Raw genomic sequence first — 72,089 nt, 5'->3', positions numbered from 1 at the left:
TCAAAAGGTCCGGACCACTCCAAATCAAGTGTACAAGGTCACTGGAGTAACCGAACATCAAACTGCTGAACTCACAGCTATTGTAAACGAAGACAATGCTGATGGCTGTGATGAGTTCTTCTGGTCAGCTCCAATCGATAATGCAGATGAAACGGTGGGCTTGTCAGAAAGGACTTCATGGATCAGTAAAGGTAGATACATACCAGAACCTCTGAACAAGCCAGATAATTTCGATGTGCCAAGTACTAGTGGTACGAAAGACATTCCTCAAGAGAATGGAAGTTCGGCAAAAGAAGACATTCCCTCTAGTTCCTCAGTTCAAAGTGAAACTCCCACAGTTCAAAGTGAACAAGCCAAGGAGAAACCGAAAATGAAAGCCAATATTCATCATCAACCGAAGCAGATGAGGAATAAGAAACGTGAAAGGAACCAGAGATACAGGAAGAATCTCTCTGAAAGGAAACAATTCTGGCAATCCCAGAATGCATATTTCTCACATCAAGACAAGAATCTGAAGTTTGAGAACAATCCTGTCAAAAAGCATGAGAGTCACAACAACCGAAAGCCAAGGTTCGGTTCTAAGGATGACTTCAACCGAAAGCAAAGGTTCGGTTCACAGAACGACTCCAACCGAAAGCACAGGTTCGTTTCTGAAATCAAAGGAAATCACAACTCTAAGGTCAGTCCCACCAATGATCAAAAGCAAAAGGGTCACCTAGAGTCTCCAGCTAAGAAGTCATCTCAATCTAAACCCACTCCTTCTCATTCATCTAATTCTTCTACTTCTTCCAATTCATCTCCATCTCACTCAAAAGCTCATTCCGTTCGCTCTCAAAAATCTCATCCGACAGCTGAACAAAAAGGCAAACAGAAGGTTCCTGCATCCGAACCAGAGTCTAAACCGAACGCACCTAATCCTAATAAAATCAAAGTTTTTACCATCAAAAAGAAAGATGAAACAACTCTAATAAAACGAACATATCTTGTTGACATCTCTCTTACTATTCCTGTTCCTATGAAAAGCTCACGTGGACCCAAGAAACTTTGGGTTCCTAAATCTGCTTAATTTTTGCAGGTTATAAGTGACGAGCAGTTCGACGAAGAATGGTACATCGATAGTGGCTGCTCGCGTCACATGACAGGAAGGAAAGAAGAGCTCAGGGAATACAGGTCTCTTTCAAACGGTGGCAACGTCAAGTTTGGAAACAACTCTTTCGGCACCATAAAGGGATACGGAATGATAACTAATGGTGATTTTACTATAAGGAAGGTGGCTTATGTGGAAGGACTACAACACAACCTCATCAGTGTATCTCAGCTTGTTGGAGGTACAGGTCTCAAAGTCTCATTCGACGATGAAGGTTCTGAAATTATTGAGAAGAAGACGAAGAAAGTAATTCTCAAATCGGAGCGTAAGGGTGAAATGTTTCCTCTAAACCTCAAACCCATCAAAGGAAACCCAGCTATCTGCTTGTTATCAAAAGCACAATCTGACGAAAGCTGGTTGTGGCACCGAAGACTCTCTCATCTCAACTTTAAAGACATCAACAAACTTGTCACTGGAGGTCATGTTCGAGGCCTTCCATTGCTCAAGTTCGACAGAGATCATTTGTGTGCTGCATGCGAAATGGGGAAGCAGATTCGTCAAAGTCATCCATCTATAATTAACACAAAAGTTGTTGAACCACTCGAATTACTTCATATTGATTTGTGTGGTCCATCATCTATCGAAAGCATCGGTGGTAGCAAGTATATTCTTGTTATTGTTGATGACTTTTCGCGGTTTACATGGGTGTTCTTTTTAAAGCTCAAATCTGAAGCGACTCATAAGCTGAAAGTGTTCATCAAGCAGATTGAAGTACAGCTCAAGAAGGTCGTTCGCAACATCAGAAGCGACAATGGTCTGGAATTCAAGAACAGGGAATTTGAAGAATTTCTAGCACAAAAGGGAATAAGTCACAACTTCTCAGCTCCCTACACGCCTCAACAGAATGGAATTGTCGAAAGACGAAACCGATCTTTGTGTGAAGCTGCCCGAACTATGCTAAGTTTCGCTTCCTTACCTCTTTATTTTTGGGCTGATGCAATTTCTGCTGCTTGTTTTACACAGAACAGGTCTTATCTCAACAAACGATTCACGCTCACACCATACAAGATTCTCAACAACAGAAAGCCCAATGTGAAATTCTTCCATGTGTTCGGCTCACGGTGTTTCATCTTTAACTCTAAAGAACACCGTAACAAGTTCGACGTCAAAGCCGACGAGGGAATCTTTCTGGGTTACTCTCTCACTTCCAAAGCATACAGAGTCCTAAACAAGCGTTCCAGAAAAATCGAAGAGACCTATTACGTGACTTTTGACGATAGCTATGTCAAAAAGCTACAGGCCAAAGAAGACACAGCTGGGGAAATCTTTCCTCAAACTGGCCAAGTCACAGTCTCGATCGCTAATCTATACGAGAAATTTATGGAGCTCTTTGACAAACCAGAGAAAGCTACTCTCTCAGAAGCAGGCGCAGCAGACATCAAGGTAGACCACATAAAGCAAATTGTCGAAGAAGCTGCCAGGAGAATGAATGAAGGAGGATCGAATTCTGATGAATCTCCATCCAACAATGCATCAGTCGAGGGGGAGCCAAGCTCACATGTTGAGGGGGAGCCAAGCTCTACAACTGCTACCGAAAGCCCAACTGCAACCGAAAGTGCTTCTCCAACCGAAGGTGCATCAACACCTGAAAGTCCAGCACCACAAGAAACCTCTGAACCTCAAGTTTCTCATAGCTCATCAATCGAGGGGGAGCATGCTGATATGTCACTTGACTACGAAAGCCAATCCGAATCAGAAGAAATGATCAATGCTGAACTAGACCCAACCTTTGATCTAAACTATCCTCCTCTTACCAAATGGACCAGAGATCATCCTATCTCTCAAGTGGTTGGTGATGTCTCCGAAAAGGTTCTGACCTGATCACAACTGAAGGCAAAACAGACATCCTTATTTTCAAAGGTTGAGTTTTGTATGTTTAACTCATTCGTATCAAAAGTTGAACCGAAGACAGTTAACGCTGCTCTCGATCACTCCGATTGGGTTCAAGCGATGCAAGACGAGCTGAACGAATTTGAAAGGAACAAAGTCTGGCGCCTCATTACAACTCCTCCAGATGCCTCGGTTGTTGGTCTCAAATGGGTCTTTAGGAATAAAATGGATAAGGAAGGGAATGTTATAAGGAACAACGCTCGTCTGGTAGTAAAGGGATATTGTCAGGAGGAAGGGATTGATTATGAAGAGACTTTTGCTCCCGTAGCTAGGCTGGAATCTGTTAGAATATTTCTTGCTTACGCTGCCCACAAAAACTTTGAAGTTTTCCAAATGGACGTCAAGTGTGCATTTCTTAATGGAGAACTCGAAGAAACCGTGTATGTGGAGCAACCTCCTGGGTTCGTGAACGAAAAATATCCAAATCATTGCTACATTTTGGATAAAGCTGTGTATGGCCTCAAACAAGCTCCGAGAGCCTGGTATGAAACGCTAACTAAATTCTTAAAGATGTCTAAATTCAAACAAGGTTCGGTTGACCCAACCTTCTTTCGCAAAAAGGAAGGTAACCACCTTATGATAGTTCAAATTTATGTCGATGACATCATCTTTGGCTCTACGAATCCCAGCCTAACAGCTGAATTCAGAAAGCTGATGGAGACTAAATTTGAAATGAGCTCAATGGGTCCTATTAACTTTTTCCTTGGTTTAAATATTAGACAGGGACCCGAAGGCATCTTTATCAATCAGGAAGCTTACACGAAGACTCTCCTAGCAAAGTTTGGTATGAAGGGAGACTCCAAAGTCAAAGTCCCAATGGCATTCGGCACCAAGCTAACTCCATCTCTAGACAAACCGGTTGTTGATATCACGCTCTATCATCAAATGATAGGCTCACTAATGTATCTTACTGCTAGCAGGCCTGACATCATGTTTTCTGTGTGTTATTGTGCTCGATTTCAGGCAAACCCACGCGAACCTCACATGCTTGCAATGAGGAACATTTTACGCTATCTCAAGCGAACCACCTCCTTAGGTCTATGGTATCCTTCCAACTCAGGCTTCTTCGTTCAAGCCTATTCAGATGCTGACCTTGGAGGATGTGGACTCGACAGAAAAAGCACCACTGGTGGCTGTCAATTCCTTGACGGGAAGTTGGTTAGCTGGCAATCAAAGAAACAAACGTGCGTGTCGTTGTCTACTGCCGAAGCTGAATACATAGCTGCTGCATCATGCACCTCTCAAGTGATTTGGATCCAGAGTCAACTTCGAGACTATGGACTCAATATGAAGAAGATCCCACTATACTGTGACTCTGTAAGTGCAATTAGGATCTGTCATAACCCAGTGCAACACTCTAAAACCAAACACATAGCATTGAGGTATCACTTCATCAAAGATCATGTGGAAGATGGAAACGTAGAAGTACACTTTGTTCGAACCACTGATCAACTGGCTGACGTCTTTACCAAAGCTCTTCCTGAAGCATCATTCAACAGAATACTGCAAGGGCTAGGTATGATGGAATCCGAGTCAGTACCTCACACTACCTCTCAACCTCAAACGTAAGAAGCGAAATTGACCGAACGTTCAGGTTCGGTTAAATCATCTGACTCGCTCATCACCACAAAGGTAGATTTCTTGGTTGTAAATTTCTTGTACAAAGTTGTTTATCTTATTGTCAAAAGTATTTTCTTATTGCAAACCTAAATTCTTCGGTTTCTCAAAATTTTCCAAAACCGAAACCTACCGAAGGTTCGGGTTCGGTTTTTCAAAATTTTCTTGAACCGAAACCAACCGAAGGTTCGGGTTCGGTTTTTCAAAATTTTCTTGAACCGAAACCAACCGAACGCTCGGGTTCGGTTTTTCAAAATTTTCTTGAACCGAAACCAACCGAAGGTTCGGGTTCGGTTTTTCAAAATTTTCTTGAACCGAAACCAACCGAACGCTCGGGTTCGGTTTTTCAAATTTTTCCCAACCGAACGTTCGGGTTCGGTTTTTCAAAGTTTTCCAAAGTTTTTTTCTTACTCTTTCCAAGTCTTATTTTTTTGCTTATTTTTTATCTTTTAATTTTTTTTTATCTTTTTATTTTTTTTATTATCTATTTCAAAAACTCCAAAAATATTTTTCTCTTTTAATTTTGTTTGTGTTCGTTCGTTTATGGGGATATAATTGTTGGATTACTTAAGTGTCCCTAGAAGCATGCTGATGTATGTGTCCCAAGCCTCATAAGATTTTGAATAATAGCCTTCATGACCTGGTATAAACAAACCTTGTCTTCCCAATAAGGCTACCACATTTATTCTAATCGTGAGCTACCTCACTCTCTTCTCACATGAGATAAGAGTTTTCTGCTTGGTCCTTCTTTTTGCAGCTGAGGTACTTTATTTTCTTACACCATCTCCATTACATTTCTCCATTACATTCGTTTCATCAACGTAACCCTTGAGACTCTCAGAAATTACCACTGAGGTTTATGGTTACACAACAGCTGTGTTTATGATCTTAGTTTCGTGCCACTACGAGCTGAGTGAAATCCAAAATTCAACACCAAATCTGAATTGACGGTGAACAATACATTTGCTCAAGTTTTCACCAAAGAATTAACGGATGTATCCTACTGAAATCTCAACTTTTTATTTTTTGAGTGATTCCTATGAAATCGTTAAACACCATAACGTTTCTTCCCTTGGGATCCAGTTTTTAATTTTTTTTGAGATTTTATATTTTCCAAGCCAATTTAAAATTAATTCCTACCTACTTGTTCAACAGACTACACCGGTCTCACAAGTACTTTGATCACTTTCTTTCTTATTTCAAGATTAGAATTGTTGCATCAAAGCGAAAGCCACCCTGAAGTAGCCTAATTAAAAGAAGCCTTTCAACATTTATTAATAAGTGTTTGATCGTAATTCAACGGGAATCCACATTAACACTTTAAGGTCTCTCTTGACCTTGAAGGAAGAGATTCGTGCCCAGGATCATCTGTTTCGTGTCATTATTGACATCACATTTATTCCTACAAAGAGTTGCTTTATTTCTTTTCTTTTTACACTCTTAGCACGAAAATCCTTGATTTTCCAAAAATCTGGTTCTAATAATTTCAGGCTGATTTATTCAATTGGTGGTTAATTATTAAGATGTGATCAACAATCATCCACGTGGGCAATTTATTCAAAAGATGCGATTCAAAAGATAAGACGAAGGGTTGCTGACTCAGGCGGGAAATAAAAGGATTAAATTTCAACCGGTGGTAAAAAGGGGCGCGTGTGAATTTGAAACGCCCACTCTTTTACTGACATAATGGACGCGTGTGCGAATTTCAAGCGATTCCTCTCTGGCACTTAAAGGCGCGTGAGGATTTGAAACGGTTTGTTCTGAAACGGCGCTTGTTGGGCGGCGTGTTCCTAGGAATCTGACAATCTCTCTCCTACGTGATCATCGCATGCCTTAACTGTCACGCATCTGTCATTCCGGGAAACCTTTTCGTATTTCCATAGAAGATTTGAACAGATTTTTCTCTCTCCTTACAATCACTATAAAAGGCAGTCTCCACTCTCATTTACCTTTTTACTGCATCCGAAATTTCCAAGAGAGCAAAAATTTCCCTAAAGCTTTCCTGTTCATCTTCTTCTTCCTACCTTCAACAATGGCAGAATCATCATCCGTCCATGCCACCTCACACATCCTTCCCATTCGTCCTCAACAGTGCTTGGTGATTGACCTAACACCTCAGGCGTATGATTCTTACATGTTTCCGATCATCGAGTGCCTGAAGTACTCGCAAATCGCTCCTGCACTATCTCGGGTTGAGTCTGTGCCCATGGTGCTCCTATCGCAGGTGTATGCGACTGCTCATTACGATAAAGCAGTCGACAGGGTGTTCTTCGAGGTGTCTGATCACAAGACCTCGATTTCAAGGCAACGATTTGGTACACTGCTAGGGTTTGCTGTTGACCCTTCAAGAATCAATCCGGAGACGATTCCGGTGGGCCATCTTTACAGCATGTTTTACAATATGGGGTACTCGGAGGTGCTCACCTCCGTCGCAAAGTTCAAGAAATCCAGCTTGCCGTCGCAGTGGAACGGCATGTTCACAGTCCTCTTCAAGGGCTTATCTGAACGGAGCTCAGGATCCGATGGTTCTAGTCGACTGTTCTTGTCGATTAAGTATGGCATCTACAACGGAGTCAATCTTGACTATGGGTTTGTTCTCTGGCAACAACTCATCCAGAGCCTCTCTTCTTCTTCACAACATTCTGAGGTGTCGTATGCCCGGTTCTGGACTCTCATCACAAAGTGGGCAATGGATAAGTTCGACGTCCCCACTGCTGCTGGTGCATCAATGTCTTCGGTTGGTACTTTTCATACCAAGAAGATCATCGTCTCCGATGCATCCAAGTTTTCTTTCATTGGCTCTATTCCGGAGACAATGTACGGCGATGTTCCTTCTGACAGCAGGATCATCAGGACGATTAAGGAGTTCAAACAGTCAGGACCGAGGGAACTCACACAGGAAATGCTCAAGTCCATCCATGATGCTGACAAACCTGTTCATAGGGGTAAAAAGGCGGATAAAGGGAAGCAAGTGACCAAAGCTGCTAAAGGTCCTTCTCCCAGGAAGAGGAAACCAACCAAACCTGCAACATCCCCGCAGCCGAACCGAAGCGAAAGCTTGTCATCCCTTCCTCTTCGAGTGACTCAGACGGCGAGAGTTCGGATTCGGACGGCTCTCAACGAGGCGAAACCCCTCCAAGAGGCAACACCCCACCCCGATCTCCTACCCCAGACATGGAAATCCATAATTCACCCATTCCTTCACCCACTCAAACAAACCCTACTTCCATTCCCACCATAACCCCCACTACCACTATTCCTCCAACCTCTTTCCCTATACCACCACCCATTTTCACTGATACAACTACAACAACAACCGCAAAGGTTCCAACCAATGTATCTGATACGGGGGTTCATACCGATGCAACCGAAACACCACCTGTAACCGAAACCCCACCCGTAACCGAACCAACTAAAACCGAAACCCAGCATACAACCGAACCTACCCATACTCAACCACCACCCGAAACTACCCCACCCAACACTCAACCTGAACCTACAAAAACCACCACACCCCCAGCTTCACCATCCCCCACCATCTCCAGATCATGCCTCTGATGGAGATGACCCATTCCTTGGCGGTGAAAACATGACTTTCGATTCGGTCTACTTTAGTCCGTTTCAGGTTCAAACCGACGATGAGGACAATGCTCCAGTAACAAAGAAGCATCTAAAGGAGCTAAACGAGAAGGTTGACTTACTTCTTGCGTCATCCACCAACTCTCAGTCCTCTCTCTCTGAAGCCGTACTTCAGAAGATTGTTGATGCCTTCTCCAGGGCTCAGCATGATTCTGTAGCTTCCGCCACAGCCGCCATAGACGCCTCCACAAAAGCCTGTGAGGCTGCGACCGCAAAAGTCGATAAACTATTCTCAGACGCCTCTACCCTGTTGAAGTCCTTACAGGAGAGTGCTGTTGCAACCAAGACAACGTTGGAACCAATCGTTCAACAATTGGCCACGTTCGTCTCAACGGAGTTGACATCGTTCGCTACCCTTCGCCAATCCATAAGCAACGACAACTCGGCCCTTCGTGCCTCCATTGATGAGCGCCTCGCTAAGCTTCAAGAGGATCTCGCAGCTGAAAACTCATTAATGGACGTTCTGGCAAGCAAAACCACCGCCCTCAAGGTCAAGAGCGCTCAGCTTTCAAACTCACAGCAACAGCTTGAAGCTCTTCGATCCGAACGGGAGGTCATAAAAACATGTGTTTCGGATGTACACGCTGCTCTATCTAACATCCTAGAAGCACACAATCCGATTCTCAATCATTCGGTGAGGCGAACCCTTGCTGAAAAACTTTCTCCTGCCATGGACCTTCTCAGCAAAATCGAAGGCTTACCTAGTTTCGTGTCCGATCCGAAACAAGGGGGAGAAGGGAAGAAGTCCGGATCGAAACCACCTCCTTCCTCAAAAACTACTCACACAACCAAACCACCTCCGACTGGTCAAACTTCGGGTTCGGGTGTGAAGGATAAAGGGAAGAACATAGCTGAGGAAGAAGATGAAGATGAAGATAAAGAAACCATTGCGGACATGTTGAAACGTAAAAATTGTCGCAATGTTGATGATGAAATCAATCGTGTGGCGCGAGAGGCTGAAGAAGTCGAACGCAAGAAGAAAGAAGCCCACGATCTCCTTGAGAGCAGGAAGACTCTCTTCCCTGCCTGGACTCGGGAGCGAATGATTAAGGAGGCCATAGATACTCCTAGCATCCTATGGCTCGAGCCGGTGATCTCCTTCGACTGCTATAATTCTGTCGATTCGCAGTTCGACATGCCGTTGACTCGAAAGGCGTTTATCTTCCACGCCTTTTCCAATATTTTTGAAGTCCCTCATCCGAACCCTGAGGTTGATAGGGAGCTGATCGAATTCTATCTGAAGGCTGCTCGTCCTCAGTATCAAACATGGAGCGCCCAGAAGATAGTGAATGTTCGGGTTTAGAAGCCTTATACCGAAGGAAGATTCATCAATGTTCGGTTCAGGGTGATTCGAGGGTCTGCTAGAACTGAACATCTTATATCCCTGGCAGATCTACCGAACCTAAATCCTCATGATTGGATCGTTTTGCATAACATCCTCTTGACGAATGCAGCTGAATATGGTCCGATTATAGACCATCTCAAAAGGATGTTAGTCTATTACATCATGGAGGTAGCCCTAATGGATCAGGAGGTAGCCACTCTCTTCAAGAAGAAACCGAAGATAGCTCCTGTGGGATCGGCCAGTGATCTCAATCAAATGCAGATGGGCAAGATCGACCCGAGACGCAATTCGGTCATGTTCACTAGAGCAGAAGGACAGAAATGTCTCTTTGCTTTAGCTGACAAACATCTTTACACCACTGCTTGTCTAGAGCACGTGTTGTCGATTATCCAAAGGTGTAAAGAGAATGCAGCGGATGATGTTAAATACTTCAACGACATGATCCAATGGTACATCAGGTTTAGACAGACGATACTGGCTCTTATCTCGCGTCTGTTTAATACCGTGAAGAAGAAAGTACCTGCCACCGCTGCTGGCCCAAGTAACAAGTGAAGATCTCTCTCCAATTGACGCAAAGGGGGAGATTGTTAGGTTAAAGTTTCGTTTGAAGATTGCGTCATTGGGCTTGGCTATTAGTCCAATTATTTTGTACTCGGGTTTTGGGCCTGTCCAACCGAGAGCCTGTTAGGTTTATTATATAAGTATATGCTTGCATGCATATTAGGTTAACGATCTAGATTACAAGATAGAGAATTACGATAGCTTTGATTTTCTTTATCGTTCTTGTAAACCTTCTAACCCTCCACAGTTGTTGTTCTTGATCGAGCTCTTCTGAGGGTTGTTTTATAATCATTCGACACGTTTGATTCATTCTTGACTTGTTCTTTATTTTCCTGTTCTTGTTGTTTAATATTTATTTACCTGTTTAAGATCTAATCGATCTTCAAGATTAAGTTTTAATCTCATCACCTAGCTCTCGCTGCTGAACATACTGTGGGTCCATGTTGTGGCCTCTCGCCGTGGATCACCAACTCTCCCCCACTTGGGGTCCTGATCCGCACTAACTGTTGTGCGCAATCTATCATTATCCCATTAGGGCTCAACCAATCCATGCCTATAATCACCTTGTTCCCCCGCAAAGGGATGGGAACCAAATCCACCAAATAGCGCTCCTCAAATAACCTTAGGACACAATCCCTGAATACTGCTGACGCTCGCACCGATCGATCATCGGCGATCTCTACCTCTAAAGGGCAATCCAACATGCCCGAAGACTCAGTAAACCTCTTGCTAAGCGCAAGGGAAACAAATGATCGGGTGGCACCTGAGTCAAACAACACCTGAACAGGAATGTCGTTAACATGGAACGATCCTAACGCATATACACATAGCATAGATCAATATCATAACATCATAAAAATAAGATAGAGGAAATAATCATACCCGTCACCACATCGGGTGCGGCCCGAGCCTCCTTTGTAGTTAGCTGAAATACCCAGCTCCTCACCACTAGAGCCTCTGCCTTGACTTGCCGGCCATCTGTAATCCGAAGGGTAGCTGGAGTTGGCGCCTTAGCCGACGTTGATGCTGTCAACTGGGGGCAATTGGCCTTCTTGTGGCCCCTCTGGTTGCAGTGGAAGCACAGCAACTCCGATGTCTGAATCACAGGTGCAGGGGCAGTACAATCCCTGCTGAAGTGCCCCATCTTGCCACACTTATAGCAGCCCGACGATCCCAGCCTGCATGCCCCCTCATGAGGCCTGCCGCATTTCTTGTAGCGACTCGGTCCTGACTGGCCTTTCAACCTACCATTTGGTCCCTTGGGCTTCTTCCCCGAAGCCCCTCCTGCCTGACCCTCCTCTGTCTTCCTCTTCCGGATGTGCTCCAGATCTATCTCCCTCTCCCTTTCCCTGGCAATCATAGAGTCTAGGGTAGGGCAAGCTGAAAAACTGACATGCTCCCGAATATCAACTCGTAGCATGTCATGATAGCAGGTCCTCCTCATATCCTCATCACCCGCGTACTGGAGCACCAGCAACGCCCTATCCCGGAACTTGGCGGTGATCTCCGCCACAATCTCCGTCGTCTGTCTCATATCCAAGAACTCCCTGGCCAGCTGCTGAAGCTCGACAGCCGACGCAAACTCTGCCCTGAACTTGGTCGCGAAGTCCGACCAAGTCATAGCCTCGACAGCCGAGGCTCCCAACGAGTCACCCACGGACTCCCACCAATCCCTAGCACGATCTCGTAAACACCCTGCTGCAAACCTCACCTTCGACCCCTCATGGCAGAAGCTAATCATCTGTGCAGACTCAATGTGTGCAACCCATCGCCTGGCAGCTATGGGGTCCTTCGCCTCGTGAAAATCCGGCGCACCACTGCCCCGGAAGTCCTAGAAGGACAGTGCGCGAGATCCCGACTGGCCAGATGCCATGTCGCTCCTGAATGCCCTGAGGCGGTCCTCCATCAACTCCAATATCCCTTCCTTGATCGACCCGAAGATAATGGGGGTCGACTCAAGGATGCCTCTGGTGATCTCTGACACGATGAACTCGCGTAGCCCCTCATCTACTGGCTCGGAACCTGATCCTGAACCCGATCCGTCTCCTGAACTGCCAACTGCTAGCCTCGAGCATAGTACCACCATTCTGAAATACAAAAATAATAATTGTTAGCGATACTGACATCTTTGGAGGGATTACACTTACTACAAGTTCCCTGGTCTTATCTTGGCCTTCCTTAGTTCGGATACGGATCCTCTGCTTTCAGTAGTACGGGCCCATACTACCTTCCACATCTATCCGTACCCTTTCCAAGGACTGCCTTGACTCCACCAGGTCCCTTTGACTACCGTTGATCACTGCTATACTCATCCTAGGCTTGCCCCAGGAAATCTCTAACTCCACCCTACCCGGTCCTCAGCTGTTGAAGGCCTCCTTGTAATGCCAATTAGTCATTACCTTAATACCATCACATGTGGTGAGGCTCAAATAATCCTTCGAGTAACAGACTCGGCTCTACACGGTTAGACTCAGACAAAAGCCACGCAGTAAGGCCAAATCCAGCACTCTAAGATTATCCAACCCTGATCACATGTGACGTGACGTATTCATCTAATGTCTAACTCCCATCACTCAGGGTCCCCACAAAGCACAAAGCAAGCAGCATTCAGACACAAGAAAACAATCTCAGGCAAATCCGTCCTCATAGAGGAAAGTTGTACTAGCATACAATGCTAAACTCATACTATCAGGCATAACCCTAACAGGCTATCCTACTGTTGTCTACTCAATTCTAGCATGCAATTTTCATACACTGAAGCACATAAGGCAGGCACATAAGGCATCACTCCTAGATCCTTAGTCCTATTCTAGCATGCTGTTCTACTGAAACTGATAAACATAACATAAGCTGGTATGGGTACTTTGGGGAATACTTACTTGAGCTCGGCCGGTCACGCACATCACACACTTCGTTCCTTCTTAAAACTCTTTACTTAGCTTTCGGAAAAATATTTTATTTTTTAAAATCTTTTAAATCCCTTGATTTGAGTTCAGACACCCCCGAAGGCGTGTCCGAATCCCTCAAACCAGGGCTCTGATACCAACTTGTAACATCCCAAAAATAGGAGCCAAAAATTTCATTTTTAAAACATACAATTTGCAAAACATTAGAAATAAATCATTCACGGATCATGTCATTTCATAAAAGATGTTGCTTGTCTGGAAACCATTTCATAAAACATAATACCAGCAGAGTACAAAACCCCAGGAGGATCCCATAGTGCGGAATACAAAGCGTGTGTGTGATGTACCGCTACCGGGCCGGCTCCTTCCCCTTCGAAGAAGAGGTACCTGAAACCAAAACTGAAAACTGTAAGCACGAAGCTTAGTGAGTTCCCCCATCTTACCACATACCATACAATCACATATCATACACACTGTGGGGCAATTCTTGGGTGCCCGACCTACCCGGTACGGCCATTCTGGGGTGCCGACCTACCCGTGTCAAACCGTTCTAGAGTGCTGACTACCCATGTCAAGCCATTCTAGGGTGCTGACTACCCATCGGTCCTAACAACCGATCCCTGGGGACTATTTCACCCCCTACTGCTACTATCACATATATCATAACATAACATATTATCAGACATATCTGGGGTGTCCGATCTACCCTTCGGTCCTAACGACCAAACTTGGGGACTATTCCCCTCCTACTACCACTATCACATATAACATAACATGCTAGCATATAACATATCAGGTAGTAGAAAACCTAGATGATATCAAATAGACAATCATCTAACATACAACTCCTACTGGTAGGCCGGCATAGTGGCCGTAGACCCACCGCTACTGGAAGGTAACTCACCTCAAAGTAGCTGCTGATCTGCGTGGGAATTGACTGTCTTCTGCCGCTGCTATCCCGGAAGTCCTCCGGCTAAAATCCCCACGAAACACCCAGTCAAATACTGCTAACCGTCCTCAGGGTAAAATGACCATTTACCCCTGACAGAGCCAAGAGTCAAAGTCAAAGTCAACTTCCAGTTGACCCGACTCGCCGAGTTGGCCTGCCAACTCGCCGAGTCCCTATCCTTTTGTCTGACCATAACCCCATCTCTACTCGTCGAGTTAGGCGTTGACTCGACGAGTTTTCCTTTTAATCCAAGGTCCAATAGTCCTTCATCCTACTCGCCGAGTTGTATGAACAACTCGCCGAGTTCATCTTCATCCGAAGAACATGCTATGCTAAGACTCGCCGAGTTGTATGAACAACTCGCCGAGTCAGGGCATTGACTCACCGAGTTCCTTCATGGGTGTGTCTGGCTTCCGACTCACTAAGAAAACACCCCATGACTCACTACTCCACTCCGCAAACACAAAAAGGGAAACTCGGGGACTCACGACTCGACTCACCGAGTCCGACGAACGACTCGCCGAGTGTATCGCATGCAAACACTAAATATTCGATTTTGCTTGGATCCAGCTCATTCCATACATAGATCTGGGTTTCTAGGTCCTGGTTAACACGTAAAGTTTCCAACTTTACGTGTAAATAAACACCAATGAAGGTTTTAGGGCTCAAAATGCACTAAAAGAGTAGATCTAGGGCTTTCATACAATATGGCTCCATAAAGGCAGTAGATCTGAGCTCCTGGAGCTCAATCATGCCTAGATCTAAGGGTTAATCAACTTATTACAAACCCTAACTCATAATCAAGCTTGGAAATGGCTCAAGAAGGACTTTAATGGAGCTATAAAGGTCTACAAGCATGAAAACAGAGGGAAACTGAGTTATACCTCAAGGGAATCACTTGAAATAACACCAAGATGTCTGGCCTCCTTCTTCTCTTCTTGATCTACTCTTCTCTTCTCTCAAAGTCTTCAAGAAACACACCAAAACACTTCAATCTCTCAAGGAATAAGGGTTTGGACGATGTTGGGAGCTCTGAGGGTGAAGGGGGCGAGGTTGGGGCGCATAAGGTTGGTTTAAATAGGGTGCAAACCTTTGAAATTTAGGGTTTCATCAGACAGCGGGGACTCACCGAGTCCAGAATGTGGATTCGCCGAGTCGCTAACTTAAGCGTGCTCCCAAACCCGTCTCTACTTGGCGATTCGGGCCTACAACTCGTCGAGTCCAAGGCCAAAATGCAAAATACATAGATAAATTTTTACGTACCAGGAACTAGGTGCTACAGTTCCGACATAGTGGCTTATACAGCCGGATTCAACGACCTAGTGACTCTATGTCCCAACACGGTCCCCACCGAAAGCAAGAAAATCGAGAGATACATCTGGGGTTTGGTACCCCCGTATCGAGGAAACGTTCTAGCATGGAACCCTGCAACCTTTGATAGTGCTAAGCAATTGGCCCAAAGGCTTATCGATCACGAGGGTCCTTTTCCTCCAACAACAACTACGACTGCTGTCTCAACACCAACCAAAGCGGCCGACAACAAGAGAAAACATTGGGACAGAAAGAAGGGAAAATCAGCTCAACCCTCTTCCAAGAACCAAGAGGTTGTGGCTGTCCATGCTGCCATAACTCCTGTTTCCCCTGTACCAGCAAAGCCATATGCATGGAGCCTACCCAAGTGCACTAAGTGCAATTTCCATCACAACGGCCCCTGCCGAGAAATGTACTGCACCAACTGTGACTGGAAGGGCCATACTATCTGGTTTTGCAAAGCACCACCTAGACCCGTCACCTAGGTCCCTAGTACAGGAGTAAGCCAGGCCTGCTACGGGTGAGGCGAGACAGGGCACTTCAAAAGAAACCGTCCTAAAGCTGGGAATGTGGGAGGAGTAGGGAGACTACTTGCTATTGGTCACAATGAAGCAGTGGTAGACCCCACAGTAGTCACGGGTACGTTCCTCCTCGATAACTCATATGCATGTATACTATTTGATAGTGGAGTAGAGAAGAGCTTCGTGAACCAAAAATTTAAACACTTACTAAATCAAGCACCGCAAGCACTAAAATAAACCTTCGTCGTAGAAATGGCTAACGAAAAGACAGAGAGTTCTAACGAGATTTACATAGGTTGTACCCTCACGCTAGATAATCATTCATTTCCAATCGACCTCATACCCATGGCAATCAAGAGTTTCAACGTCATTGTGTGCATGGACTGGTTGAGTCTTCATCATACCGATATTCTGTGTTTCGAGAAGGCAGTCCATCTAAACCTACCGAATAACGAAACCTTGTTGATCTACGGAGACAAACCCAGTACGAGCATTCACATCGTCTCAAGTATTCAAGCCCAGAAGTACTTGCATAAGGAATATTGTGCATTCCTTGCACACGTTGTCGATACGAGCCAAGAATCGAAAGATCTAAAGAACATCCCAGTGTTATGTGACTTTCCCGACCTCTTTCCAGAAGAACTACCAGGGTTACCTCCGCAACGCCAAGTCGAGTTCATAATCGACCTAGTGCCAGGAGCTACCCCAGTAGCCAGATCGCCCTATCGTCTAACATCGGCAGAAATGTAGGAGCTATCCGGTCAACTTAACGAACTGCTGAACAAGGGCTTTATCAAACCAAGCTTCTCACCATGGGGAGCACCGATCTTATTCGCGAAGAAGAAAGACAGATCGTTTTGTATGTGCATCGACTATAGAGAACTCAACAAACTTACGGTCAAAAATCGTTACCCTCTTCCTCGCATAGACGATTTATTCGACCAACTGCAAGGGAAGAATTACTTTTTGAAGATTGATCTGAGATCCAGGAATCACCAGTTACGAGTGCTTGAGGAGGATGTCCCGAAGATAGCCTTCTGAACTCGTTATGGACACTACAAGTTTGTAGTGATGCCATTCAGATTAACCAATGCGCCCGCAGTATTCATGGACTTAATGAATAGGGTATGTCGTCCTTACTTGGATCAGTTCGTCATTATCTTCATCGATGGCATACTTATTTACTCTCGAAGTAAGGAGGAACATAGTGATCATCTACGACAAGTCCTAGGAACATTACGATCAGAGAAGCTCTATGCAAAGTTCTCTAAATGCGAATTTTGGATCCGAAGAGTCGAATTCTTAGGTCACGTGGTTAGCGAAGAAGGAATCCACGTTGACCCTTCCAAATTTAAAGCCATCGAGAACTGGTCAGCACCGAAGACGCCTTCAGAAATTCGTCAATTTCTAGGCCTCACTGGCTACTACCGCATATTCATATAGAACTTCTCACGAATTGCGAAACCTCTTACGACATTGACCTAAAAGGGCGTGGCCTTTGACTGGGAAGAAAAACAAGAGAAGGTGTTTCAAACGCTGAAGCGAGCCTTATGCACCGCACCGATACTATCCCTCCTTGAAGGGATAGAAGACTTCATAGTATATTGCGATGCATCCAACTAGGGGCTCGGCTGTGTTCTGATGCAACGAGGTAATGCCATCGCCTATGCCTCAAGACAACTGAAGACACACGAGGTCAACTACACCACACACGATCTTGAGCTAGGAGCAGTTGTGTTTGCTTTGAAAATCTGGAGACACTATCTGTATCATACGAAAAGCACTATCTTTATAGACCACAAAAGCTTACAACACATATTCGACCAGAAGGAGCTCAACATGAGACAACGACGGTGGGTCGAGCTACTCAATGACTACGAATGCGAAATTCGTTATCATCCGGGTAAAGCCAACGTAGTAGCAAACGCCCTAAGTTGGAAAGAATATTCTGGTCGAAGAGTTAAATCATTGACCATGACTATCCATTCGCACCTGTCCACACAAATCAAAGAGGCTCAACTCGAGGCCTTGAAACCTAAAAATGTGGCGGGTGAATCCCTAAGAGGGATGGATAAGAACTTGGAAGTCAAGGGTGGCGGAGCCTTATATCTCATGGACCGGATCTGGAAACCAAAACACGGTGGCTTCAGAGACTTGGTCATGACCAAAGCGCACAACACTCGATATTCCGTCCACCCAGGTTCAGATAAGATGTATTTGGATCTTAAAAAGTTGTACTGGTGGCCTAACATGAAAGCAGAGATTGCTACCTTCGTAAGTAAATGTCTTAATTGCGCCAAGGTCAAGGTCGAATACCAGAAACCCTCAGGTTTACTACAGCAACCAGAGATACCAGAATGGAAGTGGGAGCGGATCACAATGGACTTCATAACCAAGTTGCTCAAGACTACGGGTGGTCTCGATACCATTTGGGTGATCGCAGATAGGATAACCAAGTCCGCACACTTCCTGCCCATCAAAGAGACTGACAAGATAGAGAAGCTCACAAGAACATACATTCAGGAGATCGTACAACTGCATGGTGTCCCTATATCCATTATCTCCGGTATAGATAGTAGATTCACTTCGAGATTCTGGCAGTCGCTACAAAGCTCCTTAGGAACGAGATTGGACATGAGTACAACCTACCATCCACAGACCGACGGAAAAAGTGAGAGAACTATCCAAACCTTGGAAGATATGTTGCAAGCCTGCGTGATCGAGTTTGGGAAGGCATGGGATACTCATTTACCCCTTGTCTAGTTTTCCTACAACAATAGTTATCACACGAGCATAAAAGCTGCTCCATTCGAGGCCCTCTATGGCTGGAAGTGCAGATCCCCTCTGTGTTGGGCTGAGGTGGGTGATACCCAGTGAGCCAAAGGACGAGTTCTTGACAGCACTCTCACAGGTCTGGAGATCATTCGGGAAACGACAGAGAAGATCGTTCAGATTCGTGAACGATTGAAAGCCTCTAGAGACCGACATAAAAGCTACGCAGACATATGAAAGGAACCTTTGGAATTCCAGGTGGGAGACTGAGTTCTTTTGAAAGTCTCACCCCAGAAGGGCTTGATACACTTCGGACAGCGTGGAAAGCTCAATCCAAGGTACATTGGGCCTTTCAAGATTCTCGTTAGAATCGGCCCTATAGCTTACAAACTCAACCTACCTCGTGAACTTAGTAACATACATTCTACTTTCCACGTCTCGAACTTGAAAAAATGTCTATCCGACGAGACTCTTGTAATTCCCCTTGACTAGATCGAGATCAACGAGAGCCTCAACTTCATGGAAGAACCTGTAGAGATCATGGACCGAGAGGTCAAATGAACAAAGCAAAGTCGTATCCTGATAGTGAAGGTTCGCTGGAATGCCAAGCGAGGACCGGAATTCACTTGGGAGCGTGAGGATCAAATGAAGCTGAAATATCCTCATCTTTTTACTTAGTTATTTGTAATAACTTGGTTGCTTAGACTCTAATTTCGGGACGAAATTCCCTCTAGCGGGGGGATGATGTGACGACCTGAAATTTCTAGCTTGTGTAAACTTCAAATCTATCAGTGTTAGACTCGTTTTGCTTCCAGTTATCACTATTTAGAACCTATTTTGAGTATTCAAACCCTAGTGCATCAAAGGAATCAATATTTGGGAGTGTCAGTTTAAGGTCTTATTCACCTAGCAACCGTAAACCTCCTCAAAAAAGAGTTTATGGTCGTGACCTTGAGTTTACGGTCAGGGTGGCCATAAACTCCTCCATATATATATCATGGATGTTCATTTCGGTCATTCTTTTCCCTTTTCAAGTCTAGAAGTTGATTTCTCTCTCAAAAAGCATAAAATTTTTGCTTCCAAATCTTCAAACAAGTAAGTGATTCCTTCCTTTGGGTGTTAATCCTTCCTATATCCACGACCCACTCTTGATTCATCCATGGATTTCATCTTTTTATCTAGATCTTCAAGAATCCTCAAGAACACCTTAGTGTTTTGGACTGAAAACACCTTTCTTTGCCTTCAAATCGTAAGTATCATCCTCTTATACTTATATCTAGTTAGGATTCTTGTTTTTGGCCTTGAAATCGTCACTTTTCCATGAACAAAAGGTTTTTACGGTCTAGTGTATCTCCTTAGACCGTAAACCCTATGACCGTAAGGTCATTAGACTGTAAACACATGGGACCGTGAACCCATGGGACCGTAAACACATAGGACCGTGAACCACTTTGACTGTAAACTCTTATGGTCATGCCACATGGACCGTAAACTCAATAGGGTGGCCATACACCCTAGTTATGCAATCATATGTGATTGTATCCCTTAAATCTTAGAGTTTCCTAGTCTATAAGGGTGTCACACTTCTTAATTAGTTGTTTAGACACTAATTACATACACATTCATGTCATTATATGTTTATTAGGATCTTTGTGTGCTCAAGGTTACACTTGACACGCTGTAATCATCTTTCAACCATACTCCAGTATCACTCACTACAGGTGAGTTCATACCCCTTAATCAACCTTTGAAATGATTTTAAATGCTTTTATGGGGGGATACAAGTTGAAACATTCTAATTATTATATCAATCACATGTGATTAATATCTAGAACAAACAGAAAGATTTTCTATTACTTACAAGTTGTTATCAAACTTATGGATTTCAAATACCTCAAAGCATTTTATCAAACTCTTTTATGCTAAAACTCTTTATTAAACTCTTTTAAACTTATATATTGTCAAAACCGTGTCTAGATAGATATAGTTATATAAATAAGGTTGAAAGGACTTAGGACTGATAGCTCGCTTTATTTCCTGTTCCTTGTTTGGTTGTGGACTTAGAGTATTTGGTTGTTTGTCTGAGTGTCGTTTGAACCTTAGTTATATATTATGTATATGTATATAGATATAAAAGCTTTTATTTCAATTCAATACACATGCGGTCATTCAAACAACAACACTAGTAAACTATAATGGGTATAGTTTAAGAGATTACTACTCACTATTTCCAGTACAATGAACCATACAAGAGTCAGTCCATTTATGAGTCTGTTGGGTTGAAGATTTGCTAATTGATTGCGTCATTGGGCTCGTTTATTAAACCTTTTATTTTGTACTCCGGTAATGGGCCTGTCCAACCGAGAGCCTTTTAGGTTTATTATATAAGTATATGCTTGCATGCATATTAGGTAATCGATCTAGAGAATAACGATAGCATTACAGATTTCTTTTATCGTTCTTGTAACCTACTAATCCTCTACAGTTGATGTTCTTAATCGAGCTCTTCTGAGGGTTTTGTTTTAATCATTCGACACGTTTGATTCATCGTTGAGTTGTTCTCTATTTTGCATTCCTTCTTACTGTTTAAATATTTATTCACCTGTTTAAGATCTAATCGATCTACAAGATTAAGTTCTAATTTCATCAATTGGTATCAGAGCAGGAGGCTGTGTAATCGATACACATCTTTTATGTGAAAAGGTTTCAATTAGGGTTTTTCCGCAATTACTGATATTTATTGAGCCGTCATCTCATTATTGACGTTTCTTGATATTTATTGTTTTGCCCTAATCTGAGTTATTACAAGTCTGATTTTTAAACAGGTTTTTCGATCATAATGGACGAGTCGCAATCAAACCCCATCAATATTTCCAACAGCATCGGTTCAACCACGAAGATTCCAATCTTATATACCCATGATTATGAAGTCTGGGCGCATCACTTCGAAGACTACGTTATAGGATCTGAGGATAATGGATACCTCATATGGGAAGCAATCATTAATGGACCTTTTTCTCATTCTGCAACGTCAAGGATTATCAAAACTCAAAAGGAGTACAATGATCTGCTGAAGGATGTTAAAGATATTGCGCAAGATGAAAAGGATAAATTCCAATGCAATATCAAGGCGTTAAGGTTGATCAGATTCGCCCTTCAGTCAGACACCTTCAGGTTGGTCAGCTCATGCACGACGGCAAAGGAAGTTTGGGATAGACTTTGCGAACTGTACTCTACAGACGAGGATCTTGAACATTCTATCCAAACCTTGCTTTTATCTGAGTTTGGAGAATTCAGGCAAGGAGCCGAAGAAACAGTGACCCAGACGTTCGATCGCTTCAATCATCTTCTCAGCAGGATGATCAAACATGACATCGAAAGGAAGCTTATCGAGCAGAAGGTTACGTTCTTGAATGGTCTAAGGTCAGAATGGAGAGCAGTGGTGTCTACAGTTAAAGCCCATGAGCAGTTTAAATCATATTCTTTGGCGAAACTTGTGGGTATTCTCAAGTCCCAGGAAAAGATTGTGCTGCAGGAAAAGAACGTTGTTTCAAGCCTAGGTTCACTGGCCCTCCTGTCAAAAAGCAAAGCTGTGATGGAGGATGAAGACCTCAACTTGGAGGAGTATGACCTCACGTCTGAGGATTATGCTATGATGGTGTCTAACCCCAAGAGGTTCATTAAGAAGAGATTCCCCAGCAACAAAAACCGAAATTGGCAGGGGAGTTATAGTTCAGAAAAGGTTAACAATGAACCGAAGGTTGAAGAGCCCAAGAAGGAACCGAAGGCAGATGGTGATTCTGGAGTAAGCTGTTACTACTGTGGTGGGAAAAACCAGTATGCTAAAGATTGTGTCCTCAAAAAGATGGCTGAAAAAGATGAGGAAAAGGATGAGGAAGCTGTGCTGCAGAAAAGGCTTGATGAGATGAGAAAGAAGAAATCTACCGCTAACCCTTTTATGAATGCTCTAATTGTGCAGGGTTCGGTTGCTGATGACGAGTTCGGTAGCGTGGAAGTTTGGTCTACCGACTCAGAAGATGATGAAGTGAGGAAGCCTACTCATGGAAAGGCTTATGTGGCAAAGGAGGAGAGAAGTGGAGGAAGATGCTTCATGGTGTCCGATGTATCTCAGATGAGGGGATACAACACTGATTGTGGAAGCAATGAACCAAAGGAGCAGCAGGATATGTGCTTTACGGCCAAACCGCTCAGCGTGCAATTCAACGAGCTCGATGAACTGATCAAGAAGGTACAATCGGTTTTTGTTTCATTTAAAGTACCACAATCCTCATATGAGAAAGAACTAAAAAATGTTAATACAAGAATTTCTCATCTAGATAGTAGCTTAACTCAAACTCGAGTCACCAATTCTAATCTAACTGATCAATTAAGCAGGGTGTCTTCGAAGAGTGAGGAGCGGCGCATGTGGATCGAGTTGAAGGAGTCTGAATTAGTTAAAATAAAAGACGAAAACATTTATTTACAAAGAGACAATTTAAAGTTGTTAAAACAACGTAATGTTTTTTGTTTAATTGCAAAACGTCTTTATTCTAATATTACTCAGCTTCACTTGGACTGTGAAATAGGCCAAAAGATCCATCGCATGATTTTGCCCTTCCTTGAGTTTAAGGAGGATGAAATCGATGCCGAAGCTTATAACTGTGAGAGTGTGATATCCTCTGATGACGTCAATCCGACCTACATGTATAGACTGGACAAAATAGAATCTTTCATTAAATCCAAGGACCACAAGGACATGCTTAAAAACCTTTTGGATGAAAATGATAGACTCAAACTGAGAACCGAAACCATACAAAAATTTGACTCTTTAAATGCCAACTTGAGCTCAGAAAACAAAATAGATGTTGAAAATGCATCTGAACTTAATGAGGACGACAACATGAGTGAAATTTCTGTAGAGAACACGGTTGACTGCTCAGAATTTGTAAAAAGCGAATCTGAAAACCACAAAAATCTAATTTCTGAAAATTCTGTGGAGTTCGCTCGATTGTCCCAACAAAAGTCCCCGATCTTAGCAAAGAAAGCGGTTGTATATCAAAAGGTCAGGACCACTCCAAATCAAGTCTACAAGGTCACTGGAGTAACCGAACATCAGACCGTTGAACTCACAGCTATTGTGAACGAAGACAATGCAGATGGTTGCGATGAGTACTTCTGGTCAGCTCCAATAGATAATGCAAACGAAACGGTAGGCCTATCAGAAAGAACCTCATGGATGAGTAAAGGTAGATACATACCAGAACCTCTGAACAAGCCAGATAATTTCGATGAGCCAAGCACCAGTGGTACGAAAGACATTCCTCAAGAGAATGGAAGTTCGGCAAAAGAAGACACGCCCTCTAGTTCCTCAGTTCAAAGTGAAACTCCCACAGTTCAAAATGAACCAGCCAAGGAGAAACCAAAAATGAAAGCCAATATTCATCATCAACCGAAGCAGATGAGGAATAAGAAACGAGAAAGGAACCAAAGATACAGGAAGAATCTCTCTGAAAGAAAACAATTCTGGCAATCCCAGAATGCATATTTCTCACATCAAGACAAGAATCTGAAGTATGAGAATAATCCTGTCAAAAAGCATGGAAGCCACAACAACCGAAAGCCTAGGTTCGGTTCAGAAGAGAATACCAACCGAAAGCAAAGGTTCGGTTCTGAGAATGACTCCAACCAAAAGCAAAGGTTCGGTTCTGAGAATGACTCCAACCAAAAGCAAAGGTTCGGTTCACAGAACGACTCCAACCGAAAGCATAGGTTTGTTTCTGAAGTCAAAGGAAATCAAAACTCTAAGGTCAGTCCCACCGATGATCAAAAGCAAAAGGGTCACCTAGAGTCTCCAGCCAAGAAGTCATCTCAATCTAAGCCCACTCCATCTCATTCATCTAATTCTTCTAATTCTTCCAATTCATCTCCATCTAACTCAAATGCTCATTCTGTTCGTTCTCAAAAATCTCATTCGTCAGCTGAACAAAAAGGCAAACAGAAGGTCAATGAATCCAAACCAGAGTCTACACCGAACACTCCCAATGCTAATAAAATAAAAGTCTTTACCATTAAAAAGAAAGATGAAACAACACTCATAAAACGAACATATCTTGTTGACATCTCTCTTACTATTCCTGTTCCTATGAAAAGCTCACGTGGACCCAAGAAACTTTGGGTTCCTAAATCTGCTTAATTTTTGCAGGTTATAAGTGACGAGCAGTTCGACGAAGAATGGTACATCGACAGTGGCTGCTCGCGTCACATGACAGGGAGGAAGGAGGAGCTCAGGGAATATAGGTCTCTTGCAAATGGTGGCAATTTCAAGTTTGGAAACAATTCTTTCGGCACCATAAAGGGATACGGGATGATAACTAATGGTGACTTTACTATAAGGAAGGTGGCTTATGTGGAAGGACTACAACACAACCTCATCATTGTATCTCAGCTTGTTGGAGGCACAGGTCTCAAAGTCTCATTCGACGATGAAGGTTCTGAAATCATTGAGAAGAAGACAAAGAAAGTAATTCTCAAGTCAGAGCGTAAGGGTGAAATGTTTCCTCTAAACCTTAAACCCATCAAAGGAAACCCAGCTGTATGTTTATTATCAAAAGCTCAATCTGACGAAAGCTGGTTGTGGCACCGAAGACTCTATCATATCAACTTTAAAGATATTAACAGACTTGTCACTAGAGGTCATGTTCGGGGCCTTCCATTGCTCAAGTTCGACATAGATCATTTGTGTGCTGCATGCGAAATGGGGAAGCAGAGTCGTCAAAGTCATCCATCTGTAATCAACACAAAAGTTGTTGAACCACTCGAATTACTTCATATTGATTTGTGTGGTCCATCATCTATCGAAAGCATCGGTGGTAGCAAGTATATTCTTGTCATTGTTGATGACTTTTCACGATTTACATGGGTGTTCTTTCTAAAGCTCAAATCTGAAGCGACTCATAAGCTGAAAGTGTTCATCAAGCAGATTGAAGTACAGCTCAAGAAGGTCGTTCGCAACATCAGGAGCGACAATGGTCTGGAATTCAAGAACAGGGAGTTTGAAGAATTTCTAGCAGAAAAGGGAATTAGTCACAACTTCTCAGCTCCCTACACACCACAACAGAACGGAATTGTCGAAAGACGAAACCGATCTTTGTGTGAAGCTGCCCGAACTATGCTAAGTTTCGCTTTCTTACCTCTTTATTTTTGGGCTGATGCTATTTCTTCTGCTTGTTTTACACAGAACAGGTCTTATCTCAACAAACGATTCACGCTCACACCATACGAGATTCTCAACAACAAAAAGCCTAATGTGAAATTTTTCCACGTGTTCGGCTCACGGTGTTTCATCTTTAACTCTAAAGAACACCGCAACAAGTTCGATGTCAAAGCCGATGAGGGAATCTTTCTGGGCTACTCTCTCACATCCAAAGCATACAGGGTCCTAAACAAGCGTTCGAGAAAAATCGAAGAGACCTATTACGTGACTTTTGACGATAGCTATGTCAAAAAGCTACAGGCCAAAGAAGACACAGCTGAGGAAATCTTTCCTCAAACTGGCCAAGTTACAGTCTCGATCGCTAATTTATACGAGAAATTTCTGGAGCTATTTGACGAACCAGAGAGAGCTACTCTCTCAGAAGCTGGTGCAGCAGACAACAAGGTAGACCACATGAAGCAAATTGTCGAAGAAGCTGCCAGGAGAATGAATGAAGTAGAATCGAATTCTGATGAACCTCCATCCAACGATGCTTCAGTCGAGGGGGAGCCAAGCTCACTAGTCGAGGAGGAGCCAAGCTCACATGTTGAGGAGAAGCCAAACTCTACAACTGCAACCGAAAGTGCTTCTCCAACCGAAGGTGCATCAACGCCTGAAAGTCTAGCACCACAAGAAACCTCTGAACCTCAAGTTTCTCATAGCTCATCAATCGAGGGGGAGCATGCTGATATGACGCCTGACTACGAAAGCCAATCCGAGCCAGAAGAAATGATCAATGCTGAACTAGACCCCACCTTTGATCCAAACTACCCTCCTCTTACTAAATGAACCAGAGATCATCCTATCTCTCAAGTAGTTGGTGATGTCTCCGAAAAGGTTCTGACCCGATCACAGCTAAAGGCAAAACAGACATCCTTATTTTCAAAGGTTGAGTTTTGTATGTTTAACTCATTCGTATCAAAAGTTGAACCGAAGACAGTTAACACTGCTCTCGATCACTCTGATTGGGTTCAAGCAATGCAAGACGAACTGAACGAATTCGAAAGGAACAAAGTCTGGCGCCTCATTCCAACTCCTCCAGGTGCCTCGGTTGTTGGTCTCAAATGGGTCTTTAGGAATAAAATGGACAAGGAAGGGAATGTTATAAGGAACAAAGCTCGTCTGGTAGTAAAGGGATATTGTCAGGAGGAAGGAATTGATTATGAAGAGACTTTCGCTCCCGTAGCTAGGTTAGAATTAGTCAGAATATTTCTTGCTTACGCTGCCCACAAAAACTTTGAAGTTTTCCAAATGGACGTCAAATGTGCATTTCTTAATGGAGAACTCGAAGAAACCGTGTATGTCGAGCAACCTCCTGGGTTCGTGAACGAAAAGTATCCAAATCATTGCTATATTCTGGATAAAGCTGTGTATGGCCTTAAACAAGCTCCGAGAGCCTAGTATGAAACGCTAACTAAATTCTTAAAGATGTCTAAATTCAAACAAGGTTCGGTTGACCCAACCTTCTTTCGCAAAAAGGAAGGTAACCACCTTATGATAGTTCAAATTTATGTCGATGACATCATCTTTGGCTCCACGAATCCCAGCCTAACCGCTGAATTCAGAAAGCTGATGGAGACTAAATTTGAAATGAGCTCAATGGGTCCTATTAACTTTTTCCTTGGTTTAAATATTAGACAGGGACCCGAAGGCATCTTTATCAATCAGGAAGCTTACACGAAGACTCTCCTAGCAAAGTTTGGTATGATGGGAGACTCCAAAGTCAAAGTCCCAATGGCATTCGACACCAAGCTAACTCCATCTCTAGACAAACCGGCTGTTGATATCACGCTCTATCGTCAAAAGATAGGTTCACTAATGTATCTTACTGCTAGCAGGCCTGACATCATGTTTTCTGTGTGTTATTGCGCTTGATTTCAGGCAAACCCACGCGAACCTCACATACTTGCAGTGAAGAACATTTTTCGCTATCTCAAGCGAACCACCTCCTTAGGTCTATGGTATCCTTCCAACTCAGGCTTCTTCGTTCAAGCCTATTCAGATGCTGACCTTGGAGGATGTGGACTCGACAGAAAAAGCACAACTGGTGGCTGTCAATTCCTTGACGGGAAGTTGGTTAGCTGGCAATCCAAGAAACAAACGTGCGTGTCATTGTCTACTGCCGAAGCGGAATATATAGCCGCTGCATCCTGCACCTCACAAGTGATTTGGATCCAGAGTCAACTTAGAGACTATGGACTCAATATGAAGAAGATCCCACTATATTGTGACTCTGAAAGTGCAATTAGGATCTGTCATAACCCAGTGCAACACTCTAAAACCAAACACATAGCACTGAGGTATCACTTCATCAAAGATCACGTGGAAGATGGAAACGTCGAAGTTCATTTCGTAAGAACCACTGATCAACTGGCTGACGTCTTTACCAAAGCTCTTCCTGAAGCATCATTCAACAGAATATTGCAAGGGCTAGGTATGATGGAATCAGAGTCAGTACCTCACACTACCTCTCAACCTCAAACGTAAGAAGCGAAACCAACCGAACGTTCGGGTTCGGTTAAACCATCTGACTCGCTCATCACTTCTAAGGTAGTTTTCTTGGTTGTATATTTCTTGTACAAAGTTGTTTTTCTTAGTGTTGAAAGTATTTTCTGATTGCATGTCTAAATTCCTTCGTTTCTCAAAATTTTCCAAAACCGAAACCTACCGAAGGTTCGGGTTCGGTTTCTCAAAATTTTCCAAAACCGAAACCTTTCGAAGGTTCGGGTTCGGTTTTTCAAAATTTTCTTGAACCGAAACCAACCGAACGCTCGGGTTTGGTTTTTCAAAATTTTCTTGAACCGAAACCAACCGAACGCTCGGGTTCGGTTTTTCAAAATTTTCTTGAACCGAAACCAACCGAACGCTCGGGTTCGGTTTTTCAAAATTTTCTTCAACCGACACTAACCGAACGTTCGGGTTCGGTTTCTCAAATTTTTCCAAAATTTTTCCAAAAATATCTTAAAAATTCCAAAAATATTTTTCTCTTTTAATTTTGTTTGTGTGTTCGTTCGTTTGTGAGGATATAATTGATGGATTACTTAAGTGTCCCTAGAAGCATGCTGCTGTATGTGTCCCAAGCCTCATAAGATTTTGAATAATAGCCTTCATGACCTGGTATAAACAAACCTTGTCTTCCCAATAAGGCTACCACATTTATTCTAATTGTGAGCTACCTCACTCTCTTCTCACATGAGTTAAGAGTTTTCTGCTTGGTCCTTATTTTCGCAGCAGAGGTACTTTATCTTCTTACACCATCTCCATTATATTTCTCCATTACATTCGTTTCATCAAAGTAACCCTTGAGACTCTCAGAAATTACCACTGAGGTTTATGGTTACACAACATCTGTGTTTATGATCTTAGTTTCGTGTCACTACGAGCTGAGTGAAACCCAAAATTCAACACCAAATTTGAAATGACGGTGAACAATTAATTTGCTCAAGTTTTCACCAAAGAATTGACGAATGTACCTTCAAGAAATCTCATATTTTATTTTGAGCGATTCCTATGAAATTGTTAAACACCATAACATTTCTTCCCTCGGGATCCAGTTTTTATTTTTTTTGAGATTTTATATTTTCCCAGCCAACTTAAACTTCACTCCTACCTACTTGTTCAACAGACTACACTGGTCTCACAAGTACTTTGATCACTTTCTTTCTTATTTCAAGATTAGAATTGTTGCATCAAAGCGAAAGCCACCCTAAAGTAGCCTAATTAAAAGAAACCTTTCAACATTTCTTAAAAAGTGTTTGATCGTAATTCAACGGGAATCCACATTAACACTTTAAGGTCTCTCTTGACTTTGAAGGAAGAGATTCGTGCCCGGGATCATTAGTTTCGTGTCATTATTGACATCACATTTATTCCCACACAGAGTTGCTTTATTTCTTTTATTTTTTACACTCTTAGCACGAAAATCTTTGATTTTCCAAAATTCCGTTACTAATTATTACAGGCTGTATTATTGCTTTGGTGGTTAATTATCAAGATGTGGTCAAAAATCATCCACGTGGGCAGTTTATTCAAAAGATGCGATTTACAAGATAACACGAAAGGTTGCTGACTCAGGCGGGAAATAAAAGGATTGAATTTCAACCGGTGGTAAAAGTTAAAAAGGGGCGCGTGTGAATTTGAAACGCCCATTCTTTTGCTGACATAATGGACGCGTGTGAGAATTTCAAGCAATTTCCCTCTGGCACTTACAGGCGCGTGAGGATTTGAAACGGCTTATTCTGAAACGGCGCTTGTTGGGCGGCGTGATCCTAGGAATCTGACACTCTCTCTCCTACGTGATCATCGCATGCCTTAACTGTCACGCATCTGTCATTCCGGAAACCTTTACGTATTTCCATAGAAGATTTGCAACGATTTTTCTCTCTCCTTTTACCCACTATAAAAGGCAGTCAATACTTCCATTTACCTCTTTACTGCTTCAGAATTTAAAAGAGAGCAAAAACTCGAAAAAGCTTGACTGTTCATCTTCTTCTACCTTCAACAATGGCAGAATCTTCATCCGTCCATGCCACCTCACAAATCCTTCCCATTCGTCCTCAACAATGCTTGGTGATTGATCTAACACCGCAGGCGTATGATTCTTACATGTTTCCGATCATCGAGTGCTTGAAGTACTCGCAAATCGCTCCTGCACTATCACGGGTTGAGTCTGTGCCCATGACGATGCTCTCGCAGGTGTATGCGACTGCTTATTACGACAAAGCAGTCGAGCGGGTGTTCTTTGAGGTTGCTGATCACAAGACCTCGATTTCAAGGCAGCGATTCTGCACTCTGCTAGGGTTTGCTGCTGACTCTTCAAGAATCAATCCGGAGACGATTCCGGTGGGTCTTCTTTACAGTATGTTTTACAATATGGGGTACACGGAGGTGCTCATCTCCGTCGCCAAGTTCAAGAAATCCTGCTTGCCGCCGCAGTGGAACGGCATGTTCACAGTCCTCTTCAAGGGCTTGTCGGAACAGAGCTCAGGATCCGACGGTCCTAGTCGACTTTTCTTGTCGATCATGTATGCAGTTTGCAACGGAGTCAACTTAGACTTTGGGTTGGTCCTCTGGCAACAGCTCATCCAGAGCCTTTCTTCTTCATCACGACATTCTGAGGTGTCGTATGCCCGGTTCTGGACTCTCATTACAAAGTGGGCAATGGATAAGTTCGACGTCCCCACTCCTGCAGGTGCATCGATGTCTTCGATTGGTACGTTTCATACCAAGAAGATCATCGTCTCTGATGCATCCAGGTTCTCTTTCATTGGCTCTATTCCGGAGACAATGTACGGCGATGTTCCTTCTGATAGCAGGATCATCAGGACGATCAAGGAGTTCAAACAGTCAGGGCCAAGGGAACTCACACCGGAAATGATCAAGTCCATCCACGATGCTGACAAACCGGTGCACAGGGGCAAAAAGGCGGAAAAAGGGAAGCAAGTGACCAAAGCTCCTGAAGTTCCTTCTCCCAGGAAGAGGAAACAAACAAAACCTACCCAGTCACCACAACCGAAGAGGAGGAAGACTCAACCGAAGCGAAAGCTTGTTATCCCTTCTTCTTCGAGTGACTCAGAAGGCGAGAGTTCGGATTCGGACGGCTCTCAAGGAGGCGAAACCCCTCAAAGAGGCAACACCCCACCCCGATCTCCTACTCCAGACATGGAAATCCATCATTCACCCATCCCTTCACCCACTCAAACTATCCCTACTTTCATTCCGACCATAACCCCCACTACCACTATTCCTCCAACCTCTTTCCCTATACCACCACCCATTTTCACTGATACAACTACAACAACAACCGCAAAGGTTCCAACCAACGTATCTGATACGGGGGTTCATACCGATGCAACCGCACCACCACCTGTAACTGAAACCCCACCCGTAACCGAACCTCCTCAAACCAAAACCCAGCATACAACTGAACCTACCCACACTCAACCACCACCCAAAACTACCCCACCCACACTCAACCTGAACCTACACAAACCACCACACCCCCAGCTTCACCACCCCCACCATCTCCAGATCATGCCTCTGATGGAGATAACCCATTTCTTGGCGGTGACAACATGACCTTCGATTCGGTCTACTTTAGTCCGTTTCAGGTTCAAAGTGATGAAGAGGATGATGCTCCAGTGACAAAGAAACATCTGAAGGAGCTAAACGAAAAGGTTAATTTACTTCTTGCCTCATCTTCCAACCAACAGTCCTCTCTCTCTGAAGCCGCTCTTCAGAAGATTGTTGATGCCTTCTCCAGGGCTCAGCATGATTCTGTAGCTTCAGCCACTGCCGCCATAGACGCCTCCACAAAAGCATGTGAGGCTGCGACCGCAAAAGTCGATAAACTATTCTCAGACGCTTCTACCATGTTGAAGTCCTTACAGGAAAGCGCTGACGCCACAAAGACAACTTTGGAACCGATTGTTCAGCAATTGGCAAAGTTCGTCTCAACGGAGTTGACCTTGTTCGCTACCCTTCGCCAAACAATAAGCGACGACAACTCGGCCCTTCGTGCCTCCATTGATGAGCGCCTCGCTAAGCTTCAGGAGGATCTCGCAGCTGAAAACTCTTTAATGGACGTTCTGGCAAGCAAAACCACCGGCCTCAAGGTCAAGAGCACGCAGCTTTCAAACTCACAGCAACAGCTTGAAGCTCTTCGATCCGAAAGGGAGGTCATCAAGTCATGTGTTTCGGATGTACACACTGCCTTATCCAACATCCTAGAAGCACACGATCCGATTCTAAACCATTCGGTGAGGCGTACCCTTGCTGAAAAACTTTCTTCTGCCATGGACCTTCCCAGCAAAATCGAAGGCTTACCCAGTTTCGTGTCCAATCCGAAACAAGGGGGAGAAGAGTTGAAGTCCGGATCGAAACCATCCCCTTCCTCCAAAGCTACTCACACAACCGAACCACCTCCGATTGGTCAAGCTTCGGGTTCGGGTATGAAAGATAAAGGGAAAAACATAGTTGAGGAAGAAGATGAAGATGAAGATGATGAAACCATTGCTGACATGTTGAAACGAAAGAACAGTCGCAATGTCGATGATGATGTTAATCGTGTGGCGCGAGAGGCTGAAGAAGCCGAACGCAAGCAGAAGGAAGCCCACGATCTCCTCGAGAGAAGGAAGACTCTCTTCCCTGCCTGGACTCGGGAGCGAATGATTAAGGAGGCCATAGATACTCCCAGCATCCTATGGCTCGAGCCGGTTATCTCATTCGACTGCTATAATTCTGTCGATTCGCAGTTCGACATGCCGCTGACTCGAAAGGCGTTTATCTTCCACGCCTTCTCAAATATTTTTGAAGTCCCTCATCCGAACCCTGAGGTGGATAGGGAGTTGATCGAATTCTATCTGAAGGCTGCTCGTCCTCAGTATCTAACATGGAGCGCCCAGAAGATAGTGAACGTTCGGGTACTGAAGCCTTGCACCGAAGGAAGATTCATCAATGTTCGGTTCAAGGTGATTCGAGGATCTGCAAGAACTACACATCATATATCCTTGGCAGATCTACCGAACTTAAATCCTCATGATTGGATCGTTTTGCATAACATCCTCTTGACGAATGAAGCTGAATATGGTCCGATTATAGACCATCTCAAGAGGATGATTGTCTGTTACATCATGGAGGTAGCCCTTATGGATCAGGAGGTAGCCACTGTCTTCAAGAAGAAACCGAAGATATCTCCTGTGGGATCAGCCAGTGCTCTCAATCAGATGAAGATGGGCAAGATCGACCCGAGACGCAATTCGGTCATGTTCACTAGAGCAGAAGGACAGAAATGTCTCTTTTCTTTAGCTGACAAACATCTTTACACCACTGCTTGTCTGGAGCATGTGTTATCGATCATCCGAAGGTGTAAAGAGAATTCAGCGGATGATGTTAAGTACTTCAACGACATGATCCAGTGGTACATCAAGTTTAGGCAGATGATACTGGCTCTTATCTCTCGTCTGTTTAACACCGTGAAGAAGAAAGTACCTGCCTCCGCTGCTGGCCCAAGTAACAAGTGAAGATCTCGCTCCAATTGACGCAAAGGGGGAGATTGTTGGGTTGAAGATTTGCTAATTGATTGCGTCATTGGGCTCGTTTATTAAACCTTTTATTTTGTACTCCGGTAATGGGCCTGTCCAACCGAGAGCCTTTTAGGTTTATTATATAAGTATATGCTTGCATGCATATTAGGTAATCGATCTAGAGAATAACGATAGCATTACAGATTTCTTTTATCGTTCTTGTAACCTACTAATCCTCTAAAGTTGATGTTCTTAATCGAGCTCTTCTGAGGGTTTTGTTTTAATCATTCGACACGTTTGATTCATCGTTGAGTTGTTCTCTATTTTGCATTCGTTCTTACTGTTTAAATATTTATTCACCTGTTTAAGATCTAATCGATCTACAAGATTAAGTTCTAATCTCATCAGAGTCAATACAAACTTACTTTTATGAGAAACAGAAAGAACTTACTATGACGAGAAACTAAGAGAACATACACTATACTATACAAGAGACATACTATACACTAGTACAGTGAGAACATTCAATACACTATAGCATACCGTATAAACACTAGAATACGATAAATAGAATGTGAACTACTACTTCATGATACAACCATACATTGTTGTATCACATTGTAACCAGAGTCTCCTGGAGGGAGAGCGGACATCGTGTGTATAGATCTATACGGGACAGACACTCCCACACCCCGACTGCTAGCTACAGTCCCATCCGGTAAGGCCAAGGGGTGACAAAATGTCACCTTACTATTTTACAACGCCAGAAGGTCGTCAGGTATTCAGCCGTCAATCAGCATGGTTACAAACTAATTCACATCTAAACCTTTAATTAACCAACTAGAAATTAAAGGTAATAAGACTCACCAAGGAGCGTGGTACATTTAATACGACCTTGAGTCTTCATTTTTATCATTTAATAGTCAGTAGTGTCACTGCTGAGATAAAACGTTCTATTTTCCCTAATAGATGATAGTGATAAATGGGAGAAAACCTACTTATTACGCAGTAATAAAGTACTACTATATTTTTCCTACCATTACAAATACATGAACAAACATTACATTTTTATACAAGAACAAACATGTAAAACAGTCGAGTCTCGGGTAGAGGGCTACTTTACTTATAAGCAGGAAATATAGGATTTTTCGGGAAAACTTTACAAACTTTTCAAGGTTTTAATACAAACCTATTGTGGCTTTTAACTACTAAATGACACTAAATACTTATGAACTCACCAACATTTTTATGTTGATACTCTCTTTCAAAATAACTTGTATTCTCAGGGAACCAGTAAGATAGGTACACCTATGCAGCTTTTGAAGGACGGAGTGGATCCAAGACTCGTCTGTATTTTGATTACACATTTTTGGTGTCATTTAAACCTTACAAAAGAATACACATGTATTTAATTATTCTATTAATGCAATGGATTTTGTTGCTTGTTTTACTATTATGCATTGTTATGATACTGTACATGACGTCCTCCGCCCCAGAACGTTTCTGCCGTTCCTGTTTCGGGGTGCGACAAATAATAAATGGATTTAGGGTTTAACAAATAATGTAAGAAAAAAGTTACCATCCCCTGAAACTTTCAGTTTAACTAATCATGGAGCTTCAATCTAAAAATAAAGAACATACCATTATCGTAATCAAATATCAATAAGACAATAAGTAAAAACTTAATTTAATCAAGAGTACACGAGAAAGGACCTGATTATTAGAACAGAGAAAGAAGCATCCTTTTGATCCATACCTGTAATTATCAAATGTGAATATATTAGGAGGAACACATGAATATATTTTCCCTGCTTAAAAACAACTTGATTAACTAAGATATGCACTTAATGAATCAAATGCTGATAACGATAACAAATTCGAAGATTAAGTAAATTCGATTTAATATGTTTTCCAATAGTAATAGTTTAGAAACTTAAATGTTTAATGAGTAATAGTTTACAAATTCAAACACCTGGATGTGTCTATTAAACCCATTTGAACTCTCCAACATGCAACACAAGTATTTCTGGAAAAAATGAGTAGAAATCACATCTCCCTTTCACATTTTTCACAAAATTTTAAATGAATAAGCAATAACAAACAAAATTTTTATGAAATACCCAGTTTAAGAATCAATGATAAGTTACCATTTATGATCTGGGAACAATCCGAACCAGAAAAAGATTCTGTGGAAATTGGTACTATACGACTCCAAAATCAGAAAAGAAAACAAATTTGCGCTTACAAGAAATGGTAATTAAAATTGAAATCTATAGAGTTTCTAACCTTCGAATGTTGATTCCATAAGAAATTACTGAAACCAAAATCGACTAGGTAGGGGATGTCGAAGGTTGAGCGAATCCAAAATTGGTTGAAAACAATTTCTCCAAATCTGGATTTCAATGACAAGTCAGAGGAAAAAAGGGAGCGGTGGAAGGCAAAGAAATTAGAAAGCTGAAATCCCTAAAACCCCATGCCTTTATAGTGACAACAACGTAGACCATAGAACTGTTAGAAGGAGAAAGAATCAGTCACTTTGTGTAACTCCAACTAAAGCAGGGAGGTAGTAAAAGGAGAGAGAAGTCGTGTTGTTGAACGTGAAAGGTTGTTGGAAGATGGAAGCACTAGTGGCAGAGGACAAGTTTTACAAGCGATTGCCACATATTAGTGGAGAACGTGTGTGGTCTATACACATATGATGTGTTTGTGATTTCGGGAGTACCTTTCGTTTTTACCAGATCGAGCGATCCTTAGCGAGAGAGGAAGGTGGTGGGGTGGAAGAAGACATGTCACGCCTGATTCCTGGTATGCATTTAATTATAATTTATTTATTTTTGTAGAGCTAATCGACGAGTTGGGAGCCCTAGACTCGTCGAGTAGAAATGAGATTGGACACGGGGTTTTAAGCAGTCTACTCAAAGAGTTGAAAGCCCTCAACTCGGCGAGTAGGTCTGCCAGAGTGAAACCCTAATTTCAGTGTTTTGCACCCTATTTAAGCATCTTAATCCCCACCTTATGGCCTCATTTCCAGCCTCCAAGTCCTAAACCCTAATCCACGAAACCCTAAAGCATTTTATGAGTGTGTGAGCCATTCTTGAGTAATTTTGTGTGTCCTTAATGCTAGAAGAAGAAGAAGGAGCTAGAAGGTTCAAGGAGAAGATAGTAGATCCAAAGACTTCCTTTCATCCTCATCATTTTCTAGTAATCAAGTCTCTATCTTGGCTATTAGGTCGTTAGATCTCCTTAGTTCCATTTTATGCGGGTTTTGGTTCAAGAACCTTGATCTTTGGGACATGGACGTCCCAAGTGGCTTACCTTTCAGATCTGAGATCTAAAAGGGATTTCATGGCATAAAGGTGCAAACTTTATGACCATGGAAGCCCCATGCAAGCTTAAAGACAATATTATGGCCTTTTAAGCCCCAAAAGGCCACACATGGAAGTAAAGTCAGAGACTTTACGTGTTCATTTGGTTTCTAGGACCGAGATCTCGGTTTTTATGCTTTGGGTTGGAGTAATATGGCTTTTGGACAAAGATCTATGTCCTAAGGAACTAGGGTTTTAGCTAAAACCACTAAGAAGGATTATTAGTGGGTAAATTTGGAAACTTTACCCTTAAAAAGGGCATTTCCAATGTGTAGATGAAGTATGGACTTTAGATCTGGAGAGTAGAGACTTAATCTATTAAGATGGCAAAACAGACAGAGGGACTCGTCGAGTCCATAGAGGAACTCGACGGGTTGAGTCGTGTTGTCCCGTTTTAGCTTAAGGTAGAACTCGACGAATCTGTGAAGGGACTCGACGAGTTGATTCGCCAAATCGCGACTATGAGTAGGCATGGAACTCGACGATTTAGGGGGTGACTCAACTAGTTAGATCCGATTTCAGGGTTCTATGACTCGGCGAGTTGATACAGCAACTCGACGATTTGGGTCAACCCAAAATGTTGACTTTGACCAGAATGTTGACTTTGAGTAGGGGTAAAATGGTCATTATACCCTTAGAAGGATTATCAGTTTTTGACTTAGTGATTATTATGATAATGATAGCCGGGGAGTCGTTGGAGCAGCCATCAGAGATTCCTCACTCGAGATTTCAGCAACCAACTTGAGAGGTGAGTTTTCCTCCAGTAGGAAGGGGTCAAAGGCACCAATGCCGACCCGTTTATGTATGTTAGCGTATGTCGGACTTAGGTCCGATGTCGGGGCTAGCACGATGTAGATTATATGTTTCCAGACTTCGGTCCGATGTCGGGGCAAGCCTAAGGAACGTTTGTATGCTTGATGTCTTTGTGATTCTTGCATGTGTTTGTTTATATGTTCTGGACTTTGGTCCAATGTCGGGGCAAGCCCGAGGAAGGATTTAGCTTATATGTTTATGTTATATGCTTGTTCATATGTAATATGTATTTCGGACTTTGGTCTGATGTCGGGCGGGGCCCGATGCTGGACTTTGGTCCGATGCTGGGCGGGGCCCAATGCAGTGTGGCAAGGCCCAATGTATGATATTATGTGATTATGTGTATGGTATGTGGTAGTTTGGGGAGACTCACTAAGCTTCGTGCTTACAGTTTTCATTTTTGGTTTCAGGTACTTCCGCTAGCAAGGGGAAGAGCTCAGGATGAATGCATGACATACACCACAACTTTTAGCCTGGGATGTTTTAGACTCTGATATTTTGACACATGGTTTTGATACAATATATTGTTATGATGATTTTGTGATACATTACTTATGTTTTTATGAGATGATGAATGATATCTATGGTTTTATGAATAATTAAAAATGAAATTTTTGGACCGTATTTTTGGGATGTTTCAAGACGGAGCCATCTCGGTCCTTTTGCCATCTCCATCTCACATGCTATTAGATTCTCAGAGAAAGGCGAGAAAGTGAAAGCAGGCAGAGCAGGAAAATGGTAGAAGGAAAGAGAATCATGTTGATGAAGAAGACGTGAGAATGGTGGTGACACCCTGATTGGTAGAGAAAAGCGGCGAGGAAGCAAAAGAAGAAGACCAAGCAAGATGAGGGGCAACAACCCTGGAATAGTCGTGTTCGTTACAAGTGGAGTTTTAGGCTGCGAAGTAGATGGAGGCAATGCTAACTTCTGAATGGAAGAGAAACACAGGGAAAGAGAGGCAGTGAAGGAATCTTCGTTTGATCAACAGTCCAAAAAACAAAGTAAATGAAAACAATAGAAGGTAGTAGAAGGAATCGGTGCATCATCAGCATCATCTGATTAGATGATAAGGCGACAAGGGACGAAAAGCGGCAATTGACGGAACTTTAGTGGCACAGTTCCAAAAGAAGGAGAGTGTGACAAAAATCAGAAGTTGAAAAGATCACTGTTCACCGAGTCCATGAGATTTAATATATATATATATATATATATATATATATATATATATATATATATATATATATATATATATATATATAATGATAATAATAATAATTCTCCTTAATAAATGAAGGTTTTTTTTGCCACATGTCAATCTCTCATGAGTTTTGACACTTGTAATTTTGTGGTATTTTTGAAATAAATATTATCCACTTGTTAATTTTTGGTTTGTTTCAATTTTTAAAATTAAAATTATATACTTATATATGTAAAACATTAAATATTAAATATCATATATATGATATTAAATTGCAATAAATACGTTTTTTTTTTCTTATTTTAAAATTATACATTAAAAAATATTTTTTTTTATACTTTAATGTTAATCTTTTTTTAAATCAACCCGTGTAATACACGGGTCTCACAAATACTAATAATAAGAAAATAAAGACCATGTGTAGTTTAAATCTAAGTACAACTTTATTGATTTAGAAACATTTATGATACGTGGGATCGGTCCAGAAATAAATCGCGTTTAGTTGTTTTTTAATATTTAATTTTGTATTCTTACTTGTTAGAAAGAGCATTTAAAAGGAAAAGAATTGCAAGTATAATACCAAGAAGAATGAAGAGCTTCCCTCCACATCCATATCCGAACCAAATTCCCTCCTTCTCCACCCTTTTGTAGTCTTCTCTTTCTCTCTTTCTTCCCGCTTTTTCCAATCATTCTTCACTTCTCCCGTCAACCAGATCTCTCTCACACAATCCCTCCTTCTTCCCGCCCAATTCAATTGCTCTTCGCAGATTCGATCACTCTGTAAAACCCCCAAATAGACCTCCAAAAAAGGGCTTAATCGATCGCTCTTCTCAATTCTACTCCAATTGCATCTAGAATCAGTTGCGGTTGGTTTTGATTTGCTTCGAATTAGTCAACGATCGCGCCAGATCATGCAACACCAGCAAAATCATAATCATTCTTTCTTAAAACGTCAGCTTCCTTTTACATCAATGAAGCCGCCGCCCTTCGGTGACTATCATCGATTCTCTTCAACTACTGCCGCGCATCACGAATCGGAAGGCATAGTTGTCAAAACTCCTGTAAGCATACACTTTAGTTTCCAGCTCTGCCTGTATGTTGTTTTTTCTTTTCTCATAATTTATCAAATTCTTGGAGATCTGATCTGTTTACTTTCTTCTGTCGAGGGCGGGTTATATTATTTCCGTTCATATCTGAATTTTAGTAATTCCTGTTATTCGTTTTGGTTAAAAGATAGATTTGTGATCAAGTTTGTTAGTTAAATTGACTCCAAGGATCTCAACCGTCAAAGCGGAGTTCTTAACTAGGATGAGTCGGTCTGCATGCAAATATGGACAACTTTTTGGCTATTCCCTTTTAAGTGCAGGGCTTTTGTCTGTATTCTCTTTCTATGAGCTGAAGATCTTGATTTCGTTCTAGTCCTAGCACTATGCTTGAATTTAATCAAGCTTTTGGAGGTGTGGTATCTAATATTTTTCTCAGTAGCAACTGGTCTGTATAAATTGGAAAATGCTATCAAGATTAAAATAATATAGAAATATCTTTAAGAACAACCAGTTTAGAATCATATATTTGCTCAAAAAAATGCAAGCTTTTATCATTATATCTCTTGGATTTGAGGTGTGCACATATTTAGGTTTTTAGTTGTTATTGAAGTAACCAAGGTCAATGAAAAAGCTTAAGAGTCCGAGGGTGTTACTTACAAGGAAATGTTTTAAATAGGAAATTGACATCCAGCAAAAAGGTTATTCTTCTAGCAGCCATTTAGCTGGTTACACCAAGAGCATCACGTGCACACAATGGCCTGCTAGGTGGCTGGCATAAGAGCTCAGTAGTCAGTACCCACAATAAAAAGAACCACTGAGCTGGCTCAAACTGCCCTGCCCTGGAACTTCACGTGAGAACTGAGGTGTAAGTAAATTAGTTACATAGCAGCCCGCTAGGTGGCTCTGACATAAGAGCCTCACATTCCCCACTCCCACACCTGTTTCTGCAAAAAGATACCACCCTAAAACTGACTGTGCTTATGCATCCATCAGGGCTTATTTAGTTCTCATATAACTTTTAAGTTGAGAGTTAGAAACATGGGCATTTGTCTGTCCATGCTACACAAAGATGTTGTATGAAAGATTAAAAAAAAAGTGAAGTTCCGGCAGGGAGGAAATAATTTACTTCTTAGCAGAGTTCAACTGTAATTAGGTTGAGAAGCCAAACTACAAACATAGTTTGCTGAGCAGTTTCAAAACCCCTAGACTATCACACAAATCAAAAGACAAGTGATAGTGGTTGAAAATTTATGTTATTGGGAGGGAGCATTAGCTGTATGATATGGGCATATTCTGGTCTTGTATATATAACGTTAGTGGGTATATATGTATCCTATCGACTCTTAAGTAATTCCCTTAAGGTGGATGTAATTTGCATGCAATAATTGTTAAATCCATCTCTGCTATGTTGCTAGGTAATGTTTTTAATATTAGCTGTTACAAACATTTTCACTGTATTTTCCTTGATTATACTATGATCATCAAAAGTTTTACATGTTAGGAAAGTAATCAAGCCTTGGACTAAACCTAAAGAAAAAGGTATGTCTGGGAAAAGTAGTGGCATGACATCATTATGAATAATGTAAAACATTGGTGTTCCACTGTTCCTTTCTTACTTCACTTCTGAATAGGACTTGGTTGCTCTCATAAAACAATATAGTAGATAAAAGATGGAAATTTTTTAGTTTTGTTATCTATTACAAAGATCATATGCTAAGAACTTGCAAAATGTTGTCATGGCTTTTAATAATGCTTACAGTTTAATTTTCAACCGTATGTAACTCTAGCAAAAGTATTCTCGAATGAGATACTTAATGCAAGAGCAGGGCCAATGGATTGTTATTCAGGTTCTAATACTATTATTGGTGATCTGGATGTTGAGGTATCAAATTCTAATGAAGTAACATATTGGCAACTTTCATCTTAGTATGAAAGCCTGTTGCCAATAAAAGTTAATATAGTCTCCTTTCAATCAATCTTTATTTAATTAGTGAAAAGTCTTTTTGAGTTGCATCAAATCTGACATTGCTGATCCAATGCAATGCAAATATTCTTTTCTTTCTGAAGTAACCTCCCTCAAACCATTTGTGCATGCTGATGCTGCTCTTTCTTTCCATTAAGTGCTGTATGGATTAATGGAGGGATTTTACGCCATGTGTCATCTGGATGAAACCTTCATTTTAATTTATTTATTTATTTGACAAAAACGACGACACACTTGGTATAGTGGAGGAAAGAATGTGTAAAGGTTATATAGTTTAGTCCTGTCCCCAACATCTTAGCCATGATCAGATGAATGTTGTGAAAAGTTTTGGGATATATTTCAGATCTAAATTATTGTTGATGGAGTAACCCTGTCCCTTTGAATTGTAATCTATTATTCTTATGCCTTCCCGAGCTATGAGGCATTCTCTTTGTGAACAACAAACAGTGTAATGCTTTTATATTTCAATTATAAATTTATAATTGGGTTGGGTATAGTATCGGTTGATTATTATGTGTATACATAGTCAATAATAAGAATTTTTCTTTGTAACGAATAATGGAAAGTTGATGATTGAATTTGTTGAAATTTGTTTATTAGCCATTAAAGAGGAAGGGGGATGCAACTAATGAGCAGAGCCAGAGCCCCACTCCTGGAAACACTTTAGCTACTACCACTTCTCTACAAACCCCTGTTTCTGGGAAAGCATCAAAACCACAAAAAATTCCTAGAATTGGAAAATGCAATAGGGCAGGATCCAATGCTGGTGAGCTTCACAAAAAAAAAGTCTTTATTTTGACTCAAATTAAACATTGTGATCAGTTTTTGTTGCAAACTGAATTATGCAGATTCTCCATCAGGAAATAATCTTACCCCCGTTGGCCCCTGTCGATATGATAGCTCTTTAGGTAACACATAAATAACTGCACCGACCTTTTCCTCTCTCTCTCTCTCTCTCTCTCTCTCTGTTTGCGCAATGACAGACTGATATTGATAGGGAAAATTTGCAAATTTCATGTTTCGCCAGAAAAGGGTCCCTTGGAACAAGATGAGGCCCTGTTTGTGCAAATTACGTGAATGCCCATAAATATAATAGCCCTAGAAAGTTTGTCCAGTCTTTGTTTATATTTATATGGACATTTAGCATGATTTGTAAAATCAGGTCTTTTAACTAAGAAGTTCATCAACCTTATCAAGCATGCAGAAGATGGTATTCTTGATCTAAATAAAGCAGCAGAAACACTAGAGGTACTCTATTCTGTCGAATCTATTTTTTAAACATCATTTATTCAGACATGACACATGAACTTGCTACAGGTACAAAAGAGGCGCATCTATGATATAACAAATGTGCTAGAAGGAATTGGTCTCATAGAGAAAAAGCTAAAGAACAGGATTCAATGGAAGTATGGAATGTTTCTTGACTTTAATGATTTTTTTGTTATTACAAACACTTGCTACATTCTAACAAGTTGATTGGTAAACTAGGGGACTTGATGCATCGAAAGGGGAGGTTGATGAGAGTATTGCTAGTTTACAGGTAGGTACATTTCCATCCAAACCATAAAGGACAAAATATGTAGTTTCACCATTTTATCAATTTAACCACTGATTAAACCGTTGTATATATTTTGACCGTTTAAAAAGAAGGTTACTTGGTTTTGATATTAGGGCAAAATACAAAAAACCGCAACATACTTTCATTATTTTATTGATTTTGTTTAGCCACTTGGCTCGGCTATTATTTTTAGTAGATTTTGTTTAGCCACTTGTTATAATATAATAATCATAATAACTATATAGTACTGTATTTGAGTTGCTAAATTGACGAAATGGCGAAAGCAGCTTGTGTTTTTCTGTATTATGCTCCTTTTTAAAACCGCGTAACCAGGAAAATGATTTTGTCAGAGTCATGACACAAGTCTAGAAGTAAAATTGTTTAATCACTCTACTCCAGACAACAGTTAAATGGCTTAATCTATAAAATGGCAAAAAGAGCACAATGTATTGAACTATCATTTTTTTTTTTTATCAATCTAGCCACTGAACTATTATCAAAAAAATAATATTTGAGTTGCTAAGTCAACGAAATGGTGAAAGTGCCTTGTTCTTCTCTGTATTTTGCTTCTTTTCAAAGCCGGTTGGTTAACTCGGAAAAAAAATAACTTTTTTGACTGTTAAACAAATGGTGAAAAGAACACAACATACTTTCACCATTTTATTGATATAGCCTTGGAACTATTATCTGTTTTTATCTAGCCACTGAACTGCCAGTATAATAAAAATATCAGTTGCCAAATCACTAAAATGGTGAAAGCAGGTTGTATTTTGCTCTTCTTCAGAAAATGATTTTATAAACGGTCAAGAAAAGTAGAATGGCCTTGACTTGAGTGTTCAGATATCTGCTCTTATCTACTCCATTATCTTCTTATTAGTTATTACTACACCAAATAATTCCTTATTCATGCCCTGCTGCATCAATCACTATGTATTCAATGTAATCCATTTGCATGCAACATATTCTTCCTTCTTAGGCTTGTTTATCTTTTTCTCCATGGCAGGAAGAAGTTGAAAATCTTTCAGTAGAGGAGCTTAGATTAGATGAGGAAACAAGGTTAGGTTGTTTATATATATATACTTGTTATCTTGGCAATTATATTTATAGCAATGCTAATGCCTAATGCTCTATTTTGTCAAATTTGCCACAGAGAAATGCAAGAGAGGTTAAGGGATCTGAGTGAAGATGAAAATAATCAAAAGTAACGTCTCTTATCTTTCTTTCAACCATCTAAAATATATTTGAGTGCATAATTGCACACTTGGGAACATTGAATAAGAAAAACAAATGAGGGAAATTTTTTAAAAAACTTATGACTTAATAGGAAAAGCCTCCTTTCTCTGTTAGTTATGCATTAAATTTTCACTTAGTGGGGATAAGACTTAGATGCTGTTTCTTTTCGACTTAACGAGCTTAATGAATACAAAACTTGGGGTGTGGGTCTATGAATCAAGATGCCATAATCTATGATTTTTTTCTTCTTTAACTTTCGCATTGAAAAATTTATAGGTTTAAAAAAAAAAAAAAACTCCTTCCCCACTTCATTTTTTTTTCCTGATTCTAATGGTTTCATGTATTTATTTCCTCGAATAAAGGTTTGAATTTTGATGTTTCTTTTTTCACCATCTCCGTCTTGGTTCCTCACTGCTAACCCAGTCCACCCATGGTTCAATTACATGTGCTTTTGATTAAAGTTAGTTTTAATTTTTTCTTTGGTACTCCAATTTGGTTTTTTGATAGCTTATGTTCTTGATTTTGTTTGGCACTCCCGATTAGGTTTTTATTTAGTTATTAAATGATTTTTTTGATAGTTTAATAATTTATAGTTGATTATTGCAATTTGTTAATCTCGACTTTTTGTTTTGTTGCAAACAACAAATTATGTTTCTTTCTTCATTGGTAAATATTTAATGGTATGTGTATGATATTTACATTAAATAAACGAAGGATAATATAGACATTTTTTTGAATCAGATAACAAAAAGGGAAACAGACTCGATCTCATTACTAGTTCAGTCAATTTATCCATTCAGAAGTAGAACTTAACAAGGAAAAAAAGGAAACAATCCCTTAAGCTGGTGTTTTCTTTTTGACTTAATGTAAAAAGAAGGGCTTGATACAGGAGGCTTTTCCCATTAAGTTCTTACTTTCTTACAAGTCTTCCCACGTTAATCTTTTTTCTTTCATCAACATCAACAATACCCAAGTCCCTAAAAGAGTGGGGTTTATTTATTTTTTTCTTTCTATTTTCTCAGATACTTCCTCAATTGATGAGAAAAAAAAAGAAACACAACACTCTCATACATTTTCTCAATTGGAAAGAGATTTTTCAACATGTCTATTCCATTTAATAACATATTGACCCATGTATGTATTTTTTTTTTCTTTTCTAGGTGGCTTTTCGTCACTGAAGACGACATTAAGAGCCTGCCATGCTTCCAGGTAAGTTAAATATATATTTTTTCTTTTGTAAGTGCACCTCTCAGTTTCTGGATCTGTTAATATTTTGTAATTACTATATTTTTGTGGATTTAATCTATTAATGGGTTTGTTTAAATGTTGCCAAAATTTGAAAATTTGGAGTTTAGTAGGGTTCCTTTGTTAAAAAGTTTTGTAAATATTTATATAAGTAGTGTAGCTTTGAATGATGGGACTGAGTTTTGGGTTTGATGGGTTCAGGAAGAAACCTTGATTGCAATCAAAGCCCCGCATGGGACTACTCTAGAAGTTCCAGATCCTGATGAGGTAATTTAAAAGGAAATATGATATGCATGCATAGTTAGATAGAGCTTGCAATAAGTTTGGTTTTGTTATGTTTTGTAATTCAGGGTGTTGACCATCTTCAAAGGAGATATAGAATAGTTCTGAGGAGTACAATGGGGCCTATAGATGTTTACCTTGTCAGGTAGGTACATACCTTGTCTATTTTGGTAGGGTTTTTTTATTTTATTTTATTTTATTTTAATTTTAGTTTTAATTTTTAATATATATCTCCCATCTTTAAACATTCCTCCCAACTCCAAGCCCACATGGCACGATTTTAAGCCTTTTTTTTGTCTTGTAGCTTTAGCCATGCTTAGGAATTGGAATTCAGTTTCATTCCATTCTATTAAATTGTGTTGGAATTCCCACCACACTAGTGAGGAAATTCATATCATATGTATAAATGACTGAAACTTCCTCTCTAAGTCTAAACCCCTACCCTATTATTACTTAGGATTGTAGTATGTTGGTTTCTTCTTCTTATTTATAAATTTTGTTAATACTTGTTTAGTAATTTATATGTAGGTATATTTTACTTTTTACACCTAAAAGTTATTTTCATAAACACTTTTACAAGTATTCCAAAAAAAGATTTGTTTTAAAAAAAAGGGTTTTTCTCATTATTTACATTCTAGATAATAGAAATAAAGAAAAGAATGACCATTTGAGTATATTCCGATTTCTTGTAAAACATTGTGCAAACCAAACACCCTTGTACCCTGTTATATATAACATGTGAAGTGGTTTTTTGTGCCAATTTGCCATTTTTAGCCAATTTGAGGAGAAGGTTGAGGAAATGAATGGTGGCATCCCACCTTCAAGTTTGGGGATGGTTGAGAATCCGACTAAAGAAACAACAATGGATGAGAGGCAAGGAACCAATGCTGGTGCTCACACATCAGAGGACTTTGTTAGTGCCGGGATTATGAAGATAGTTCCAGATATTGATGTAAGTCTAGCTGCTTGCCATAGCCTCATCTGATGATGTCTATGGAAAAAGACATGAATGCCCTCCGCATTATTCAAACTGTCTACTAACTGTTACCTTGCTTGGTCTTTGCAGAGCGACGCAGACTACTGGCTTTTATCAGAAGCCGATGTCAGCATCACAGACATATGGACGACTGAATGTATCCTTTCCTTGCCTTGCCTTGCCTTGATTATATATATATATATATATATATATATATATATATATATATATATATATATATATATATCTTTTTGTTCGTTACTCCATCCCTTGTCCGACTCTGTAGCATACAAAAAGACCCTCATTCTCATCATTGAAAGTAGCCTTACAAAGGCTTAAATGCAAGAAATAGCAACCTACTTTCATTGAATTGTTCACTATATCATTCTACTTTCATTTCTTCCTATTACAACGTTGTAATCATTCAGCATTATAATATAATTTTTTTAAAGTCAAATGTCCTGATAAGAAAAAAAGTTGGAAATAGAATGCTACAATAAGGTAGATTTTTCAAAAGTCAACGCCTTGAAAAAATATAAACTAAAAAAAAAGTAGAATGCTGTGATAGTTAGAAATGACAATCTATAATAAAGAAATGGGTTAATGAAAGTAGATTGCTATTTATTGTAACAAACAATTGATTATTTTAACAAAAATATGATGATGATATGGTGTTCCCTAACTCTGGAGTCAATAGCGAGTGTTGAATGGAATGATTTGGACATGCTTCATAATGACTACACCATGCCCATGCCATTGCCAGGTGTCACTGTCACCACCCCACCAACTTCAGATGCAAACCCTCCTACTCCTACTCCTACTCCTACTCCTACAGGGACAGATTGTCTGGGTTGAACAACACAAAAAGGTAACAACACTTGTCAAGCTGCCTTCAATCACCTCCACTGGAGGGAGGGAGGGAGGGAACAGATATCTCCAAAATATGCGACACTTACACAACATGATGTTGAGATTTGAGATCCGAGAAACAAAACAAAATGTATTCATAACAATAGGTGCGGTGCTGTCTGTAAATAGGTACAATGTCACTAAATAGTAACCAACTTTCATATTTGCTCCACGTAAGTAAGTACCTCACTATTTTTCCTTTTTTGAAGATATTTAACCACCTAACTAACTTTCTGTTTTGATCCAGTAATGTGAATCACAATCTTTGTATCTTTTCGTTTAGATCCTGATTGAAACATGTTGGTGATATAACTGAAACTTGATACCTTCAAATGAAACTGTTTCAATAAATCACACCACAGCCGTGTCAGGTCAACAAAACAAAGCAGTATAAACAAAAAACAAAATTTGTCAACAATGGAACGAAATTCAAAGTCGAGTGGTTAAACCTGTTCAAAGAAAAAGTTTGGGGGTGCTTAGGTGGAACATGTATGAAACTTGGTAGCTGTTTAGTGACAAAGCACCTTGTAAATATTCGAGTTTCTCAGCATGTATCAAGTAGGCTTTGTAAGATATCAAACAGAACAAGGAGGCGGATTACAATACATGCGTAATTTAGTAACTTAGTGTGTCCAGATTCTTTTAGCAAAGTATACTTATAAAATTCTTGTTGACTCTGAATCCATTTCATTTGCACCATCAAGCCTAGTTAAATGCAAGAAATAACAATATACTTTTGTTGATTCGTATGTTATAGCACCCTAATACACAGCATTTTTCTTTAAATGTTTACCCATTACAACAATGTCATTCGAATACAAAGCAATCTTCATTACTGGAATTAGGTTTAGGTAAGTAAAATGTTCTGATAAGAATAAAAATTGAATTGACTTAAGATATGCTGATTTTTTAAACTATAATATTCTGATAAGAAAAAAATTGAAATGACAATGTTATAACTCCATAGTTTTTCAAAATACAATGCTTTCATAAGAATATACCATTGTAATATAAGGAAATGGAATTAGGATGTTATTATATACGCACCCCCAATGCTTCAACTATAGTTATTTTCAACAACTTTCTTGTCTATTTTCAAGTACAACGCCTTAACAAGAAACAAATTGATAGTATAATGTTGTAATTATAAGAAATGAAAGTAGGATGGATGCAAATAAATGAAATCACATTGTTATTTCCTGTATTTAGCCCTTAAATATATGCTGCAAAACAGGTATGTTTACATTATACATATGATACATATATATATATCCCTTAACAAGGATTTTTGTATAAGTACATACAATACAAGAATAGAGACAGAGTGATGGTTGAGCTAGTTAGTTATCTTTATCCACTTTCTTGCCTATCCAACTAGCAACAATTGGTGTGAGTGCTACAGTAGGCGGAAATCTTATGGGTGATGCAGCTTTGTGCGCAGCATATGCCAATGCAAAGGTCCCCACTTTTTCTCCTGTTTCATTAGCTGAAATCCCCACCTACAACACCACTTTCCATGTTAATAAAAACAACTTAAGTAGATTTGTCTTGTGCATACAAATCTATTAACTATATTATCAATGTTACCTCATATTTTTACAAGCAAAACATGTAATATAATTAATGGGGTGAGGGTTAGGTTTTCTTTCAAAAACCTAATAATATACCTTTTGTAACAAGGCTTGAACATCAACACCAGCAGTAATGAGGGCATAACATAAGGAAAATGAGATCAATGAGAGAGTGATGGACGTGGCCAAATAGGCTCCACCATATTTAGTCAACAGCTCTTTTGCTTGATCCCCTTTTGATTTCTTCACATCCACATTCTCATCTTCCTCCTCCTCCTTTGAGCTAAATATCTACACAGGGACACTTATCTTTTTTAAAATGTGCACAAAATTATAAAACCAATCCTACTTTTTTAAAGTATATTTCTTAAAATGAAACTTGTGGCTACAAATCGCCATTATCTTCTTCCTCGATTGAACGAATGGAATTGCCAAATTAAAATTCCGAAGACAAACGTTGAAGTTTACCGTGCAACAAGACATGATTACTCCAACGCTAAGTAATTTGAAATAAGAATTAATAAGATTCGGGTGCAGGCTCAATCGACGAAAGAAACGATAGTAACGGTAGTTCTAAATTGGAGGAATAAGATATGAAGAAGAAGAAGAAGGTACCTTCCATAGACCAGCTTCAAGGCCGTACTTCTGAGTTATCACATCTGGTGAAGAAGAAGAATCACTCTGCTTCGGCTTAGTCTCCTCTTTGATTGCCCTAATCACGACGCTTCCACTTCTTCTTCTGCTGCCGCTGCTACATGAAGAGGAAGTAGTCATAAACGACTTAACTCTTCGTTTTGTTCCGTTACCACTGCATAAGATGATGTTGAATTCCTTGTTGGTGATGCAGGCGGAGGCTGAAGGTGCTGCGAAATGTATGGCCCCCATCGCCATGCCTTCGAGCTTCAAACCTTATTTACTCTCAGTCTGCAAATTACTACACTCTCAAAAGCCCTCTTCCCCGGGGGAAGGAAACTAACCACACAAATAACACTCCCAAACCCAAGAATAAAATGATAAGTGTAATAAAATTTTATATTAAATGTTACAGACAATTATAAATGTTTAGAAAGATCATAGGAAAAGGAAAAAAAAAAAAAGAATTTTTCAAAACTAAAATATATAATGAAAGGGTTTTCCAGTTTAAAAAAATTATTTTTAAATTAGAAAATCCAAAAAACCTGTTTATTTTTTTTTATCAAACTAAAAAGGTTGTTGATATTGCTTACGTTAATACTTCTTTTTTACTTTTACAACAGGTCATTTGTTTATTTTGCCTCGCTAAGCTGGAAGGGTTGTTGATGTGGTTTAACGTGTCAACTCGTCACCTTCAAGAAAATATGATTTTCTTTGTGAGAGAAATAAGAGATGAGATTTGATCATCCCTCTTCATAACCATGTTTTTATACTATCTTCGATCTTTAACACTATTTTTTACATAAAACCTATATTTTATAGTGTAAAAGATAGTATAATCATTAAATTCTCTCAGACACATTATATTACACTTAATATTAAAAAGAATATTCTAACTATATTCTATTTTATCCAACTCTTATAGTGTAAAAGATAGTGTCGATGAATAGTATAACACTATATTTTGTGTTATACTATTCACCAACACTATATATATATTGTTAGGTTTAGTGTGGTGTTCGAAGAAGTTTAGTATAGATTTAGTGTAAAAGTGAGTTTAGTGTAGAGTATGATGTAGGTTGCAGATATCCTAACTAGTTAAGCTAGAAGCCTTACTTGTTTTTCTTCTTTTGACTAGAAAAATATACGTATGTTACACAAATTATAATTACTTGTTTAAAAATAAAAATAAAATATATGTTATAGATAATCTGACAACCCGAAAATTTTGAATCAAGCAAGGTCTAAATTTTTAACCCTATACAATGAAAACCTTAAAAACTAAAAAGGCATAGATGCTTGTACATGGAAGGATACACTTTAGAAATCACCTATAAGGTAACCTCTTAAAAGTAAACAAGCCTAGCAAGGCAAAGTTTGGCAAGTAAATTGGAGTTCTAGATGCAATAAGTTTTAAGTAAACAATACAATCAAACATGAATCAAATTAATATTAGCACAAGAACTTGTAATTGTGTTACAACCTTGAACACTTAAACTACAAGGCCAACATATTATAATTTCTTATAAACTAAGACCATGAACACCTTCCTAGGAACCATCCAGACTGTAAACACCCCTAATGGGCCATAGTTTTGCCGTGAATTACTATAAAAACCCAAGGAATGGCCGTGAACATCTTTAATAGGGTATATTTAGGCGTAAACTACCTTAGGAATCAACCCTTGGGCGTAAACACCATGCTAGGAAGTATCTTAGGTGTAAACACCATTCTAGGAAGCATCTTGGGGGTAAACACCTTGGGGGACCACACTTTGGGCGAAAACACATCACATGGATGATATAAGAGGCGTAAACCCTTCCATGGACCTCCCAAAATCCGAAAACAACTTCATATCTTAAGGGTTTTACGGATTAGGGAAGGAATAAGACAAAATCAATTAACTTTAAGATGTGATGTCTTTTGCTATTTTCCCATGCATTCACGGATCTTTACGTATTATCCAAAAAAACCCATGAATTAGCTAACAGTTCTCTAAGTAAACTTCAAATCAGTTTCACTCCTCTTATTTAAATGAGAACCCCTTTGTTAATCCTCACCTTTTCCCTATTTTACTCTCTGATTATTTCACACACTCCCTCTAAAATCCCTCCTTCACTTCACTTAGCCAACAAATCATACTTCCTCAAAAACAAGCTTAGGATCCCTCAAGCTCCACATTTTTCAAGTATCATCCCTAGATCCTTGTAAGTATTTCGAGTTTGGCTAGTGATTTCACATATTATTTTGTTTATTTCATCCTATTTACACATAATATTATGTGTTAATATTCTTAGGATATACTAAGTTTCAAAGAGTTTACCAAACTCTTCAAGTGTTAGGAGTTGAAAACTTCTCAACACCTCTCCAAATCATCCACTAAACCAAACCAAGGTGAGCTTCATACCCCAATATTTTCAAATTTTTCTATGTTTTAGAGGGGGAATACAAGTCAAAATTTGTTATTCCATAAATAACTATAAGTTTTTCACCTTTATGTTATGGATAAATTATTATTTGCACAAGTTATGGTATTCTCTAGTTTTGATATAAATATGGTGATATTTATATATCTATCAGTAAAACTAATATGACCAATGTTATAAAACCATAATAAAAGTTAAAATCTATAAACTACATGCTTTTGGGAACCTTTATGACAAAATAGTTTTACTACTAAGCTTTGATACCGCATAGTCATTTACAAATCTAGTGGGTTTAATACCTAAGTAATATGTTTTGATTTCATATTTTTCATGCTGGAACACACCTTTACATTTATATAAAAGGGTATATAAATAATTTCAATCCAACAAGATAAACTATAATCAGTATAGTTTGGAAGTCACGAACCACGTTTTTTTTTCAAAGACACGATTAATCATTTAAAGGTATAACTATCCTGTTTTTACAAGAAAATGAGTCATAGTTCCCTATCAAAGGGAACCCAGCTATCTGCCTGTTATCCAAAGCACAATCTGACGAAAGCTGGTTGTGGCACCGAAGGCTCTCTCATCTCAACTTTAAGGAAATCAATAAACTTGTCACTGGAGGTCATGTTCGAGGTCTTCCATTGCTCAAGTACGATAGAGAACATTTGTGTGCTGCATGTGAAATGGGGAAGCAGAGTCGTCAAAGTCATCCATCTATAATAAACACTAAAGTTGTTGAACCACTAGAGTTACTTCATATTGATTTGTGTGGTCCATCATCTATCGAAAGTATCGGTGGTAGAAAGTACATTCTTGTTATTGTTGATGACTTTTCACGTTTTACATGGGTGTTCTTTCTAAAGCTCAAATCTGAAGCGACTTACAAGCTAAAGGTGTTCATCAAGCAGGCTGAAGTACAGCTGAAGAAAGTCGTTCGCAACATCAGGAGCGACAATGGACTGGAGTTCAAAAATAAAGAACTCGAAGAATTCTTGGCAGAAAAAGGAATTAGTCACAACTTCTCAGCTCCCTACACACCTCAACAAAACGGAATTGTCGAAAGACGAAACCGATCTTTGTGTGAAGCGACCCGAACCATGCTAAGTTTCGCTTCCTTACCTTTATATTTTTGGGCTAATGCTATTTCTGCTGCTTGTTTTACACAGAACATGTCATATCTCAATAAGCGCTTCACTCTCACTCCTTATGAGATCATCAACAACATGAAGCCAAATGTCAAGTTTTTCCATGTGTTCGGTTCACGGTGTTTCATCTTCAATTCTAAAGAACACCGCAACAAGTTTGATGTCAAAGCCGACGAAGGGATATTTCTGGGCTATTCTCTCACTTCTAAAGCGTATAGAGTATTAAACAAGCGCTCGAGGAAAATAGAAGAAACTTATTACGTGACTTTTGACGATAGCTATGTCAAAAAGCTAAAGGCCAACGAAGACACAGCTGGAGAAATCTTTCCTCAAACTGGCCAAGTCACAGCCTCAATCGCAAACCTATTTGAGAAGTTCGTTGAATTATTTGATGAACCAGAGAAGGCCACTCTCTCAGAAGCAAGTGCCGCAGACAACAGGGTAGATCATCTGAAGCAACTTGTCGATGATGCTGCAAAGAGAATGAACGAAGGAGGATCAAATTCTGACGACCCTCCACAACACAATGCTTCAGTTGAGGGGGAGGATCCATCTTCGTCATCACAGGCGAGCTCACATGTCGAGGGGGAGAACAGTTCTCAAGCTGCTCTAGAACGCACTTCACCAACCGAAAGTGCCACACCAAATGAAAGTCCGGTGGTACCTGAAAGCTCAGCACCACCCGAAACCTCTGTAGCTCCAGAAACTCAAGACACACCAGAAAGCTTATCTGTCGAGGGGGAGGATGCCGATATGCTTCATGACGATGACAGTCAATCCGAACTAGAAGAGATGGTAAACACTGAATTGGATCCATCCTATGATCCAAATTACCCTCCTCTTGTCAAATGGACCAGAGATCATCCCGTCTCCCAGGTTGTTGGTAATGTGTCAGAAAAAGTTCTGACCCGATCACAACTCAAGGCAAAACAGACTTCCTTGTTTTCAAAAGTAGAATTCTGTATGTTTAACTCCTTCGTCTCAAAAGTTGAACCAAAGACAGTTAACACTGCTCTTGATCACTCCGATTGGGTTCAAGCTATGCAAGACGAACTGAATGAATTCGAAAGGAACAAAGTTTGGCGACTCATTCCAACTCCTCCAGATGCCTCAGTTGTTGGTCTCAAATGGGTCTTCAGGAACAAAATGGACAAGGAAGGCAACGTGATTCGAAACAAAGCACGTCTGGTAGTGAAAGGATACTGTCAGGAGGAAGGAATTGACTATGAAGAGACTTTCGCTCCTGTAGCTAGGCTGGAATCTGTTAGAATATTTCTCGCCTATGCTGCACACAAAAACTTTGAAGTCTACCAAATGGACGTCAAATGTGCATTTCTCAATGGAGAACTTGAAGAAACAGTGTACGTGGAGCAACCTCCTGGATTCGTAAATGAAAGGTATCCTAATCATTGTTATATTTTGGACAAAGCCGTGTATGGACTGAAACAAGCTCCGAGAGCCTGGTATGAAACGCTGACAAATTTTTTAAAGATGTCCAAATTCAAACAAGGTTCGGTTGACCCAACCTTCTTTCGTAAGAAGGAAGGTAACCACCTTATGATTGTTCAAATTTACGTCGATGATATCATCTTTGGCTCTACGAATCCCAGCTTAACGGCTGAATTTAGAAAGCTGATGGAGACTAAATTTGAAATGAGCTCAATGGGTCCAATTAACTTTTTCCTTGGTTTAAATATTAGACAGGGACCCGAAGGCATCTTTATTAATCAGGAAGCTTACACGAAGACTCTCCTTGCAAAATTTGGCATGATGGGAGATTCAAAAGTTAAAGTTCCAATGGCGTTTGGCACCAAGCTTACTCCATCATTGGATAAGCCAGCAGTTGATATTACGCTATATCGCCAGATGATCGGTTCACTGATGTATCTTACTGCTAGCAGGCCTGATATAATGTTCTCTGTATGCTACTGTGCTAGATTTCAGGCGAATCCACGTGAACCTCATATGCTTGCAGTCAAGAACATTCTTCGTTATCTCAAGCGAACTACCTCTTTAGGTCTATGGTATCCATCCAACTCGGGCTTCTTCGTTCAGGCCTACTCAGATGCAGACCTTGGAGGTTGTGGACTAGACAGGAAAAGCACCACTGGCGGCTGCCAATTCCTTGACGGGAAGTTGGTTAGCTAGCAATCAAAGAAACAAACGTGTGTGTCTTTGTCTACAGCTGAAGCAGAATACATTGCAGCTGCATCCTGTACTTCTCAAGTGATTTGGATCCAAAGTCAACTCCGGGACTATGGACTCAATATGAAAAATATCCCACTATATTGTGACTCTGAAAGCGCAATTAGAATCTGTCATAACCCAGTGCAACACTCGAAGACTAAGCACATAGCACTGAGGTATCACTTCATCAAAGATCATGTGGAAGATGGGAACGTGGAAATTCATTTTGTTAGAACCATTGATCAACTGGCTGACATCTTCACCAAAGCTCTTCCTGAAGCATCGTTCAACAAAATTCTACAAGGGCTAGGTATGATGGAATCAGAGTCAGTACCATAAATCACCTCTCAAACTCAAAAATAAGAAGCGAAATAGACCGAACGTTCGGGTTCGGTTCTTGTACTCATGTACCGAAATGAACCGAACGCTTGGGTTCGGTTGGATAATCTGCATTTCGCTCATCAATCAAAGGTGGTTTTCTTGGTTGTAAATTTCATGTATAATTGTTCCTATTACATTTCTTTTATTGTTAAAATACTCTCTCTTTGAAAAACCATTTTCTTTGGTAACCGAAATAAACCGAACGTTCGGGTTTGGTTTCTCAATTTTTCTCACCCGAAATAAACCGAACGCTCGGGTTCGGTTTCCCAAAGTTTTTCCCATCCGAAATAGACCGAACGCTCGGGTTCGGTTTCTCAAGTTTTTTTTTCAACCGAAATAGACCGAACGTCTGGGTTCGGTTTTTCAAATTCTCACAACCGAAATAGACCAAACGCTCGGGTTCGGTTCCAAAGTTTTTTTTCTTGTTATTTTCTTTCTCAGTTTTAATTTTTTTTCTTTCTATTTTTTTTCTTTCTTTCACTATTATTTTTTCAAAAAAAAAATTCCAAAAATATTTTTCTTAATATATAATTTCAAAAACTCCAACAATATTTTGTTCTTTCTTTCTTTTTGACGTTAAGTTTATTTGTGTGTTTGTTTATGGGGAAATTGTTGAATTAGTTAAGTGTCCCTAGAAGCATGCTGCTGTATGTGTCCAAAGCCTCATTTGATTCTGAATAATAGCCTTAATGACTCGGTATACACAAACCTTATCTTCCCAATTAGGCTATCAAATTTATTCTAATCGAGAGCTACCTAACTCTCTTCTCACAAGAGATAAGAGTTTTCTGCTTAGTCCTATATTTCAATGCAGAGGTACTTTGCTTTCTTACACCATCAAAATTACACTTCTCCATTCCTCTCAATTCACATACGTAACCCTTGAGACTCTCAGCAATTACCATTGAGGTTTATGGTTACTCAATAACTGTGTTCATGATCTTAGTTTCGTGCCACTACGAGCTAAGTGAAACCCAAAATTCAATACCTAATCTGAATTGACGGTGAACAATTATATTGCTCTAGTTTTCACTAATGAATTGACGGACATATCTTCATGAAGTCTCAAAATTTTCTTTTGTGTGATTCCTATGAAATTGTTAAAAACCATAACATTTCTTCCCTTGGGATCCAGTTTTTAATTTTTGTTGAGATTTTATATTTCCCAGCTAATTTAAAATTATTACCAACCTACTTGTTCAACAGACTACACCGGTCTCACAAATACTTTGTTCACTTTCTATCTTATTTCAAGATTAGGACTGTTGAATCAAAGCAAAAGCCACCCTAAAAAGCTTAATTAAAAGAAGCCTTTCAACACTTCTTAATAAGTGTTTGATCGTTATTCAACGGGAAACCACACTAACACTTTAAGGTCTCTCTTGACCTTGAAGGAAGAGATTCGTGCCCGGGATCATTTGTTTCATGTCTTTATTGACATCACAATTTTTCCTAAAAAGGATTGTTTTATTTCTTTTCTTTTACACCCTTAGCACGAAAATCTTTGATTTTCCAAAACTCTGGTTCTAATAATTACAAGCTTTTTCATTGGATTGGTGGTTAATTATAAGCTGTGGTCAATTTTCATCCACGTGGGAGCATTGTTCAAAAGATACCGTTACACCTTAAAGGGATAAGATGAAGAGTTGCTGACTCAGGCGGGAGTCTAATCGATTTGATTTCAAACGGCGCTAAAAGAGAAAGCGTGCGAATTGGAAATGTCTAATCTCTATATGAAGTCGCAGACGCGTGTGTGAATTTGAAACGGTTCATCTCCAAATGGCGCAGAAGAGGCGCGTGTGAATCTGAAACGCTTCATATCTAAACGGCGCTTGATGGGAGGCGTGTTCTTAGGGATCTGACATTCTCTCTCATGCGTGATCATCGGCAACCCCAACTGTCACGCATCAGTCAACTCCGGAAAAACCCTTCCATTCTCAATCGAAGATTTGGGAAGATCTTTCTCTCTCCTTACCCCACAGTATAAAAGGCAACATCCTCCAACGTTTACCTCTTTACTGCAATTAAAAATCCCAGAGCACAAGAAATCCCTGAACCTTTACTGTTCATCATCTTCTTCACTTTCTTCAAACAATGGCAGATTCATCCTCTGTTCATGCCACATCCCACATACTGCCTATTCGCCCACAACAATGCCTCATCATCGATCTAACCCCTCATGCTTATGATTCCTACATGTTCCCCATTATCGAGTGTTTGAAGTTTTCACCGATTGCTCCTGCACTTTCAAGATCAGAATCCGTACCAATGGAGTTCTTGTCGCAGATCTTTGCAACTGCTCACTATGATAAAGCGGTGGACATAATTTTCTTTGACGTTTTTCAGCACAAAGCGTCGATTTCCAAGCAACGATTTTGCTCCCTGTTAGGGTTTGAAGCTGACTCAACGAGGGTTAATCCAGAAACGGTTCCATTGGGGCATTTATTCAACATGTTCTACAACATGGGTTATACGGAGGCACTTTCTTCCGTCGCAAAGTTCAAGAAGTCATGCTTGCCGCCACAGTGGAACGAAATGTTCACGGTGCTATTCAAAGGGTTATCTGAAAGAAGCTCTGGATCTGACGGGGCCAGTCGCCTTTTCTTGTCAATAATGTATGGTGTCTACAATGGCATCAACATGGATTATGGGTCTGTTCTGTGGCAACAACTCATCCAGAGTCTCTCCTCTACATCCAGGCATTCTGAAATTTCATACGCCAGATTCTGGACTTTGGTTACGAAATGGGTGATGGACAAGTACAACGTCCCCATTGTCGCCGGTGCTCCGATGTCTTTGATTGGTACATTTCATACCACGAAGATCATCGTCTCAGATGCTTCCAAATTTCCCTTCAATGGTTCCATTTCGGAATCTATGTATGCTGACGTTCCAGCTGATAGCCGGATTATCAGAACCTACAAAGAATTCAAGCGTTCTGGTCCGAGGGATCTCACACCGTAGATGTTGAAGTCGATTCATGAAGCCGACAAGCCTGCTCCAAGAGGCAAGAAGGCTGACAAAGGGAAACAGGTGGCGAAAGGGGCTAAAGGCCCTTCTCCAAAGGAGAGGAAACCCACAAAAGCTGCTCAGTCTCCGCAGCAAAAGAGGCGAAAAACTCAACCCAGGAGAAAGCTGGTTATCGCTTCTTCATCCAGTGAGTCAGAGGGTGAGAGTTCGGATTCTGACGACTCTCCATGAGGCAACACACCACCCAGATCTCCTACCCCTGAGATTCAAATCCCTCCTTCTCTAATTCCCTCTCCTCCTAAAACTATTCCTACTTCCATTCCCACCATAAACCCCTTTACCCACATTCCAAACACTTCAATCCCAATGCCACCACCAATATTCACCGATGCGACCACACCATCCACTGCAAATGTTAGAGCCAACGTATCTGATACGGGGGTTCATACTGATGCAACTGACCCTCCACCAGCACCCGAAACCATAAACACAACAGAAACCCAAAAAGCACCCGAACCTACCCCTACACCTACACCCGAAACAACACAACCCGAACCTACCCATACCATTGTACCACCAGCTTCACCACCACCACCATCTCCTGGTCACGCCTCTGACGGAGACGACGCTTTCCTTGGCGGGGAAAACATGACGTTTGATTCGGTCTACTATAGTCCGTTTCAAGTTCAGAGCGATGATGATGATGACGCTCCGGTCACAAAGAAACATCTTAAGGAGCTCCATGACAAGGTCGACTTGCTTATTGCCTCTTCTTCCACGTCTCAATCATCACTCTCTGAAGCTGCTATTCAGAAGATTGTTGATGCTTTCTCAAGGGCTCAGCAAGATTCTATCGCTTCTGCAACCTCCGCCATCGATGCCTCAACGAAAGCCTGTCAGGCTGCGACCAAAAAAGTCGATAAACTATTTTCTGATGCCTCTGCCCTGTTAAAGTCTTTATAGGAGAGTGCTAATGCCACCAAGACTACGTTGGAACCAATTGTTCAACAGTTGGCCACGTTTGTCTCTACTGAGTTGAAGTCCTTTGCTTCACTTCGTCAATCGCTCACCGACGACAACTCAGCCCTCCATGCTACTATTGACGAGCGTCTCTCCAAGCTCCAAGAAGATTTGGCCGCTGAGAACTCGTTGATGGATGTTTTGGCAAAGAAGACCACTGCCCTGAAGGTCAAGAGTGCTCAACTCTCCCATTCTCAACAGCAGATTGACACTCTTCGGTCTGAACGGGAGGTCATTAAGACGTGTGTTTCGGATGTCCACTCAGCCATCTCCAACATCCTCGAAGCACATGATCCTATCCTTAACCATTCTGTGAGGCGTACCCTTGCAGAGAAGCTTGCTCCTGCCCTAGACCTATTAAGCAAAATTGAAGGGCTACTCGATTTCGTGTCCATTCCGAAACAAGGGGGAGAAAAGGAGTCTGCATCCCAACCACCTCATTCCTCAAAGGCAACTCTCACAACCGAACCTCCTCCTGTAGGCCAAGCCTCCGGTTCGGGTGTGAAAGACAAAGGCAAGAAGATTGCTGAGGAAGAAGAGGAAGATGACCAAGAAACCATTGCCGACTTGTTGAAACGCAAAAGTCGACACAATAATGCAGATGATAGTGCTCGTGTGGATAAAGAAGCTGAAGAAGCTGAACAAAAACAGAAAGAAGCCCACGACCTTCTCGAGAGTAGGAAAACTCTTTTTCCTGCTTGGACTCTCGAGAGGATGATAAAGGAAGCAATCGACACTCCGAGCATCTTGTGGCTGGAACCAGTTATTTCTTTTGACTGTTCCAATACTGTCGACTCTCAGTTCGACATGCCACTGACCCGAAAGGCGTTCATCTTTCACGCCTTTTCCAACGTTGCAGAGTTCCCTCATCCTCATCCACAGGTTGATCGGGACTTGATTGATTTTTATCTGAAAGCTGCTCAACCCCAGTATCAAACTTGGAGTGCTCAGAAGATTATCAATGTTCGGGTCTTGAAACCGTACACTGAAGGGAAGTTCATTAACGTTCGGTTCAAGGTGCTTAGGGAATCTGCCAAAACCGAACATGCCATTTCTTTAACAGATCTACCGAACCTCAATCCCCATGATTGGATTATTCTGCACAACATCCTTCTAACCAACGAAGCTGAATATGGTCCGATCATCGACCATCTCAAGAGGATGCTGGTGTGATACATCATGGAAGTTGCACTGATGGATCAGGAGATTGCAAGCGTCTTCAAGAAGAAACCAACAATATCTCCTGTTGGCTCGGCCAGTGATCTGAATCAAATGCAGATGGGCAAAATTGACTCGAGGCGAAACTCAGTCATGTTCACTAGGAATGAAGGACAGAAATGTCTTTTTGCCTTAGCTGATAAACATCTGTACACCACTGCTTGCCTAGAGCATGTGTTGGGGATCATCCACAGCTGCAAACAAAACACAGCGGATGATATCAAGTATTTTGACGACATGATACAATGGTACATTCGGTTCAGACAGACGATCCTTGCGCTTATCTCATGTCTGTTTGATACTGTCAAGAAGAAGGTTCCCGCTGTTGGCCCAAGCAAGAAGAAGAAGTAATCTCGCTCCAATTTGACGCAAAGGGGGAGATTGTTGGGTCGTATTCTGTTTTGTATTGCGTCTATTGGGCTCGCTTATTAGTCCAGTTTTGTAACTCCGGTTTGGGCCTGTCCAACCGAGAGCTTGATAGGGTTTAGTATAAATATATATGCTTGCATGCATATTAAAAAAAATGATAGAAAACAATTATTACGGTAGATCAGAGCATTTTTTTCTTTATCGTTCTTGTAACCCTAAATCCTCTATAGCGAAAGTTCTTTATCGAGCTTTGCTGGGGATTATTGATCTAATCATTCGACATACTTTGATCCATACTTGTGTTATTTGCAGTTTTCGTATTCATTATTTTACCTGTTATAAAGATCCAAACGATCTTCAAGTTAGTTTTATAACTTATCAACCTAGTAGTAGAAATTAATTAGGTCCGAGTCTCGTTGGAACTTAAGTCAAAGTTGAAAGACTAGGACTAGTATACTTGATTCCTCAATTTCGCTTGAATCTAGGAATCACTAAATAGAATGCCAATAAATCAATAAAAATAAATTACAAACATTATTTCTAACTTGAATAAGAGTTAGGAAACACAAAAACAATTTGAAGTCTCAAAGATTCAATTTATTTTGATATCCAAAGATGTATTAAACTCCAAAACCCCAAATGCCATAAAAACATATATTTATAAACTTTAACCTTAAAAATTCTATAAAAATAATTATGAAACTTATAATATTATCTTATAATAATTAAAATTATGAAAATATGATCAAGAAAATAAAAGTTTAGGTCATTAACATTTAAGCTTATTTTAAGAAATAAAAATTAAGAGTTTGTAAACAAATGTTGATTTAATGTGCATATTTTATAAAAATTTGAAACTTTATAAATTTTTTGAAGGGATTTAATAAAAAATATAAATGAAAGAGAGAGAGGGGTCTTTTTCCTCTTAAAATTTCTTCCTCCCTCTCCCATTATATCTCTTCCCCAAAAATTAAATCATTTCGCTTATCCTACACTCAACCATCTTCTTCACTTCTCTCTCTCTCTCTCTCTCTCTCTCTCTCTCTCTCACTCTTCAAATCCCCAACACCATTTTCTCTCTTCCTCTCCCTTAGAACCACGAAATTTCCTAGAAAACAAACACAAGAACACTCCTCAAACTTGAAATCTTCATCATATTGTGGTGTTCTTGACGGTAAAATCGATTTCTACTTCACTATTCCTTCAAGTTTTATTATTTCTTCTTCTCCATAAACACTTTTCTTTGAGATTATTCACATGCATGTTCATAACCACGATTTTTATGATTATGGTGATATTATTTCACCGAAAAACCAACATGCATGTGACGATCTTCAAGCTTAGAGGCTTGATCATCAAAGTTTGTTGTTAAAAAGCATTCAAATAGGTTCATAAAGGATTTATTCCCAAATAAATATCTAAAACTTTTTTTCTGATCAAATCCGATTTTTCCTAGAATCCCATCAACAAAATGAGATGTTCTACAAATTTTCAGAAAATAATTCATTTTTCTCCTATTTTCTAAGATTAAATACACCTAAATCTACAAAATCGGATTTCAGTATATAAAAATCACCATTGGTATTTTTCCTGGATTATGTACACTGTAAATGGAGTTAAATTTTTTTTTTTGGTAATTTAGTTGAACTATTTGGTAATTATTCACCATTTAATGATTATTCAAGAGCATAAAACAAAGAAAAATAGCAAAACTAATTGACAAATATGTTTTATATTTTTCATAGCTTCTATATGTATTATAAAAGTTTTAAACAAAGTTTGGGCAATTTTGGAAACTATATTCTATTTATTTCCATTTTTGTTAGAATAAAAGCATAAAAATCATAAAATTTGGATAAACTGTTTAGAAACCCATTTTTATATTTTTCCCAACTCAAGTATGTTTAGTGGCAGTAATATAAAATTTTTTAGAATTTTTATTATCTGGATACTGTTTTTCACGAATTTATATTGATATGAAGGCTTAAAATTTTGGAAAAATAGTTAATCACATCAAAAATTCAAGAGAAAATTTCTAGAAGACGTCTACTATATTTGATAAAAAATGTAAAATTTGATGAATTTTGGAAAATATTTGGATTTTTAGGAGTTTAAAACACCTTTAAATGTATTGAAATACCCTCAATTAATATTACAAGAACATGGAAAATAATATCCAAAAGTATCTTAATCACATGAGTTATAAAATTTCACTATTTCAAAAAATGTTTGAAACTTATCAATATTAAATTTTGACACAATATTGGCATAATTCTATTGTAGTAGTAACTATATTAGCATTAGATTTCGACTAGAGATTCACTAGCGTATACCATTATTGTAGGATTCGGTAGCGGTACAAGTGGAACTCAGATCAAGGCATCATTTGCATCATCTCAATGCATTGTGAGTATTCACGACTCCCCCTATTTTCGATTTTTAAATGTTTTGGGGTGGAAAAACATGTCCTAAACTATTTATATTCGTTGTATTTATTTGACTTGAATAAACTTGGTTGCTAAATTTTGCATATTGTGAGTATTCACCACTCCCCTATTTTTGGTTTTTAAATGTTTTGGTGTGGAAAATCATGTCCTAACCTTTTTTGTTCGTTGTATTTATTTTGACTCGTATGAAACTTGGTTGCTATATTTCATATGTATGTGTATGTTACTTTAATTCATGAGGACTGTATCGCAGTTAAGTCCCTGGAATCTCTAGACACAACTCATTAACTCTTTTGAGCCTATGGTTATTATGGATAACACTATCAGGAGGTAGGCAACTCCTCACTCGCATGATTCACTTGAGTGCATTATACCATTTTATACACTATGTTTGCGATACACATAGTAGTCAATAGGGCACGATTCGGTCATTAGGCTTGGGTTGTGAAATCTTGAATGAAAACTTGATGCACATACGAATCTTTATGCACATATGAAACTTGTATTCTCATGTTAGAAACGACACTTGTATACTTATTTTAGCAATAAAACTTGTATACTTACTTTAGCAATGAAACTTTTATGCTTATTATAGCAACGGACTTTGTTTCTCATTATAGCAACGAACTTTTATTACTGGAAACTTATATACATGTTTTAGCGATGAAATTGTTTGCTCCTTGTAGCAATGAAATTGATTGCTCATTTTAGCAATGAAACTTGTTTACTCGTTTAGGTAATGAACTTTATTTTCCATGAGAATATGAACGTTGCATCTCATTTGGGCAACATAGTTTATCTCTCATGATAATAAAGAACTTTGTTTTTACAAACTTATTTAGTCATTTTAACATTATACTTTTATTATTGGAAACTTTATCAAAACTTTGATTTCAGTTCATGGAACCAGTATTTTTTTTTTATCTGTGAGTACTCACCAACTATTTTTATAGTTGACGCTCGTTTTACATGCTTTTTTAGGAATCATCGAGTAAGTGGCACTTAGGGACACATCACTGTTAGGAGCATTCGTATGTGTTGTATTTCAATTTACATTGTAATTTCTTTTAAAACTTGCTCAAACCAATTGTAAATTTGTAATGATTTTTAATACTATGGTTGGTGTTGTCTTTTAACTTTTTCTATGAAACCCTTTATACTGCCATACCTCGTGTTTCCGCTTTAGTGGGGTGTGACAGAAACGAAATCAGAGCCGAAGGTTATAGAGAATACCGGTTTTCCTTTGGAGAACCACAACTATAGCCAAAAAAATATCAAAACGTTTTTAAAATACCGAACATACTACTGGTATAACTAATTCGAGTACACATTATTGGACGTTAATTAAGTATAGCCTGGCCAATTATGCTTAATTAAGGAAAGTTAATGCGAGGCTGGAAACGATTATAGTAGAATTATGTTCAAAACAATTTTCAACTTAAACTTTTGAAAAACAAAGTTTTTCGGTGTGCGTACGGACATTGCATATTATAGGCATTCAGCTAGGCACACTTAGAAGCTAAGTGCATGTCACACTCCCAAACCAAGGATGACGGAAACGTCCGAGGGTGGCAGACTTCATGTATAGTATCACAACAACGAGTATAATAGTCTCAAAGTAATACAACCATCATAAATATAATTGAAAAAGTTACACCATAGTATGATTTTACATGTTTCAAATTCCATTACACTATGATGACAAAATGAAATGTTCGACGATTTAACGTCACATCCTCAAAAGCTGTTGATTTCATGTTTCACTGATTTCCTGAGAATACAAGTAACTTTGAAAAAGTTTCAACAATTAAGTTGGTGAGTTCGTAAGATTTTGGATGTAGAGTTTGATATCCTTTGTAAATGTAATGTATACCCAAGAAAAATCCATTATTTTCCTTAATAAATGTTATGTCGTCTTAAATCCCAAGACCGAGCTTATGTATGTTTCGTACTTGGAACGATGTGTGCGGTTTTAAATAGATAAAACCCCCTTTTTAAAGTAAAAATTCTCGTAAACTATAAGTGTTGTTATCTCCCTATGTGCGTTGCTATAACCCTTCTATAACAGAGATGCACGCTGCGACGTTCCTCAGGTGTTAGAATTGAAATGACATTTGTCACCCCCGATCGGCGGATCGGGCTGTCGTAAGCAGCATGGGTGTGGGTTGTCAATCCCAAAATAGATCTATACACAATTATCACGCTCTCCCTACAAGAGACTCTGGTTATAAATATTCCAGGAATTTTAACCCGTACTCTAAGAGTACAATGAAGACGTGTCTCACAATTTACGATAAAGAGTTTACATGTAGTATGCGTGTAAAGCCTTTTCTATGGTGGAATTGAAATCCCCATTTGTGTAGTATGTTTGAAATGTGAAATCCATAAACTATACCTATTATAATTTATCATGTGGTAAATGAAAACCCGTTCGTATTGAGAGTAAAACCTTTTCTGTGTAAGTAGTATGTTTAGCAAAGCATAACTATACTACTTATGTTTCATCTTGTATGTTTGTAATGATAAAGGAATCTTAGAATTTAGTGAGTAATTTCTGTTATTTAAATGTAACTCAACAGAAAACACATGTAAAATATGAAGTCATCAAAGATAAACACTTTGCTCAACATGTTACAAAGTGTTATGAAAGTTGTAAGCTATTAACTAGTTTTTAACCTTTCTGCACTGTTTTAGAAAAAATCATACGAAGTCAAAAACTAAATCCGTAAACTCTGAGTGTTTAGAAAATGTGTGTAGTTTATTCATAATTTTTATTATGATTTTTAGAAGTCTCTAACTTGTGTGAAAATGTTCATATTCACAGACTGGTCCGAATTCGTTTCTGAAAAGATAGCAGTTTTGTAAATATCACCATAAATTGTAGAAAAATCATATGGAGATGTGCAAGTAGTCATTAGAAAGGTATAAACCTGAACTACTTTCATATTATTCAGTTTTGAAAGATATTAAGTTTAAGATTGTCAAAACAGTCCGTGAATAGGACTCAACGTTTCTGTGAAAAGCTGAAGTATGAGTTTGAGTTATGATAATGTGATTTACCTTGTATTCCCTGCTTAAACTTGAAGAAAACATGAAAATGTACGGGTATGAACTCACCTTGAGTGATTTCCTTAGATGAATGCTGAAGAAAAAAGGTTTCCGAGTTAAGAACACTTGGTAAATGCTTGGAGAGTTAAAGATCTAAGAGCAAATATGGCGATATTTGTTATGAGAGATCCATAATTTGAGTGAAGGTGTGAAGAATGTTCAAAGGTAGGATGAAAATACTTACCAAAGTGAGTGAAAAGCTCAATATCAGCCTTGGAGTCTCGAGTTTTAAATAGAGGAAGTGAGAGAGAGGTGTTTGCTTTTTGGTAAGAGAGTGAGTAAAGTGGAAGGAGAGGTACGGGTTTTCCAGCCTTTGATCAAGATATTCTTCTGGAGGGGAGTGTGAGAGGACAAATAGTTGACTAGGTAGGGATGAATAGTGACTGGAGGTTGTCATAGGGTGGTATGGGAGGTAGCTTGTGTCATTAATTTATGCAAAAGTCAACACTCCAAATCAATATCTTACACAATAGATATTATTCTTAGATTAATATTTCCCCCAAAATGTGCTTAAAATATGAATACATATTGTCTTATATGCCAAAATATGAGTTGGGTGAAAATCCCTTGTTAAAATCGTGAAAAACGGGCCCAAAACTCGAAGATGGTCGAAAACCGGGAAATGAGGAGCGAACCTGCGAGGGTTCGGTTGATGTTGCTGAGGACCGAAAGTGGGTTTGGTCCGAGAAGCTTACAGGCGAACTCGTCAGAAAGGAAATGATAGCGAAATGAACCTAGAGCAAACGAAGCTTCGGTCCGAAGGGTTTGATCCGAACCGAAGGGTGAGTTCGGTCCTTAAGTACGTTTCTATCTTGGCAGGTTCGGTCCTTAGGGTTCAGTTCTTATAGCTAGTTTCGGTTCTTATAGGGAGGCTTCGGTTCATATAGTGGTTTCGGCCCTATATGGCTGTTTTTCGAGAATCTTCCCATTTCGAGTGGTTTTTGACTAAGTTATGGGTTGGAATGCCCCGAATGATTATAAAAACTGGAAAGAGATTTGGGAGAGATATTGAGAGAGATTTTGTTTGTGACCTTTGCGAGTGTTTAACTTCGAAATGCAAGGTTTGAAAACCCCGTTTTGCCTTTTTATGAGCGTTATACGCCCCCGAAGGGTATGTATTAATGTTTTATCGAGCAGTTCCATCACTTACCCTGATTAGGGTTTTGATTTCCTGAACACGTGAAGACTCAAAGTGATACTTTGCATTAAGGTAGTGTGTTGTACAATAGTAAACCCAATGTAAACCTTAATATACAAGGGTTAATTTAGTTGATTGGTTTGACTTGTTGACTTTATTTGACTTTGACTTGACCAGAAAGTGACGGTTGTCACATCATCCCCCCATTAGAAGGAATTTCGTCCCGAAATTAGTGTTTTGACAGGGACCTCAGGCGTTTGGGAAGAGGTGTGGGTATTTTTGTTTCATCTGATCTTCGTGTTCCCAGGTGAACTCGGGTCCTCGTTTAGCGTTCCAACGGACCTTCACAATAGGGATGCGACTTTGTTTCATTCTCTTGATCTCTCGATCCATGATTTCTATCGGTTCTTCCACGAAATGGAGACTCTCGTTGATTTCAATATCATCAAGAGGAATAACGAGAGTCTCGTTGGACTAGCACTTCTTCAAGTTGGACACATGGAAGGTAGGATGTACATTTTTGAGTTCTTGCGGTAGCCAAAGCTTGTATGCTATCGGGCCAATCCTAGCGAGGATCTCGAATGGTCCGATGTATCTAGGGTTCAACTTTCCCCGCTTACCGAAACGTATCAAGCATTTCCAGGGTGAGACTTTTAACAACACTCGATCTCCAACCTAGAATTCCGAAGGCTTTCGCTTGTTATCGGCATAGCTTTTCTGTCTGTCTCTATAAGCCTTTAGTCGGTCTCGGATTTGGATAATCTTCTCTGTAGTTTCTCTTATGATCTCTGGGCTAGTGAGGATGTTTTTAGGGACTTGTCCCTTAGCTAGTTACGTGTCACCCACTTCAGCCCAGCACAGAGGTGATCTGCACTTGCGGCCGTAGAGGCCTTCGAAGGGTGCAACCTTGATGCTAGTGTGATAACTGTTATTGTACGAGAATTCGACAAGTGGTAAATGGGTATCCCAAGCTTTACCAAAGTCTATCACACACGCCCTAAGCATGTATTCTAGCGTATGAAATGGTCCTCTCACTTTTCCCGTCGGTTTGTGGGTGATAGGCCGTACTTATAACCAACCTAGTTCCCAAGGATTTCTGAAGTGGCTGCCAGAATCGTGAGGTAAATCGACTATCCCTGTTAGAGATAATGGACTTTGGCACCCCATGCAACCTCATGATTTCGTTGATGTACATCTTGGTCAGCTTCTCCATTTTGTCGGTCTCCTTCATCGGTAGGAAGTGTGCGGACTTGGTCAACCTGTCAACGATCACCCAAATGGTACCGAGGCCACTCATTGTGTTAGGCAGTTTGGTTATGAAGTCCATGGTTATTCGTTCTTACTTGCATTCGGGTATCGTAGGTTGATGTAGTAGACCCGACGACTTTTGGTACTCTACCTTAACTTTGGCGCAAGTCAGACACTTGCTCATGTAGGTAGGGATTTCGGCTTTCATGTTCGACCACCAGTAGAGTTTCTTCAGGTCCAGGTACATCTTGTCCGAAACGAGATGTACAATATTGAGTTACCACGAGCTTCGTCGTCCTTGACTTCTAGATTCTTATCTATTCCTCTTAACGCCTCACCTGTCACATTCTCAGGTTTCAAAGCTTCCAGCTGGGCCTCTTTGATTTGCATGGACAGGTGCGAATGGATTGTCATGGTTAATGACTTTACTCGACAACCCGAGTATTCTTTTCGACTTAAGGCGTCAGCTACTACGTTGGCCTTACCTGGGTGATAACGAATCTCACAGTCATAATCATTCAGTAGTTCTACCCACCGTCTCTGCCTTATGTTGAGTTCTTTTTGATTGAGGATGTGTTGAAGGCTTTTGTGATCGGTAAAGACAGTACACTTCGTTCCGTAAAAGTAGTGCCTCCAGATCTTTAGGGAGAATACCACTGCTCCCAACTCGAGGTCATGTGTGGTGTAGTTGAGCTCATGCGTTTTTAGTTGCCTCGATGCATAGGCAATGACCTTTCCTTGTTGCATTAACACACATCCAAGACCCGTGTTTGATGCGTCGCAGTAGACCACAAAGTCTTCGGTTCCTTCTCGTAGAGATAAAATTGGGGCGTTGCACAGGGCCTACTTTAGTGTTTGGAAAGCAGTTTCTTACTTCTCTCCCCAGATAAAAGTCACACCTTTTTGTGTCACACCCCAAAACTGGAATGGCGGAAAAGTTCGGGGGTGGAGGATGTCATGTTTAGTTTCACAAGACATGCATCATAGTAATCAAAGTAATAAACAACCATTTCATTAGAAAGAAAGTGCTTACAAAGTATGTGGTTCACATAACATAGACTACAAAGTAAATAACAAAACAAGACTTGAACCTTATACTTCTCCATCTTCCGAATCCCAGTGCGCATACCTGTCTACTGGTCTCCTGAGTATACAAGTTATTTTGAAAGCATAGATCAGCATTTAAGCTGGTGAGTTCATAAGATTTTAGTGAAGTAAGAAGTTGTAAGAAAGTTGTAGTAAGTTGTAAGTTCTGTTTAGAAAGTTCGCTTGTTCCTCCAGAAAACCCTATATTTCCTGCTTTGATGAAAGATAAGTAAAAATGACTCTACAATCCTTTCTATGAATGCTAAATGGATACAAGTTATATAAAACCCAGAGTAACCAAAGAATCGGTTGTGTGTATCTACCCTAAGCCCACAACCAAACAAGGAACAGGAAATGAGGCGGAAGGCACACATCCCATTGTTTGTTAGATCTTTGTTGTATATAACCCTGGTGTATTCACTTGGTACTCATGGAGTTAACTGTAATAGTTCCTTTATTTTTGATGAAAAGATTCTTTAAGAAAACCCTTATTTCTTTTAGTAAACATGGTAACCATAGTGGTTCCTTCTATAATCACTTAGTTTATACTAGCTATATATATAATCGAATATCAAATAGATAGTTAATTGTGT

At 40.0% G+C, this 72,089-nt stretch overlaps 2 protein-coding genes across 3 annotated transcripts; one reads left to right on the top strand and one right to left on the bottom strand.

The window, feature by feature from the left end:
• The first annotated feature begins 39,884 nt into the window (after positions 1-39,884).
• Positions 39,885-49,288, top strand: E2F1 (E2F transcription factor 1). 2 transcript variants are annotated; one of them, XR_013700474.1, is made up of 15 exons: positions 39,885-40,371; positions 42,941-43,106; positions 43,189-43,248; positions 43,503-43,588; positions 43,658-43,746; positions 43,829-43,880; positions 44,902-44,954; positions 45,049-45,099; positions 46,292-46,340; positions 46,578-46,643; positions 46,727-46,803; positions 47,433-47,610; positions 47,725-47,791; positions 48,332-48,716; positions 48,791-49,288. XR_013700474.1 is itself a non-coding variant. In XM_079024261.1 (14 exons), exons 1-14 carry the CDS (start codon positions 40,222-40,224, stop codon positions 48,487-48,489), a joined length of 1,302 nt encoding a protein of 433 aa, XP_078880387.1. In that variant the 5' UTR covers positions 39,885-40,221; the 3' UTR covers positions 48,490-49,288. The 2 variants fall into 2 exon arrangements, 1 of the variants encoding a protein (XP_078880387.1); XM_079024261.1 differs by having other exon boundaries at positions 48,332-49,288.
• Positions 49,289-49,718: 430 nt separating this feature from the next.
• LOC145086493 (FAM210B-like protein) lies at positions 49,719-51,126 on the bottom strand. Its single transcript, XM_079024260.1, has 3 exons — positions 50,730-51,126; positions 50,211-50,405; positions 49,719-50,042 (listed from the first exon to the last, which is right to left on the bottom strand). The coding sequence occupies exons 1-3, from the start codon at positions 51,003-51,005 to the stop codon at positions 49,884-49,886; spliced, it is 630 nt and encodes a 209-aa protein (XP_078880386.1). The 5' UTR covers positions 51,006-51,126; the 3' UTR covers positions 49,719-49,883.
• Between the last annotated feature and the right edge of the window lie 20,963 nt (positions 51,127-72,089).

This window comes from Lactuca serriola, chromosome 2 (genome assembly GCF_051521515.1).
Source record: "Lactuca serriola cultivar US96UC23 chromosome 2, Lser_US96UC23_V15, whole genome shotgun sequence".
In the NCBI taxonomy this organism is placed as follows: Eukaryota; Viridiplantae; Streptophyta; class Magnoliopsida; order Asterales; family Asteraceae; genus Lactuca; species Lactuca serriola.
This window is presented reverse-complemented; position numbering and strand designations above follow the sequence as displayed.

What these genes read in the sequence shown, in the direction of transcription:
- E2F1 (XM_079024261.1), top strand. Translation starts at nt 40,222, where the DNA reads ATGCAACACCAGCAAAATCATAATCATTCTTTCTTAAAACGTCAGCTT. An exon ending in AAGCAGCAGAAACACTAGAG is followed by an intron (nt 43,589 to 43,657) that starts GTACTCTATTCT and finishes AACTTGCTACAG; the next exon opens with GTACAAAAGAGGCGCATCTA. An exon ending in GAAGATGAAAATAATCAAAA is followed by an intron (nt 45,100 to 46,291) that starts GTAACGTCTCTT and finishes TTTCTTTTCTAG; the next exon opens with GTGGCTTTTCGTCACTGAAG.
- LOC145086493 (XM_079024260.1), bottom strand. Translation starts at nt 51,005, where the DNA reads ATGGCGATGGGGGCCATACATTTCGCAGCACCTTCAGCCTCCGCCTGC. An exon ending in TTGAAGCTGGTCTATGGAAG is followed by an intron (nt 50,406 to 50,729) that starts GTACCTTCTTCT and finishes GTCCCTGTGTAG; the next exon opens with ATATTTAGCTCAAAGGAGGA. An exon ending in TTCAAGCCTTGTTACAAAAG is followed by an intron (nt 50,043 to 50,210) that starts GTATATTATTAG and finishes GTGGTGTTGTAG; the next exon opens with GTGGGGATTTCAGCTAATGA.